At 46.3% G+C, this 71,211-nt stretch overlaps 1 protein-coding gene, 1 long non-coding RNA gene and 1 pseudogene across 2 annotated transcripts; 2 read left to right on the forward strand and 1 right to left on the reverse strand.

Annotated features, from left to right (window-relative positions):
• Positions 1-13,044: 13,044 nt before the first annotated feature.
• On the forward strand, positions 13,045-31,379 carry LOC107180901 (zinc finger protein 596-like). Its single transcript, XM_042982805.1, is given in 8 exon segments — positions 13,045-13,115; positions 25,426-25,592; positions 26,343-26,469; positions 27,191-27,286; positions 27,808-27,890; positions 28,331-29,421; positions 29,423-29,509; positions 29,511-31,379. Coding segments are annotated over 7 exon segments (1,722 nt in total). The 5' UTR covers positions 13,045-13,115; positions 25,426-25,454; the 3' UTR covers positions 29,611-31,379.
• Positions 31,380-45,965: 14,586 nt separating this feature from the next.
• Positions 45,966-47,577, forward strand: LOC122237764 (annotated as a pseudogene).
• Positions 47,578-50,690: 3,113 nt separating this feature from the next.
• Positions 50,691-58,778, reverse strand: LOC122237808. Its single transcript, XR_006216446.1, has 2 exons — positions 58,362-58,778; positions 50,691-53,628 (listed from the first exon to the last, which is right to left on the reverse strand). It is a non-coding gene; the product is annotated as an uncharacterized LOC122237808 (long non-coding RNA).
• Positions 58,779-71,211: the final 12,433 nt, after the last annotated feature.

The following is a 71,211-nucleotide window of genomic DNA, read 5'->3' on the forward strand; positions in this document are numbered from 1 at the left end:
AGACGCTCAACCAACTGAGCCACCCAGGCAGCCAGATTGTAACTGTCTTAATGATTTACAAGAAACACACCATGTTAATAATAGACCTCAAGGGGCGCCTGGGTGGCTCGGTGGGTTAAGCGTCCGACTTCAGCTCAGGTCACGATCTCACAGTCCGTGAGTTCGAGCCCTGCGTCGGGCTCTGGGCTGATGGCTCAGAGCCTGGAGCCTGCTTCCGATTCTGTGTCTCCCTCTCTCTCTGCCCTTCCCCCATTCATGCTCTGTCTCTCTCTGTCTCAAAAGTAAATAAACGTTAAAAAAAAATTTTAATCTTTAAAAGAAATAATAATAATAGACCTCAAGGAACCTATAGACTCAAATTCCTGGAGCCCTAAGGTCACCCTCCCCTCTATAGAATGGAAAACCTTCTAGTAGTCAGTCTTCATAATCTCAGTGCAATGCTTTCTGCCCATGGGTCCTGTTCCTGCGCTTTAATAAAACCACTTTTTTTTTTGTACCAAAAATGTCTCAAGAATTCTTTCTTTATTTGGGGCACCTGGGTGGCTCAGTCCATTAAGCATCTGACTTTGGCTCAGGTCATGATCTTGTGGTTTGTGGGTTCAAGCCCCACATCAGGCTCTGTGCTGACGGCTCAGAGCCTGTACCTGCTTCGGATTCTGTCTCTCTCTCTCTCTCTCTGCCCCTTCCACACTCATGCTCTGTCTCTCACGCTCAAAAATGAACATTAAAAATTAAAAAAAAAAATCTTTCTTGGCCATTGGGTTGGAAAGAATTCATTTCCACATTGGTGTCTACCTGCTGGTGCCTGTGTAGAATTTTCTAAGTATGTGCCAGAACCTGGGATGCCGTCACAAGTCATCCTCTAGTAGCTGGGAAACAGAGAGGATACCCAAGGACCTCCTCGTGGTCCATCAACAGCCCCAGATAAAGAACACAAACCCAGAAGTCCAGACATGAGGGTGGCTGCAGGAAGTGCAGAAAGGCAATCAGTCAGCATGGAGACAGGGCTGTGGCCTGATGTTTGGTATAGGCAGGGCTTTGGAGAGAGGCAGAAATGGATCCTAAGTCCAGCTTCCCTGGAAAACACATGCATGAACACATTTATATGAGCCAAAATAAGAATTGTCTCTGAATGACAGATTGTTTTCAGATGAATTTTCATGCCCCATCCTATTTAGTGAATTTCTATTTTCAGCATTTTGGAAAAATCAACACAAATAGTAATCTAATATTTTTATAAGAGAGAAGTAAAATGAATTTCGCTCCTAGTGTTACAGCAAACACTCGGCGCCCAGGAAGAGACAAGCAGCGTGCACTCGGGGAATCAGAAGAGACTTTTGCACCAGTGCTGGCCCCATCGAGTCACCTTCAAAAGCTGAGCACCCAGCTCATGTTTTACTGATCCTTTATACATATGTGCTTCCGGGTTGGGCGGGACTAGGATAGTGAAGATTCTGGTTCCTGAAAGACAAAAGCATGCAAGACATCTAGCTGGCCATTTTTTTTTTTTTTTTTTTTTGAATATGCTCTTACCAGCGTTCCTTCTCATTCCTGCCTCTTGATTCTCAAGCTGCTGTAGAAGACTTAGAGAAAATCATTTTGTGGGGGCAGGAAACCCTTTGCTGCCACAGGAGGAGGAGCGAAGACCATTCTGGCTTCTTCCCGCTGGACAGGGATGTCGAAGAGAGGAATGTGACAGCTAGGATTCTTTGCCATCCGAAGGAGAGTAGTGACAGCTAGAATGGTCCAACTAGACCATCATCTGGAGTTTGACAGCTTCTAGGCAAGAGGAAACAAACCTGGTTAGCATATTAAGAATACAAGGATCAAACAGGAGGGCTATGAAAAGCATTAGGAGAAGACCAGCTAAAGTGAGGAGCCAGGATGCCTAATTCCATATGTTGCTCCAAGAGTTCCATGAGTCTGCTAATTCCTGCCTCCGTTTGTTGATTCACTCCCTTAGCTGCTGGACCGTATCTCCAACTACCCCTGATTGGTTGACACAGAAGCAACATTCTTCATTTAGGAAGAGACATAATCCTCCCCTTTCGGCAGTTAGCAGGTCCAGCCCTCTTCTGTTCTTCAAGATTACCGCTGCTAGGGAGTTTATTTGGTCTTGTAAAACCACCAGAGATTTGATAACCCATTCTACGTCATCTGTTAGGTCCTTAGATAATTTATGACAATAAGTGGTTGAGGAGACTATTCCTCCTATTCCAGTGCCCATCCCTGCCGTTATTCCTAAGGCAATCAGCAGGGGTATGACTTGAATGGCTCTTTTTGATTGAGTATATGCTGCCAAGGGTACTATAAGAGACCGATTGTTGGGAAAAATGTTTTTCTGAGGAGTGAGGAAGGCCATGTACAGATGTCCACACAATCGACCAGTAGACATAGGTAGGCATCTGTCCCACATACAAAGAGAAGCCCTGGGAGGGGTTGACACCAGGGATGGGTTGTGGGGAAATGAGTGAGTTCCTGACTGTCAAGAGTTTGATTGCACTGGCCAATGGTCAGATTGCCAACTGGCTCTGTTCCCATTGTGTTTGCCAGGCACCTGGGAGCCATTTGGGACAGTTAGACTCCAGTTAGTACAGGTCTCACCATGTGGGGGTCTGGGTCTTCAGTTAACAGGGTAACACTTACAGTTGCCTATGTTATCAGAGTAGCTGCATAGCGGGTGTCCTGTGGACAAGCAGAGCCAGCAGGCTCTGGCCAGGCTGGGATTGATATCATTGAGGAGGTGATGAATTGCATTTAACACTTGGTCCAGACAGGGATCTAAGACAGGTGGTCTACCTGATTTATGTTACGCCAGAGGTTGAAGGGTTAGGTCAGAAGTGACACAACAGGCATGAGGAACATCAGGGCAGGTCCCCCAGTAACGTTTTATTTTCATTTTTCCTGTCCAATAAGTTGTCCCATTTCTGGTACAAGGAGTGACTCTCCTGGTATCGAAACATCTTTTCAGCATGCAGGTGTACACGGTGGCACAGGGGCATGGTGGTAGTGTTGTTTTACCTGTGTGGACCAGAGGAGCAGGGGAAGGAATTGGTACAAGGGGAGGGGTTGGAGCAAGAGTCAGGAAGGGCACAGGGAGAGGAATGGTCTCTTTAGGAGGCCGAATGGGGTAGCAGGCAGTGCAACCTGTGCGCCTGTAACATAAGTTTGTCCCTCATGAAGACAGTAGATGGGGTCCAGCGGTGGGGAGCACAGAGTGGCTCCTCAGGCCTCGAGGGACAAGGGGGGGAATGATAAATCATGCATTTGCATGGCGTGAGTGAGAAGACTCCTTTTGAGCAGGTTAGGAACAGGAATATGTGCAACAAGGACAGGAGATAGGGCAATTCCATCCTGGGGTAGGAGACAGGTAATAAAGACAGAGAACAATATGCAGTGAAGGACGTCAATCACAACTCAGATCATATAAATCTAAGGAGCATAAGACATCCTGACATTAGTAAGTAGAAGGAGGCTAACAAGAGTTTGTGACTGAGACACAAATCTGCAGAAGAAACTTGGGTAAGCCATACAGCAAAGAGTATAACAAGTATGGAAAGAGAAATAGGTAGGGGATGACATTGAAATTCGAGAGAACAATTTGCTATAGTTCATTTAAGTCATTTGGTGATTTCCTCAAGCTTCTGGTTACAGAGAGTTCTTACGTGTTGGCTGCAGGCTGCGTATCATCTGCTCTTTTCTTAAGGGTGATCTGTAGAGGATTATTCTGGTTAGCAGTTACTTTCCATTCCAAGTGGTTGTCAGGTGACAGATGGCCTGCCTTTACTTGAGAATGGTGGATCCAGGCAGTTAGTCCTGCAACATTGAGGGCTGGGTGTGGTTAGCACAACTAAATAGGGTCCCTTCCAGGTGGGTTTGAGTGGTTCCTTTTTCCAATCTTTTATCCAAACCTGATCCCAGGTTTGTGGGGGTGTACAATTATTCCTAGAGAAATGGGTAGCCTGTCACCCATCTATGTATCTCAAATATAGTTTTCCCTAATCCTTGTAGTTGTTTTTTTATTTCCAAATTCCCTAGCTGTGTCAGGTCTCCCCTGAATTTGACTAGTGGAGGGGACCTTCCATATAGGATCTCAAATGGGGATAATCCTATTTTTGTCTGGGGTGTGCAGCATACTTGGAGAAGAGGTAGGGGTAGTATATCTGGCCAGGACAAGTTAGTTTCCTGACATAGTTTTGCCATGGCTGACTTAAGGGTCCAGTTCATACGTTCCACCTACCCTGAACTCTGGGGTTGGTAGGCTGAGTGTAAGTTCCATTGGATGCCTACGGTTTTGGCTACTTTTTCCACCACCTCAGCCACAAAAGCCAGGCCACTGTCTGAGCCCATGGTTAATGGCATTCCATGTCTGGGGATGATATCCCTTGACAGAGCCTTAGTTACTTCTCTTGCCTTTTTGGTGCGTGTGGGGTAGGCCTCAACCTAGCCAAAAAACGTGCAGATGAATACCAGATGAAATTTGTATCCTCCACTGGGTCTTATTTTGGTAAAGTCTACCTCCAAATCTTCGAAAGGTGCCTAACCATAGCATTTAGATCCCCATGGGCCCAGGGCGCCTTATTTGGCATTATTTTGAGCACAGAGGAGGCAGCATTAAAAGATCAAGGCACAGAGGGATGGGAGCCAAGCAATTACACAGTAACAACTTACTAAGGTTTCAAGGGCAGTTTTTCCTAGGTGGGTGAGCTCATGCTGTTGGGAGAATCACCTGGTGGGCTAGCTGTTCCAGTATATAGACTCTTTGATCTGGAAGTACCCACCATCCTTCTTTTGTCTGCTTCCCTTTTCCTGTTGTGCCCATTTTGTTTCTTGGGTTGTGTACCTTGGGGAAGTTGGCAGTTCCAGAGCCAGCATGATTTTTGGGGATGTTGTTTGTTCTGCTGTTTGTTTAGCTGCGGTGTCTGCCCATCAGTTACCTTCCAACACTGAGTCTTTTCCTCTTTGGTGCCCATTGCAGTGGATGACTGTTACCCCCCTCAGTTCCCAGACTGCCCTTAATAGTTTTAGGATTTCTTCTCGATTTTTTCTTTTCCCCCTGCAGTCAAAAGTCCTCTCTCCTTATATAGAGCCCCATGTATATGTACAGTGGTGAAGGCAAAGCGCGAGTCAGTGTATATGTTGGCTCTTTTGTCTTTACTGAGTTCTAGCGCTCTCATTAGGGCCCACAGTTCCGCTCTTTGGGATGACCATGCATGTGGAAGGACCTTTGCTTCTATGACATCAAAATCAGAGACTACTGCATAACCAGCATACCTCTTGCCATCGTTCATGAAGCTGCTGCTATCAGTGTACAGCATGAGGTCTGGATTTTGTAAGGGCTTGTCTGATAGGTCAGGTCGACTAGAATAGACTTCATCAAGTACCCCTACACAATCATGCTCTGGGGGCCACACCCCTGCAGGCAAGAAAGCGGTAGGATTTAGGGTTTTTATGCCTTCCAATCTTATTCATGGGTTTTCACATAGTAGTCCTGATATTGTGTCATCTGAGCATGAGTTAGCCAGTGTTGCCCTCTGGCATCCATCAAGGTAATAACAGAATGGGGGAACCCTAATGTTTAGGTTTTGCCCTAACGTGAGTTTGTCTGCTTCCTTGATTAAAAGTGTGGTGATTGCCAGGGCCCTCAGGGGGCCATCCTGCCGCAACTGAGTCAAATTGCTTTAAAATGTATGCCACTGGTCTTTGCCAAGGTCCAAATTCCTGGGTAAGAACCTCCAGGGCCACCCCATTGTTCTCATGTATGAACAGGTTGAAATCTCATGATACATCTGGGAGTCCCAAGGCCAGTGCCTCTGTGAGTTTTGTCTTTATGGTTTCAAATGCCTTTTCTCGGTTAGCACCCCAGAAAAGGGGTGCCCTTTCTTCCTCCTTTAGTGCCTTATAAAGAGGTGTGGCCAATTCCAAGAACGCTGCGATCCATATCTGTCAGAATCCTGCTACTCCCAGAAACTCTCAGACCTGCCGGTGGGTAGTGGAAACTGAAATGGCACAAACTGCCAGTTTCCCTTTGGCTCCCAGCATCTGTTTGTCTTGGGTAATTCTGAAGCCCAGTATTTAACTTCCTTGGCAAATCTGTGCCTCTTTCTTTGACACCCAGTATCCCACCTCTGCTAGCAGCCTGAGTAGGGCTCTGGTTCCCTCCCAGCATTGGGTCTGCATGGGACTGACCAGCAGGAAATCATCCACATATTGGAGAAGGACACATCTTAGGTCCTGTCCCAGAAAACTGGCTAAGTCGGATGCCAGCACCTCATTGAATAAGGTTGGTGAATTTTTGAATTCTTGCGGTAGTCTAGTCCAAGTGAATTGTTCCTTTGCCCCTGTGGTAGGGTTTTCCCATTCAAAGGCAAATAAGGGTTGGCTATTAGGCACTAGCTGGAGACAGAAGAAGGCATTCTTTAAATCCAGACATGTGAACCATCCTGCTTCAGAGAGTATGAGTCCTAGTAGAGTGTATAGGTTAGGCAATGCTGAATGCTGCGTGATGACTGCTTCATTAATGGCTCTTAGGTCCTGTAAGGGCAGTAATCATCTGTTCCAGGGTTTTTCACAGGCAGCAAGGAGTATTCCATGGGGACTTGCATCGTTTTAGAAGTCCCCATTTGAGTAGTCTGTCCAAGTGTATCTGGATCCCCAGGCATGCCTCCCATGGGACCATATATTGGCATATTTTAACAGGTTGAGCCCCAGGCTTTAGGCCAATTAATATTGGGGGGTGGTTTTTTTGCCAGACCAGGGGGGTTTCCTTCTGCCCAAACTGAAGGGAATTCAGCTTCTAGCTCAGGGGCCACAGTTGGCTCACCAGGAGGGGAAGTATATAATCTCCATTCCTCTTCCTGTGGTATTGTCAGGGACAAAATCATGGGTTGGGCCTTTTTATTTAGACGCAATTGCATCTGTCCATCCGAAGTGAAGGCTATTTCTGCACCCAGCTTGGCTAGGAGGTCTCTACCTAACAGTGAGTCTGAGCAGTCAGGTAAATATAGGAATTCATTAACTACTTGGTAAGCCCCACCAGCTGGCATTGTCTGGGAACACAAAATGGCCTTTGGGTTTGCATCCCAGTGGCTCCTGCAATGATGACTTCTCGACCTGATAGAGGTACCACCTTGTGTGTCACCACAGTGTCCGGCCCCAGTGTTGACTATTAAGTCTATTGCCTGGCCCCCTACCTTCATTTTGACCGTGGGCTCATGAGGGCCCAGTTGGATAGAGCCCAGTCTTTCCTAATCACAGTCCACACCTGCCAGTCCTATCAGGTCAGCCTCAGGTGGTTCTGGTTGGTAGCAGTTGGGTGGAGCGGAAGTTTTTGGTTTTCTCATTTGGAGATTGGGGCACTCATTTTTCCAGTGTCTAAATTCTTTGCAGTAGGAACACTGATCCTGTCCTGGCACCCTTCTTTTTTGTTCTTGAATCCCACGTGGTTTCCGTGGGGGCCCTTCTGGAGGGGACAGTCACCCCAAGGCCCCAGCCAGGAGAACTGCCTTTTGTTTCATTCTTCAGTCTGTCTCCTTTCTGGCAGCTCGATTCCAATTTACAAAAACCTTGTTGGCAATTTCCAATAGTTTCATCACGTTCTGTCCAGCGAATTCTTCCAATTTTTGGAGCTTCTGTCTAATGTCACTTTGGGTCTGTCCCACGAAGGAAACATTGCCCATGTGCTGGTTTTCCAGGGCTTCTGGGTCGAATGGAGTGTAAACTCTAAAGGCTTCACATAATCTTTCATAGAAGTCACCTGGGCTCTCTTCTGGCTTTTGTAGGACTTCAGATACCTTTGCAATATCGGTGGCTTTTTGGCCCCTGCTTTTTTTACCCCTTGGAGGAAGGGGAGTTGGTATCTTTCTAACCTGGCCCTTCCCGCTTCTGTGTTGGGGTCCTAGCGGGGCTCCTCTTTGGGCATATAGGCTCCCGTGTCCAAGCATCAATGTCTAGTTGCCCATCTGGTGCCTGAGTCTGTATACATTTTCTGACTTTGGTGAGAATTCATCAGTGCTCTTCTATATTGAAAAGGGTGAACAGAAGCTGCTTACAATCGACCCAGGCAGGGCGGTGAGTCTGGAATATGGATTCTAAGAGATATATCATTGCCTGCAGCCGTGCAGAGTAGGGCGGGTGTGGTGTTTCCAGTTGAGGAGGTCAGTAGTGGAGAACAGTTGGCAGTAGAAAACCAATCCCCCTCTTGTAGGGTCCCACTGGGGCCTATTCTATGGAGACCCCTAGTCTCCCACAATGGCATCTGCATTGACCTTGGGGGCCTTGTACCTTGAGCTGCAGATCTAAGGCACCTTCCTACCAGTTCAAGTGTCCCTGGTTAGGGCAGACTGGCTGCTAGCGAAGGTGTGACCGACAGGGGTGGACTGTCAGGCAGGTAAGGTTCCCCTCCCTCCATTGATGGGCCGCTTGGGGCATTTCGTGGTGGAAATGGAAGGACTTCTTCTGAATTTTTTTGGAGGATGAGGGCGGTTTTTTCTGCTGTGAGGTCTTCTTCTTAGGCTGTGCCACAAGACTTTACATTGTCCATTACTATTAAGGCAGAACTGGACCCTCCTTGGGCTTAGGCTATTTCCAACCACTGATCAATGTATGAGAATTGATCCAGGTGGCCGGGGTCTCCAGTAATTACTTTAAAAACAGCTCGGACTGTGGGGACATCTAGGGTGTCCTCAGCAGGCCAGCCTACACCAAACGTAGGCCATTCTAATTCAGAGAAGGTGCATAATTCCCAGGGGTCAATCTGACCCCATAGTCCCCTGAAAATCCCTTTTAAAAATTCTTTTTTTTTTTTTTCATGTTCATTTTTGAGAGAGAGAGAGAAAGAGAGCACAAGCAGGGGAGGAGCAAAGAGAAAGGAAGAGACAGAATCTGAAGCAGGCTCCAGGCTCTGAGCTGTCCGCACAAAGCCCGATGCAGGGCTCGAATTCATGAACCGTGACATCATGACCTGAGCCAAAGTCGGATGCTTAACTGACTGAGCCACTCAGGTGTTCCCCACCTTTTTAAAATTCTTAGCCACTGGCACAAAAACAGACACTCAGATCAATGGAACAGAATAGAGAACCCTGAAATAGACCCACAAATATATAGCCAACTAATCTTTGACAAAGCAAGAAAGAATATCCAATGGAATAAAGACACTTGCACTTCAGCAAGTGGTGAAGGGAAAACTGGACAGCGACATGCAGAAGAATGAACCTGGACCACTTTCTTACACCGTACACAAAAATAAACTCAAAATGGATGAAAGACCTAAACGTAAGACAGGAAGCCATCAAAATCCTCAAGGAGAAAGCAGGCAAAAAAATCTCTTTGACCTTGGCCGCAGCAACTTCTTACTCAACATGTCTCCAAAGGCAAGGGAAACAAAAGCAAAAGTGAACTATTGGGACCTCATCAAAATAAAAGGCTTCTGCACAGCGAAGGACAATCAACAAAACTAAAAGGCAACCAATGGAATGGGAGAAGATATTTGCAAACGACATATCAGATAAAGGGTTAGTATCCAAAATCTATAAAGAACTTATCAAACTCAACACCCAAAAAAACAAATAATCCGGGAAGAAATGGGCAAAAGACATGAATGGACATTTCTCCAAAGAAGACATCCAAATGGCCAACCGACACATGAAAAATGCTCAACATCACTCATCATCAGGGAAATACAAATCAAAACCACAAGGAGATACCACCTGACACCTGTCAGAATGACTAACATTAACAACTCAGGCAACAACAGATGTTGGTGAGGATGCGGAGAAAGAGGATCTCTTTTGCACTGCTGGTAGGAATGCAAACTGGTGCAGCCACTCTGGAAAACAGTATGGAGGTTCCTCAAAAAATTAAAAATAGAACTACCCTATGACCTAGTAATTGCACTACTAGGTATTTATCCAAGGGATACAGGTATGCTGTTTCGAAGGGGCACATGCACCCCAATGTTTATAGCAGCACTATCGACAATAGCAAAAGTATGGAAAGAGCCCAAATGTCCATTGATGGATGAACGGACAAAGAAGATGTGGTATATATATACAATGAAGTATTACTGAGCAATCAAAAAGAATGAAATCTTGCCATTTGCTACTATATGGATGGAACTAGAGGGTGTTATGCTAAGTGAAATTAGTCAGAGAAACACATATATATGACTTCACTCATGAGGACTTTAAGATACAAAACAAGATGAACATAAGAAAAGGGAAGCAAAAATAACATAAAAACAGGGAGGGGGACAAAACATAAGAGACTTTTAAAAAGAGAAAGCAAACAGAGGGTTACTGGAGGGGTTGTGGGAAGGGGAATGAGCTAAATGGGTAAGGGGCATTAAGGAATCTACTCTTAAAATCATTGTCGCACTATATACTAATTTGGATGTAAATTTAAAAAATAAATCAAGTAAAATGATAAGAAAAAAAATTCTTAATCATACACTCCAAAACAGTTGGTTGTGAAATTTTCTCCCCATCTGTCCTGGTATCCTAGATGGGTAACTCCCAATGTATGGTGTCACAGGACATACACGAGGAAAGAGGTTGCTTCATCTACCTGGCCGCTCCCCTCACGGGGATTTAGACAGTTCTTAGCATTGGCAGGCAGGTCAATATAAACCCCTGACTCGGATCAGGCCTCTGCGGACCTGATTCTGCCTTGAGTCGTATGAGGTCATCATGGAATTGCAGTGTAGGACCCACTCAGGCTCCGTAGTTGAGACTGTGGAGCACAGGCACTCACACATACATTCAGACAGATCGCAGACTTACACCCAGGACTTCCCTGTCCTATGTGGCAAGTGTGTAGCCTGGGAGGTGATCAAGCTCCCCCTCTGCCTCTAGGGCAGGGCTGAATTTGGCCCTGGGTCCCTGGGGACATTTACCTGATCCATGTCCCATCCTGGCAGAATTTTCTGATTCCTCCAGGATTCCATTCAAGCGAAGTGATGGCCAACTATTGTCAGGCCCGGCGGGGGTTGGGGTCCAGTGAAATCCCCAGCAGTGTGCCTTCCTTTCCATCACAGGGGTCCACAATGAGTGGCCTCTCCACTGGCCTCCCACAATGGTGACTGAAGGGGCCAGTATGGCTGTCGGCTTCCTGGCCAATGCACCAAAAATGTTACAGCAAATACTCGCCACCCAGGAAGAGACAAGTGACATGCGCTCAGGGAATCAGAAGAGACTGTTTATTTCACACCGGTGCTGGCCCAGTGGTACCACCTCCAAAGGCTGAGTACCCGGCTTGTGTCCTACTGATCTTTTATACATATCTGCTTCCAGATTGGACAGGACTAGTATAGTCAAGCTTCTGATTCCTGGCTGCTGACTGATGCAAGAGACAAGCAAGGCTGCAGAAGCCAAAAGCATACAAGGAACTATCCAGGCTCAGACATTGAGCTGGCCCTTTTTTTATTATCTGCTCTTACCGGCTTTCCCTCTCAGTAGGATATGAGTTGGATTACATAAGAAATAAGTATGATCATCATTCTAAAACATCCTTCTTGATATAAACACAACTTATAGTAAACATGTAATGTGCCATTTGGAAACCACATCATAAGGAAATAAAACCCATGAGTACTTTTTTTACATTAAGTTTCATAGTTTCCATGCATCACTTGACCTAGTGATGACAAAAACCATGAGCTCTATGAAAGTGAGTTCTTGCTGCCCCTAAGTAACTGTTTCTAATGAATGATGCTAAATAAGGTATAAGTATTATCTAATAAGGTTTCCATGACACATGACACATTATGTGTAACATAAAAACTTTGTCCTGACTGTTGGCCTGTTGGTCTTTCATATCTCACACATAGTACACACTTCATAGATATCACTTCTTGAAAAGAAGCCTCATAAATTTCATATTTGTATTTCCATTCTAAAAATACTGAAACAAGCTCCCTGCAGTCGTACCATATGAAAAACACATCTGAAGAAAAAAATGGATATTGTATGTGTGGTACCATAGCAAAAACTGAATACCAAAATAGGATATTCATCACTCCCTTTCACTTACTCCGTCTTTCCAGGTCCATTAGACAACCTACATCCTGTATTTCAGCTTCTTTTTCCAGTGGGCCACGGGAACAGTGAAAACAGCAGCCAGGGCATTTTGACCCATCAGAGCCACGGGGGAAGGGGGGAGGATCTAAGTCAAGCCAGGAACCACTTTCTGTGGTTACTGTGGACCCCCGCGAACTTCACCTATGCTCTGCCTGACTCTGGAAATATTCTAAGTGGCCATGAGGACCCAAGAGCCACTAGTGTCTGCCTGGAAAGGTGGGAGACGGTGTCTATGCTACTGAATTCCTATCCAGAACTTCCTAGGTTACTTCAGGAGCACGGGAAATGCCACTGCCCCAAATGGGACTCTCAAGGGAAGCTTTCTAGGCCTGCCTGGAAAGGCTGCTGCAGGACTAGAAGCCGCTGAGAAGGTGGTGAGCACACTGAAAAACGACAATAAATTTTATAAGTCCTGAGGGGAGGGAGGGGGAGGCAGGGAACAACTTGTACCATCCCTGAACATTTGTACAAAAAGGACACAGGAAACTTGAAAATACAGTTGGAAACCTTAGCTCACGGCCAGCTCAGTCAAAAGATGACAAGAACGACGGGAAGCTGTTAGACTAGTTCTGTTAATGTAACAAATGATCAGTATCCTCACGGAGTGCACATGAATTGGTGTAAAATTACTTAGGACCCAACAATATTTTCAAAATGTAACGAAGGCTGGGAAAGCACGGAGACCTCTAGCATGACCCTCACACAATACGGTTAAAAGGGAATGCATTTGGGATGTGCCCCCTGCTACCCACCCCACCCCACCCCCGCCCCTCCGCCAGCCCTCCGCTGCTCCCGCTGGGTCGAGCCCGGGCACTCCCGTCCACTAGGACCGTTTCCCGCAGTGCACAGGACCCCCCACGTGGCATCCTCTAGGCTGCTCATTTTACTCACTCTCCCTTCGCGGTCGCCCGGCGTCTCCCTCCCGGTCTTTCTTCCCTCAAGTCGCCGCCCACTCGGCACTCGGCGACGGAACGGATGCCGTCTACGTCCTAGCAGCTCACTTTCCAGTGGGATATCGGGAATGTAGGCACACTCTGGCAGGTACGGCCGGGGGAACAGGTTTGGGGACAGAACAGCACGAGGTGTCACACAACGGGGTCGTCCCCTCCCCCAGCCCGGGGCCCAGGGGCCTCGCCCACAAGGTGACCGCGAATGGAAGGCCTGGCCACGGCAGGGCCTCACTGCAGGAGGATGAGAATGGCTCGGAGGTGGGTCTGGGAGAGGAATGGGGTCAGGCCAATATCAGGGCCAGGGGCGGAGGCGGCGGCCCCGGGGGTAGCAGGGCGTGGGGGGAACGTGAAGAGCAAGAACCCAGGTCCGAGGGAGGACATGGCGTGGGCGGGGACTAGGGAGGGTGAGCAGAGACCAGGAGGAGACGTCAGCGGAGGGGCGGGGCCGGTCAGGGCGTAACCAGCGTGTCGCGTGATTTAAGAACGGGGGCAAAGACCAGAATGGGCGTCAGCTAAAGGAAGGGGCCATCTTGGGGCGTGGCTAGCGCGGGCCAGGGCCTAAGGAGGTGAGCAGAGGGAGGGGACGGAGTCGTCCACTGAGGGGCGGGGCTGCCGTACGACGTGACGAACGTGGGGCGGGGCATAGGGAGGGTGAGCGGGAACGGGACAAAAGCCGAGGGGTAGGGCCGGGGAGGACGTGAGCAGCGTGAGGCGGGGACTAAGGAGGTTGAACAGAGACCAGAAGAGGATCTAAGCGGAGGGGCGGAGCCAATGCAAGAGGCGGGCAGAGCGAGGAGGGGCCTAAGGGAGGGTTAGAGGAACCAGGGCGTCAGCGGAGGGGCGGGGCGTGTCTAGGACCTGTCCAGCGTGGGGCGCGGCCTTGTGAAGTTGAGCGGGGACGGGGCGTCAGCAGCGGGGCGACGCCGGCCACCGACGTGGCCAGCGTTGGGCGGGTCGCAGGGAAGGTAAGCAGAGAGGGTACCGCAGGGGAACGGGGCGGCCGGTGTAGGACGTAGCCAGCGTGGGGCGGGGCCTAGGGAGAAAGAGCGGGGAAGGAGCGTTTGCCAAGGGGCCGGGCCGGCGTAAAACGTGTCCAGCATGGGGCGGGGCTTAGGGAAGGTGTGCGAAGAGCGGGAAAGGCACGTCATCTGAGGGGCGAGGCCAGTGCTGGACATGTCCCCATTGGGGCGGGGTCTTGGAAGGCGAGGAGCGTCCGGGCTGTTGGGGGAGGGGTCACCCCCCACCCCCGCTCCGCCCAACCCTCCGGACCCGCCCCTCCTTCCATCCCACACGCCAGTAGGTTGGTTGCACCTCTCGGTTTGGGGGTGTTTCCGGTCCGAGGGAGCTGGCTGTTACTTCCCTAACTGCCATGACTGTTTCGAGCAGTTCCAGGTGAGACTCCGAGCCCTGGAGCCTCTTGCACTGAACGCGCCGATGTGTCCCCGTTAGGGTGACAAGTGTGTGCATATCCCCTGTTGGCTGGACGCACCGGGCTGCGAGCGCGGGTCTCGCGGGACCACGGCGGCCGCGGCGGCCTCACTTGGCGCGGGATAATGGACCGAGCAGGGCAGGCAGGGTCTATGCTAGTGGCGGAGATCCGGCGGGATAGGCTGGACGTGGCCCAGAGCAGAGGGTGCTCAACGGGAGGCTGAGTGTACGGGACTTGGGGAGAAGCGTGGTTGTCACCGAGAATCGCCTTAGGTCGTTAAGTCGTCGTTGTACTGCAGCTTCACGTTTTCTTGGGCGACTTCCAGAATTATCTGAAGATTTTTTTTTTTTTTTTGAGAAGTATGGGATATTCTTTTCTTTTTGTTGTATTTAGAGAGTGCAAGCGGGGGAGGGGCAGAGGGAGGGACAGAATCCCAAGGAGGCTGCACATCCAGCGCCGAACTATGCAGCTCTGGATGCCAGACCCTGGGATGATGACCTAAGTCAAAGTCAAGAGTCTGATGCTCAACCCTCTGAACCACCCAGGCGCCCCGAGGTGTATATTCTAATCACTGTTTTTATTTTAATGTTTTAAGTCGTTGGGATAATTAATGAGGCTTGTATAATTGGTACCATTTAGGAAGCGTATTTTGCTTTCAACTAATGAAAAAGTAATTTTTCAATATGTGAGGACATTGGATATCTGAGGGATGTTTCTTGTTTGCCATTGTTAACCTTAACAACAAAACTGCCACGGGGCACCTGGGTGGCTCAGTCAGTGAGTGTCGGACCCTGGATTTCAGCTCAGGCCTTGATGCTACTAGGGTCATGGGATTTAGCCACAGATCAGGCTCCACGATGAGCGTGGAGATTGCTTGGATTCTCTCTCTCCCTGTGCCCCTCTACCCTCCCCTGCGCGAGAGCGAATGCTCGCTCGTTCTCTTTCTCCCTCTGTCTTAAAAAAAAAAAAAAAAAAAAAAAGTAGAACTGCCTGTTATTTTAGCAGCAACTGATGGGGTTATTTGGGAATGAATAAAAGAGAATTGCAATCCTGGACAAACAGGCTTTAGAAAAACTGTAGGGAACCATGGGAACCAAGGGGAGGCTTGCTTTTTTAAGGAGAAAAGGGGTAATTTGGGAAGGTTGCTGTGAACTAAAAGTCCACTGGAGTAAACAGAGTTTGAAGTGTGGTGGCTTCTCACTGGCTGAACTGTTGTTCTGGGGGCTGAGGAAAAGGTCTCTTCCTCCTGCTGGACTTGTTGAGTAGTATCCACGTGCAAGGCCAAGTCCCTGAAGGGTCCAGTCCCTCTTCCTGTTGGGTCTGCAATTGACTGTGTGTTCTAGAGTGTGAAAGTTTTCCCTGCCACATCTGCCCACTCCATTTTACGGAGGTTTCCTATTACTAGGTTTCACACCATAAGCATTAAAAATCAGTAAGGAAATTAGATCTTCAAATTTCAGTATCTTCATTTATACCTTTTTAAAGTTTTTATTTATTTATTTTGAGAGAAAGCATGAGCAGAGAGAGGGAAACAGAATCCCACGCAGGCTCTGCTATGTCAGCACAGAACCCAATGTGGGTCTCGAACTCATCATGAACTGTGAGATCATGATCTGAGCCAAGAAATCAGGACTTGGATGCTCAAACCACTGAGCCCTCCACATGCCCCAATGTACACTCCATAAACTTTAACATGAAAGTTTAACATGAAAGCGTTAACATCTCTTTTTTATATTTCCTTTGGAAATGTGATCCTGGTTGGAATTTGGCAATACCTGATTCCAACTACTCATGCTGCATGACTTCTCAAAGATTATTTACAAGAGAAGACACTCTTCTGGCTTTCTTAAAACTTTTTTTTTAATTGTTTTAATGTTTATTTTTGAGAGTGAGCCACAGGGGAGGGACAGAGAGAAAGACAGACAGGATGCAAAGCAGGCTCCATGCTGACATCAGAGAGCCCAACGTGGGGCTTAACCTCAGGAAACATGAGATCATGACCTGACCCGAAGTCAGATGCTTAACCAACTGAGCCACCCAGGTGCCCTCTTTCTCAAAACTTTTAGGTTGATTTAATATTAGTATTTGAACTCAAATCAATTCAGAATTTGGAAGACATATTTCTTTTAGGTAACAGAACAGTAACCACTATGGAGTTCCTTAAAAAACGGGACCCAGTGCTCCTCCAAGTCTCCAAATCTCCATTCCCCCGAGCTCAGCTTACTCCACTCAGACCTGCTGGGAAGTGGACTCTGATTAAGCAGCCAGGACTTTACACCATTGGTGGCTAAGTGGCCTTGACAGTTGGACTCTCTGTTTGCTTTTCTTTATCCCTCTCTGCTTACCTAGGAGTCCAGTGATACAATTCTGTCTGTGACCCATCCAGCCTGCAGACCACCTTCTCCGTCAAATCTTCAATGTTTAGGTGTTTACATAATATGTACTTGAGAGTCCCCACATTAGATGGAGTGAGTTTTCTTGGGTCTATGTGGAGCACATATCCCTATGAGAAGCTGAGCCCATAAGGTAGGTATCTTGAGTAAAGCAAACTGTATACACAATGTCTTTGAGTCTCTGTTATCTTGTGTCCCTTTTTTTCCAGGAGAAAATTCAACCCTACATGAATAAGTATTGTTTATTATAATGGAAATATTCTTAAACCACTTTTCATTAAGGTTACAAATTATTTCACGGGGCACCTGGGTAGCTCAGTTGGTTGAGTGTGTGACTTTGGATCAGGTCATGATCTCGTGGTTCACAAGTTCAAGTCCTGCATCGGGCTCTGCTGACAGCTCAGAGCCTGGAGCCTGCTTCCAATTCTGTCTCCCTCTCTCTCTGCCCCTCCCCCACTCACACTCTGTCTCTCAAAAATAAATGTTACGACCTTTTTAAAAAATTATTTCACATAACTATGTGAATTTTGACTTGTGCATTGGCTTTTTCATGTGTGAATCTGCATGTTATCAAAACTCTCTGAAGAAAGAGCTCTGAACACATGGCTACAGAGCATACACACACAAACCACTGGTAGCGTTTGCTGAAATGTAGTAGCTGGTCAGGCCTGGAGCTTTATTGATTATTGATCAATATTATTGATTAATATTGATTATTGATGCTTTAATGGCATGGAGAACAATGATGAGTGATGTCAGCTGACTCAACACATGACAAATCACATTGGTGATCTGTAAAGACTCAAAAGGATGACTGAACCTGATAGGTTGAAGATAGCATCTCCTCTCTCACCTGAATGACCATTGTCCTGTGACTGAATGTTAACACTCGACTGCATAACTGAGACAAAAATCAGGATGTCAGAACTTCAAATGACCCACCACCCCTGTATTGAAACCTTGAGCCACTCTGCCTCTTCCTGACACCGGGACATAGCAGCTGTCTCTCAGTCACATTGAGCTTCCATCAAGGAAGCTTGCCTTTTCCATTAGAAGCCCTGTACGTATCAAAGATGCATAAAACATTGCAACATAAGAACTAGGATATCCTGGGAAATCGTTGCGAATTATATATCAACAGGGCAGAGCCTAGGGATTTGATATTCTCTTTTTGTTTTCCAGGTTGAACGCTGCTCATGTTCTGTCTGATAAACACTAATTATCTTGCACTGCTGAGTTAAAGGGCAGAAGGGGGGCGCCTGGGTGGCTCGGTCGGTTAAGTGTCCGACTTCGGCTCAGGTCATGATCTCGCGGTCTGTGAGTTCGAGCCCCGCGTCCGGCTGTGTGCTGACAGCTCAGAGCCTGGAGCCTGTTTCGGATTCTCTGTCTCCCTCTCTCTCTGCCCCTCCCCTGTTCACGCTCTGTCTCTCTCTGTCTCAAAAATAAATAAACGTTAAAAAAAAAAATTTAAAAGGGCAGAAGGAACCACCGGCTCCTGGGTGGCTCAGTCAATTGAGCATGCCACTTTGGCTCAGGTCAAGATCTCATGGTTTGTGAGTATGAACCCCATGTTGGGCTCTGTGCTGACAGCTTGGACCCTGAAGCCTGCTTTGGATTCTGTGTCTCTGCCCTTACCCTGGTCCCACTCTCTCTCTCTCAAAATAAACAAATCATTAAATAGTAATATTAATAATAATAATAATAATATTAAAAGGGATAGAAGGAACCAGCACTAGGAAGCCAACTATCAGACCCAATTTAAGTATGTCAGTCTTTTAACTTTAAGATTCGTGCCTGCCTTCTCCACTCTGCCTCAGGTATCATTGTATTGGGATAAATGCCAACCAGGCATATAAGGAGCTCTGTCTCAGTAATTGTATATTAATGCTTCTATCCATTTTCCTTTCAAAACAAGCTTCCATATTGTCTTTTGTTTCCTAAAAATTACACAAACTGATTCTAATACTTTTTGCCAGTGATGAATACAGCACAAAACAAATGATAATATTAACACTTACCTTTTACCTGTCACCCAAGGGGGGTTACTGTGACTCTCTATCCCAGTGCCAACATCCACTTGCTAATTACAGTCCTGTTTGGCTTGTCCCACCTCAGGGCATTTGCACTTGTCTGTTTTTCTCTGTATGACTCTTCCTCTGATCTCCTCATGAATGATTGCCACTATCATTTCTCTACTTTCTCAGAACCACATTCTCTGAACACGTTTTTAAAACAACTTTTGTTTTCTAACAACAGATATTTTCAGGATTTATTCAACTATGCCATATTTACAACTGTGCCTCGGGCCCCCTGGGTGGCTAAGCCAGTTAAGTGTCTGACTTCAGCTCAGGTCATGATCTCACAGTCTGTGAGTTCAAACCCCATGTTGGGCTGTGTGCTGACCGCTCAGAGCCTGGAGCCTCTTCCAATTCTGTGTCTCCCTCTCTCCCTGCCCGCCCTCTCTCTTTCTCTCTCTTTCACAAATAAATACACATTAACAAAAAAAAAAAAAAAAAAAAAAGAACTGTGCCTACAAGTTAAAGAGGGGAAAATCTTCTATCTGTTTTTGGATTTATTTTCTTATAGAAATCTTTGTAAGTTTTTATTCCTGTATAATTTATCAACATTCTGGGTCTTGAATCCATATGTGTGACCCCACTGCCCCTGCCATTCTGCAGAATGGATGTGTTAGCAGGCATGAAAACTACAGTAATCTTATTGTCCATTTCCATCAGAACTCTTGGGTGACCAAATGCATTGTCAATGAGCAGTGATATTTTGAAAAGGATTTTTTTTCTGAGCAGTAGGTCTCAACAGTGGGCTTAAATACTCAGCAAACTACGTTGTAAAGAGATGTGCTATCATCCAGCCTTTGTTGTCTGTTGATGGAGTTCAGCCAGGGTAGATTTAGTATAATTCTTAAGGGCCCCAGGATTTTCAGGATGGTACATGGGTGTTGGCTTCAACTTAGTCACCAGCCGCATTAGCTCCTAACAAGAGAGTCAGTCTGTCCTTTGCAGCTTTGAAACCAGCCGCTGACTTCTCTCTGGCTATGAAAGTCCTGGATGGCATCTTCTAACAGAAGGCTTCCAGTAGATTTTCCAACTTAAAAGCTGTAGGTCGGTGCAGCCACCAGCATGAATTTGTCTCAGCCAGATCCTCTGGATAACTGGCTGCAGCTTCTGTATCAACACTCGCTGCCTCACCCTGCAGTTTTATGTTATGGAGGCGACTTCTTTCCTTACTCCCACCAACCATCCTCTGCTCGCATCAGATGTTTTTCTGAAGTTTCTTCACCTTCCTCATCCTTCAGAGAATTAATTGAAGAGAGTTAGGACCTTGCTCTGGATTAGGCTTTGGCTTCAGGGAATGGTGACCTTCTATACAGACCACACAAACCTTCTCCATATCTACAATAGGTCTGTTTCAGTTCACTGTCTTTTTTTTAATGTGTATTTATTTTTGAGATAGAGACAGAGCACGAGCAGAGGAGGGGCAGAGAGAGAGACACACACACAAAATCCTAAGCAGGCTCCAGACTCTGAGCTGTCAGCACAGAGCCCGACACGGGGCCGGATCCCATGAACCGTGAGATCGTGACCTGAGCCGAAGTCGGACGCTTAACCGACTGAGCCACCCAGGCTCCCCTCACTTCACATTCTTATCACCCATGTGTTCACTGGAGTTGCACTTTTAATTTCCTTCAAGGACTCTTCCTTTGCATTCACAGCTTGGCTGACTTTTTGGCACAAGACACCTAGCTTTCAGCCTGTCTCTACTTTCAGCGTGCCTTTCTCACGAAGCTCATTCATTTCTAGCTCTTGATTTAACGTGACAGACCTTGAACACTTAGGAGGCTGGTGTAGGGCTGTCTCATGGAAAAGAGGCCCCAGGAGAGGAGGAGGGGGACAGCTGGTAGGTGGAGCAGTCAGAATACACACAACACTTACTGATTAAGGTAGCCCACACCTATGGGCACGGCTCGTGGCACCCCAAAACAATTGCAATAGTAACATCAAAGATCACTGAGCACAGACCACAGTAACAAATATGATAATGAAAATGTTTTAAATATTGTGAGAATTCCCAAACTGTGACACAGAGATAATGTGAGCAATTGCCCTTGGAAAAATGGCACCGAGCAACATGGCGTTGCCACACACCTTTGTGAAAAGCAGTATCTGTAAAGCACAATACAACAAAGTGTGCCTGCCTGTAGTTAAGACCTGGAGGAGAAGAGGTTCTCTATTCTTCTGGGCCCAGGCCACCACCTTCAGCAGCCCCCTCCTCTTCATCTCCAGGCAAGCAAATGAAATCCTAGAGCAGACCCTTCCTCTTCTCCAAGTCAGATTTAGTTGACATGCTACCGACTGCCATGCTCTACACGCACAAAATATGATAGGTTCCATGAATAAATTATACCTTCAATGTTCATTTCCCCATACATAGGATGTGTTTCAACTATTTTTGAATAATACGAAAAAGTATATACGTCTTAGGATCTGTCTTCATATATAAAAGAATAAATTACTTGTGAAGGAAGATCAGGCAATGTATTTTCATTTCAGGCACAGGCATTTGGTTCCCAAAAGAACAGTTTGTCCTTTTTTTCTTCTTAATGTGTTTGTATCAAATATAAAAGTGAACCTATAGTAACTCTCAAAAGGGAGCATAATTTTTACAGCGGGAATTTAAGGTAATCAGGTTCTCGTTTCCCTGGTTCTCGGACACATTCCTGTCTTGCCAGCCTCGTCACACTGCACCATCCTTGAGGCAATGAGGGCTTCTGCTCATCAGAAAGGAGTGTCTGCGGTAGGAGACTGTGGACCAGGCTTGTGCCACACAGAGAGTGGAGCTCTATTAGAGAGTAAAAAGGATACGTGGTCAGATCCTGCGTTGTTTAAGGGCTCATTTAGAAGAGATCATTTAAAGAAATTTTTAAAAAACAAGAAAACTTTGTGTACAGAATCTCAAAGGATATATCTTTTAGGAAAACTTGTAGTAGAAAATACAGATGTTTTAGTCAGTTTCCTAAAAACTTATTTGAGCAAAGCCTTAGGACTCCCCCTGGAGGTAGGCAGGAGCACTATTAGAGACTTTCCCCCCTCCCCTGGTAACAGAACTTGTGTAAAATTGCTGAGAGAAGCCAAACCATTTGTGTCCCAGGGGCTGAGAGCAAACTACAGTCAGGTGAGTTGGGTGGACTGGACGGGGAGGCAGGCTAGTGGATTTCTGAAGATGATGGCAGGTCTAAAGGTCCTACTTGTAAGGCCAGTGAGAAAGCAGGGAAGAAGTTAAAGCTGGAGAGTGTTAGGAATGAAATGTGTGCTTGTAAGTGATATTAGCCCCACCCAGCAGCCTCTGGAGAGGGGAGTGGTTGCTGGAGGTTGAGCTCTAGAAACACTCTTGAACACTGGAGACCAACCTGCAGGCTGGTGAGAGCTTCCATCTGCTGGAGGGTAATCCTGCCCACCTCCATGGGGACTGATGGATCCTGCCCTGGGGACCCTTCTGGACCTCACCCGTGTACCTCTTCATCTGACTGTTCATCCTTGTAATAAACCAGTAAAACTGAGTAAAGTGTTTTCCTAAATTCTAGGAGTCATTCTAGAAAATTGCCAAGCCTAATTTGAGGGATTGTGGGAACCCTTGAATCCACAATGCTCTCGGCAGAAAATGTGGGCGGTCTGGGCACTACATTTATGGTTGGCATCTGAAGTAGAGGAAGTCTCATGGGGCTAAGACTTTGAACTTGCGGAATCTGATGCTGACTCCAGGAAGATGGTGTCAGAATGAACTGAATCCTTGGACACCCAGGCAATGTCAGAACATTAGTTGTTGGGGTGAAGAAAACTATTTATACGAATTTTTAGATTTTGAGCAATCCATGACTGTTGTCTGTCACAGGGTGTTGGTCGGTAAGTGGGTGGAAGAAATGGACGTATAAGGGAGGTAAGAAGGCAGAACTAACAAAACAGGCTTTTTTGTCTCAGATGTTATTGAGCACGAGCCATGTAACCAGGCATTGGGATAGGTCCCGTGTATGCAGTTGGAATAAAGTTGCTTTTTTTTTTTTTTTGTCCTGCATGCATGCAGAAAAGAGTGCATGGGGATTGAGGTGGGCAGTAAAAGGGATGGAATTAGGGGCTGATAGACTTTAAGTGGTGTCAGTGGTTGAGCTGGAAAGAGAGAGGCTCTGATTGCTGGAGGGATCTCCGGTTCTTCATCTTCATACAGGGCATTCCTGGTAAGACCTGGCAGGGGGCTATACCTCTTAAGAGGACCATGTTTAGAAATCTGAGTTTGGGAAACACAACTGAAATCCTAGCTGTATCATTCGTTAGCCATGTACTTTCCTCATCTTGCTAAAGTTTCCTGAAACTGTGTCACGTGTCCATGTCATTCTGGGCTGCAATAATAAAATACCACACATTGGTGGCTTAAACAACCGACATTTGTTTTTCACAGTTCTGGAGCCTGGGAACTCCCAAGACCAAGGTGTCAGCAGATTCAGTATCCTTGCTGTGCCTGCCTTCTCACTGGGTCCTAACTTGGGAGAGAGAGAGAGAGAGAGAGAGAGCGCTGTGGTGTGTTCCTCTAAGAATTACTCCAGTCCCTTCATCGGGGACCTCCTCTCAAGACCTCATCTAAACCTAATTACCTCTCAGAACGCCCCACCTCCAGGTACCATCACATGGGGAGTTAGGGCTTTGACATACGGACTTGGGTGAGGCTGGAGGGGACACTGCCATCCGGTCCATAACAGTGACTGTACTGAAAACAGCAGGATCTATTCTGAGGATTAGTTAAGTGAATGTTCTTAAGTTTCCAAGCAGAGAGTCCTACTATTAAACTTTGAATTTGTCTTCCTTATTTTTTGGACTCCGGGTGTAAGGAGGTGAGTTTTGTCTACTTTTGTTTGTGATACAATATCATTTTTCCGTGAAATACATTTAAGTACAAACAAAATTTTGGTAAGAATTCAGACTTTACCAATATGTTTAAATATACGATTTATGAAATGCTGGGGTCTCATTTGTGGTGATGACTGATATACGACAATATTCCAGTGACAACTTTACTAAAATGTCAGATTGAACAAATATATTCCCTCATAAAACAAAACCTCTGCATTGTACGTTTTCTAAGTCAGGCACTTTTAGGTTTGGGGTTCAGGGAGGGAATTAAATATCCCTATGAAAAGTTGGCAGTTAACTTAGAAATAATAATTTTCATTGCCTCGTCTGAAAATAAAAAAGAATATTCCTATCTTATTGACGAGCAGCAGTAGCCAAAGCCTTGTCACTCTGACCCAAGCAGAAGTGAGAGCTCCCGCAATTGTCTCAGGGCATGTGGCGTGTTCTTGTAGGGGGAGCTGGGGGGTTGCATGCAGGCGCATCAGGGATTCATGACCAGGGGGTCTGGGAATTGTGGGTGAGACTGGAGTCTCTTGGCTTCTCTCTCCTTGCCCAGCTTTTCCTGCATATGGTTTGCACTCTCTGTGAGTGGAAATCCGGAGGAAGAGACGTGGTGGCCGAACCCTTGATGATGCACCTGCAGGTGGGTGGATACGCGATCCTTCTCCTGAATGATGCCTCTGTTGCCTGTGGCTGGGAAGGCTTCTCTTGGCCCAAGTCTTCGAAGTGCATCCAGGCAGCTTTCAAGGGTCTGGGTTCTAGTTCATTGTTGCCAGGACGCGCAGATACTTTTTGTTGGTCAGGGATGGATCAGGAAGAAGTCTCCTTTCCAGCATTTACACCACTGCATCTCATGCTCCTTAAGGATGTCCTTGCAGAAAAGAAATACGCAGAGTTTTCCTTCCTCGTGCAGTGTATGGGCTTGGTTGGGGGGTGATTTACCCGTGGGCCATGGTAGTGGCTGCGGTGACCTCGGCACGTGGTGACAGGTGCTAGAGATGAGCAGGACCAGCAGTTTACACTCCACTGAGGAGGCGGGCCTTTGAGCAGGTCAGCTCTGCAGTTTTCCAGAGAGTACAAGAAACTTTTGTGTGAGAGAGGAAATCAGCCATCATTTCTTTTCCCCTCAGTTTTAAGCTTACTAAAGGTTTGGTAACATACACTTGACTAATCTGGAAACTTCCAAAGATGACTAAATCCTCTTTACTACCCTTATCCCTTTTCACCCATTTTCCCCGTTATAATTAAACTTTTTATTTTTTTATTTTTTTTTTTTTTAACGTTTTATTTATTTTTGAGACAGAGAGAGACAGAGCATGAACGGGGGAGGGGCAGAGAGAGAGGGAGACACAGAATCGGAAGCAGGCTCCAGGCTCCAAGCCATCAGCCCAGAGCCTGACGCGGGGCTCGAACTCACGGACCGCGAGATCATGACCTGAGCTGAAGTCGGCCACTCAACCGACTGAGCCACCCAGGCGCCCCAAATTAAACTTTTTAAAATTGGAAATCTGAAAACAGTGCCTAGGGAGTATTTTTCAAAAAATTAACTCTGTATTTGGCAGAATGTGGATAAAACTAGAGTCAAATTTAGAATCCTGTTGCAATTTTAGAAGGATTAGAGAGGCTACAAGTAATCGAGAGGATTCTATTGCCTTTCAACAGAAAAAACAGGATTACCATACGGAGGATTGATGCAGTCATCATTGTTGTTAAGAATGGAGAGCTCACTGCAGGAGAGATCACTGTGGGGCCATCCTTCGGACGAGCCATCTCAGGAGCCCCTAACCGGACCGCAGGACCTGTCTGCCCGGATACCTTATAAAGAACAAGTGAGTTTTTAAGATCAGAGGTGTGACTTGTTGACTCCAAATTCTGCATGAGAGTTGTTCATCCTGCAGAATGCTGGGCATTGCTTCATAGGTGTCTACCTTTAATGTTTATATACCTACACTTGTACATATGAAGTGTTTGCTGTAAAAGAAGCAACTGCACATTAGCTCATTGGAACTCTCAGTGTGTATATATATATATATATATATATATATATATATATGGGTGTGTGTGCATGTATATCTGCGTGTGTATATATATATACATATATATATGTATATATATATATACATATATATACATATACACTTACATATGCATATACACACAAATATATTTTTTTCTTTTTTTAGTAATTTCTACAGCGAACATGGGGCACACACTCATGACCCTGAGGCCAAGAGTCACATGCTCTTCCAACTGAGCCAGCCAGGTGCTTCTCACTACTATTTACTATTTAACCTAGGTTATAATTGCCACCCAGGACATCAAAATTGCCATCTTACTGGAAAATTTCCAGGTTATTTCCTATTGACATTCCTTTATGATAAAGTAATTGTGTGTGTATTTCTGTTTGAATGTGTCTGAAGGGCAGGAGGCAGATCGGCACAGTAGAACATTTGATTTGAACCACAAATGGAGTCAGTTTTCTATACATACAGCTCCCCCATCTGCTATCACTATCATGTGACAGCTGCCCCTAGGGATTGTTCAGCCTGGCCCTACTGAAACAATATCTGATATTTTAGGAATCTGTGACCTACAAAGATGTAGCTGTAGACTTTACCCAGGAAGAGTGGGCCCTGATGGACACATCCCAGAGAACGCTGTACAGAGATGTGACGCTGGAAAACATTAGTCATCTGGTCTCTGTGGGTGAGTCGGTCACATCTGTTCATTCATCCATCCTTCCATACATCTATCCATCTTTTTGTTTATTAACCTTGTATCCAGGAGAGCTTCCACATATTCTAATACAGCTGTCTGCTCTAACTGATTTTTTTTTTTTTGTAGCATTTCTGAATACTAGATGGAATTTGTAACTTTCTTTACTTTCATCATGTGTGTTACATGATAATTTGAATACAGACTTCTTGGCCACGAGTGTGTATCTACTGCACTTTCTCCAAGACCCAGAACAATGCTGGGAATACAGTGCATATTTTTTGAATGAATAAACATCCTAAATATTTTTCTGTCCTAAGCAGTGTGGGAATGGTGAGCACGGTAGAAAATATAACATCTTGTATCACTTTCCACATAAAACTCCACAGAATATTCTGGTGGAGCTTATGTGTATTGTATTCCTTTGAAAATAGTAATCCCCTTGTGAGAACATTTCATTCCTTCTGGATGCAAACACTAAGCCTTCTGCTCTCTCTCAGCTTGGGCAGGAGCATCAGCAACCAGAGATCATACTGTCTTTGGGTGCAGTGTCAGGCTGAGAGCCTTTATCAATGTTTTTAGTGTTCAAGGTGTTATTCTCTGGGCTGTTCTTCCACACTCATGTTCTTCCTCAGCTGCCTGTACAGTAGAATATCAGGTGCTGTTCTCGACACGGAACTGCAAATTCACACACCATTCTCCATTGATATAGGGTGTCATTTCTTCAGATCAGATGTGATCTCCCCGTGGGAGCAAAGAGGGGAGCTGTGGAGGGAAGAAAGAGGACCTCCCCAAGGCTGGAGTCCAGGTGAGCTGCAGACATGCGCTCAGTGTGAGAAGGCTAGTGAGTAAGCAGGGTCTTATTGATGTCAGTGCAGATTTCCTTGAGTGAACGACAGCTTCAGAAACTGTGAGTGGCCAGTGAGACAGCATTCCTCAGATTGTGTCATTATTTCTCCCACATCAGTTTCTCTTCATGTACCTGTACTTACATTTCGCCTCAGGCAAGCAATGTTCCTGTCGTCGTTGGAGGTGAAATTTCACATTGTGTTCTGTGTCATGATTTCTAGTGTCTTTCTTTTAGGATTTCCACTCTGATATTCTCTGCAACAGCCCATCATTATTTTATTTTTCTTTCACTTAAACATTGAGTTTTGTTCTAACTGATACTGTTCTAAAATGTATGTCTATTCACCAGTATTTTCCTCAATTTCACATTATTTGGTCATGTGTGCTTACCTGGTCTTGTGAGCTTGTCAACACTTTAATTCCCCTAGTCTACTCAAGGTGTTTCTCAGGTTTATTTCTTTTTTTCCTCGATTATTTTAGGCATGAAAAAAAGCCATAACAAGCAAGAAATAATATCTATGCAAGATATCTACCTGAAGGACCCACCTAACTGCTGGACAATAGTAAGTGTCATGAGGAGGAACCTTGCCTATTCATGTTCAAAGACCTGGGTGGAGCCTAAGTCATCAGTTGTAGAATCACATAACAATTAGTATAAGTACCTTCTCACAGAATGTGATTGACAGTTTAAATCTGGGGAAGAAATTAGCCTGGATTTAAGCTATAATTGTTCTGAGAAATGGATAATTGCATAACCATGGTTTATTGGCATGACACATAATGGTATCTTCAAAAACACTCAGCCCTCCAATAAAGATGCTACCAAGGGTAAAAATGTTTGTGCATGTCAGTGATGAACACCCCGTGTGCATGTAAGTGATCTGGGGAAGGTTTTAGTTGGAGATTACCACTGAATGGCCAGCCTGGAATTCGTAGGTAGAGAACTGGGTGTATTCATGTTTGGGAGAAGTCCTATAACAGTCTCTCATCTCTTTCCCAACAGCAGAAACGTCATGCAGGAGAAGACCTCTCTGTATATAGTGGGTATGAAGTTTTCATTCACACCTACACACTTACGCAACATATCTTAACTGACACTGGACACAAACCCTATAAGTGTAATGAATGTGGAAAACACTTCACCCGAAACGCCAACCTTCATACCCACAAAATAAGTCACACAGGAGAGAATCCATTTGTTTGTAATCAATGTGGGAGGCACTTCAGGTATTTTTCATCTTTAACTAGACATAAGCGAATTCATACTGGAGAGAAGCCTTATGAATGTCATCTATGTGGGAAAGCCTTTGTTCGTAGTTCCCTTAAACAACATCAGAGAACACACACTGGCGAGAAACCATATACATGTCCTCTATGTGGAAAAGGCTTCGTTACAAGGTCTAATCTTCGAGAACATGAGAGAACTCACAGTGGAGAGAAACCATATACATGTCATCATTGTGGAAAAGCCTTTGTTCAAAGCTCTTGTCTTAGAAAACATGAGAGAACTCACAGTGGAGAGAAACCATATAAATGTCATCTATGTGGAAAAGCCTTTGTTACAAGCTCTAACCTTCGAGACCACGAGAGGACTCACACTGGCGAGAAACCATATAAATGTCATCTGTGTGGAAAAGCCTTTGTTCAAAGCTCTTGTCTTAGAAAACATGAGAAAACTCACACTGGTGAGAAACCATATACATGTCATCTATGTGGAAAATCCTTTGTTCAAAACTCTTACCTTCGAGAACATGAGAGAACTCACACTGGAGAGAAACCATATAAATGTCATCTATGTGGGAAAGCCTTTGTTCGAAGCTCTTGTCTTAGAAGACATGAGAGAATTCACATTGGAGAGAACCCATATACATGTCATCTGTGTGGAAAAGCCTTTGTTACAAACTCTGATCTTAGTAAACACAAGAAAACTCACACTGGACAGAAACCATATACATGTCGTCTATGTGGAAAAGCCTTTGATCATACCTCTTGTCTTAGAAGACACGAGAAAACTCACAGTGGTGAGAAACCATATACATGTCATCTATGTGGAAAAGCCTTTGTTCAAGGCTCTAATCTTCGAAAACATGAGAGAACACACTGGTGAGAAGACATATCATTGTCTTCTGTGTGAAAAAGCCTTTGTTCAAAGCTCTTGGTTTAGAACACATGAGAAAACACACTAGAGAGAAACCATAAACATGTCATCTATGTGGAAAAGTCTTTGATATAAGCTCTGATCTTAGAGACCATAATGGAATTCACTCTAATTCTAGTGAATGAATATGGAAGTGCCTTCAGCCACATTACTAATGTGAAACCAGCCAGAGGACTCAGGTGGGGGAAGTTCCATGGTCATATTCATTACAGAAATGCCTTCATTTTTAACTCCTCCTTACACAACATGAGTGAACTACATTTGGATGAACCCTATATTTATAATCAAGGAGGAAGACACATTAGCTGGTCTCTGGTCATAGGTAGCACAAGAACATCCAGTATGAATACTAATCTAAGTATTAGATTAGTGGGAATTTTTAAGTGGGAATTTACACAGGAAAATCTTTACAGATGGAGGTCACTGTTGGAGAATAACAGAAAAATTAATGCTGGAGAAGTTATTCATTGTTACATGCATGGAAAAAAACTTGACTAGTAGAAAATCTGTTGTAGGCAAGTGAAGCTTCACACTCTGTATTATAGTAAACGAATGGCAGCCTAAGTGATTTTTAATTCCTTAGTCAACATGTAGTTTCTCACACTGTATATATAGCATTACTAAAATCAGATGAAAGGTTAGACTTTGCATTAGAAATCCCTGAGTAGGAGAAACATTTATCAAGAAAGTCCTAGCACACAATTTAGACATTAATTTATAATTCTGCCTAACAGCCTATTATTATAAAAATGTAAGAAGGGTAGCATTGTGACATCATCTGGCAGTTCTAAATTCGGAATTTTGTAACTTTTTTTTTTTTTTTGGTTCCTGGAACTGCATATGAAGCAAAGTTGTTGCTTAAAAAGCCATTATGTTGGTCAGGGTCCTATTTTTCATGCAGCAATAGTAACTATGATGATTGGATTCAACTAAAAAGTGTCTTTGAATATTAACTGAAAAACATAGAACACAAGATGATGCGTCATTACTACATATTGTTAACCACGTATGTAGGTCGTGATGATGAATTAAAGATTCTTATATAGTTTGTGACTGAACCCTCTATAAATTTTCATTTCAAAATGCCATTATTGAAACAAAGAATGGTATTACCTAACAATAAGGGGGTCCATTCAACAACAGGATATAACATCTGTAAATATTTATGCGCTCAACATAGGAGCACCTACATATATAAAACAAATACAAACAGATGTCAAGGGAGAGACAGTTATGCAGTAGAAGGGGGATGTTAATACACACTTTCATCAATGAACGAATCATTCGGACAAAAATCAGATAACATCTAACATAAGTGACACGTTAGATGAGATGGACTTCACAGAGGTACACCGCACACTTCATCCCAAAGCAGCAGAATAACATACTCTTGGCAAGTTTCCATGAGACATTCTCCAGAATTGGTCATAGTTACTGCCTGTTAGTAGCAATCAGTAATTTTTTTTTCTCTTTTACCCAAGCCATGTAATTGCCCCTCTTCCTCGTTCTCCTATAAAGCCCTTGCTTTCACCCCACAGATAGGACACTTTTCTGTTTACTGCTGGAATCGGTGCTCCCCAAACTGCAAATCTTTAATCCCAAGTAAACACTCATCTGCCTCTCGTTGCAGCTCTTGTTTTCAGGTGGCAATGGGGACAAGTAATGTTTCTTTTCCTTTCTTGGCCAGGCGCTACAGAGCGTGACCTGGGAGAGCTGACTTTGGAAGGAACTCTCTATTCTGGCTCTCCCAGTTTTCAGGATCCAACCCGCAGCTCCAGAATGAGTGTGATCACTCTGCCACTGCCTCAAAACGTGCCATCATAGGCCACCAAACGATTGAAGAAAAATAATAGTTTTAAAAAAACTTTTAATATTTATTTATTTTGGAGAGGGAGAAGGAGAGAGAGCATGAGCAGGGGAGGGACAAGAGGGGGAGAGAGAAAATCCAAGCCAGGCTCTGCGCTGTCAATGCAGAGCCCGATGTGAGGCTCAAACTCACGAACTGAGATCATGACCTAAGCCAAAATCAAGAGTCAGATGCTCACTCGACTGAGCCACCCAGGCGCCCCTCCATTACATGTTTTGATGACTGCCCCGCACCGGTGTGTTCGAACTCAACAACTCTGCCACTCACAGCCCCCATCACTGGTGCACACAGATTTCCCCATCTCTGAACCATTCAGACCCTGGATTCCAGTTTCACACTGGTCAGGATCTGGCCTTTCCTTCACCACGGCCCTAACAAGTCTCACAGGCCTGATGCCACGATGCTACTTTCCCTTCTCCCAGGCTCCCCAGTGGCCTGTGGGCCTGTAGTGGACTCGCTGGTGCTCCGGGGTTTGACTGTTGCCAGGCAGACCTTGCTTTTCACCTCCTGCATGCACTGATCCCACGGTGAAAAAAACGCCCTCGACACACACACACAATCTGATAACATGTTCTGACAATGACATGTAGACCTTCCACCCTGACCACACTCTCAACAGACACAATAATGGCCGACACCCCCACAGTCAGACAACGCAGGGACACACAACTGTGTACAGATCATATGACTATATACTTTCTGACCACATAGAATTGGTGACACACATATAGTCATCATATAAAGGGAATCTGGCTGTGCATGTGTGTTTTGGTGTTGAGGCGTTTCACATGTTGCCATCAACATGACAACCCAGGGCTTAGAGGGGAGAGGCTCAAGGCACAGAATGTGTGCTGATGCCCATCAGAGCCTGGCAGTGCTCGTTCTTGGTATATTGTGTAAGAGGCAGGTGGAGCCTAAGGATCTGCATACTAAGTGTTTGATACAAACATACCAGCCAAAAAAAAATTTTTTGGTAGAAAAAAATGCAGAAAATTTAGCCAGGGTCCCGTGAGAATGCATGAAGGATTCAGTATGAGTCCAAACTGTCAGCTGAGGATTTTTCCTCAGAAGATTCATATTGCTCTTAAAACTTGCATATAAATGTTGTATACATATAAACACTGAAGCATTCTTTGCGTTAAAATATTTCAAGTAGGGGTAACCTGGATGGCTCAGTCGGTTAAGTGTCCAACTTTGGCTCAGGTCATGATCTCACAGTTAGTGGGTTCGAGCCTCACATTGGGCTCTGCACTGGCAGTTTGGAGCCTGGAATCTGCTTCGGATTCTGTGTCTCCCTCTCTCTACCCCTCGCCTGCTTGTGCAGGCTTGCTCGCTCTCTCTCTCTCCCAAAAGTAAATTTAAAAAAATAAAATATTTGGCGTGCCTGGGTGACTAAGTCGGTCAAGCGTCCGACTTCGGCTCAGGTCATGATCTCACGGTTCATGAGTTCGAGCCCCACTGACAACTCAGAGCCTGAAGCCTGCAGCCTGCTTTGAATTCTGCGTCTCCCTCTCTCTCTGCCCCACCCCCACTTGTGCTCTGTCTCTCACAAATGAATAAACGTTAAAAAAATTAAATAGAAATAAAAAATATTTGGAGTAAAAGAAGTTCAGTTTCTGCCATGACTGAGTAGATTTTATTGGTCTTACCCATAAAAAGCAACATCAAAACCTGATTAAAATATACAGATCTTTGAAGATTTGTCATGTTACCTGTTTAAACAGGAGTTTTTGAGGTACAATCCATGAGACTAGGGAAATCCAATGAGATGATTGGCACATCCACACTGGATTTTCTACTGAGGCAATTGAAAATTAGCGGGGTGGGAGAATGAAATTCCAGGAAAAAAGATGGAGCCTTTCTGGGCTTGGTAGAAATAAGTTTGAATTTTGTGCATGCAAAATATTGGGGCTTTTGCTTCCAGATAAGGTGTGAGTAGAGGTGGAATAACAGTAGAAATTAAATATTCACTTAAAAGGTGTATTTGTTAAAGTCTAAAACGTTGTGGAACCAGAAAGGATTACCTGAACTGAGATTCCACCCGGGGAAAAGCCTTCGTTAGTGGAGGTGAGATCACCAGACATTTCCACACCTGAAGAAATTGCTTAGTATGGACACTGACAGTCTCAGGGAGAAAGACATCACCAGGGAATAAAAACAAGCTGATAGGCACATAGACTGTCGTGGCAGCTTGAAATCAGCAAGAGTCCCCCCAAACGGGGCTGCTTTTCTTTACAGGCTATTAGGTCGGGACTGGCAAGAAAGGTGGTGTAATACAATCCCATGGTTTTGGGAGATTACTTCCAACAGCAGGAAGACATCCGCAGTGATTTTAGAAGAATGAACCTGAAGGCATGAAGGTCAGATTCACTCCAAATCAAAGTGGCAACACAGGCAGAGCGCATTCCGATTACAGAATGGGGAAAATGTGATGTGTCCCAATTCTATCTGCCTAAGGAAGGGGATAGTCACCATCTCTATGTAAAACAACATCAGTGCCAGCGTCTCCCTTTTAGAAGATCTCAGAGCAGCGCCCTGCCGGCTCAGTCGGTGGAGCATGCAACTCTTGATCTCGGGGTTGTGAGTTCAAGCCCCATGTTGGAAATCAAGATTACTTAAGAGTAAAGTCTTCAAAAAGAAGGAGAAAAAGGAGAAGGAGGAGGAGGAGAAGAAGAGGAAGAAGAAAATCTCAGGTATACAAGAAAAAAGTAAGGAAACGTGATGGGAGGTGGGAGTAAAGGACAAATATAGACAAGACCAAAAAACCCATGCATATTTTTAGATTGGTGTCACAAAGAAAGGAATTTACAATAATTATGTTAAATAGAGTAAAGTAATAAAAATATATTTAAATAGAGACAAGTGCAATGGCTCTGGTTTTAGCGAACTCTGGTCTATAAGTGAAATTAATGGAGGAGGTTAACAGGCTTTACATAGAAAACCAAAGTAGTGGGGCGCATGGTGGCTCAGTCAGTTAAGTGCCCAACTCGGTTTTGGCTCAGGTCATGACTCACAGTTCGGGCTGATGGCGCAGAACCTACTCGGGATTCTGTCTGTCTCTTTCTCTGTCTCTCTGCCTTTCTCTGTCCCTTCTCTGCTTATGCTCTCTCTCTCTCCCTCAAAATAACTTTCAAAAAGTTAAAAAAAAAATAGAAAACCAAATTAGTGAACTCGTGGATGTTTATATGAAATATTCACACAAAAGCCCAAGAGATAAAGTGGGGGAACTGAGAAAGACATTGTAATACCCTTCAAAAAGCACAGGATAATTAGATTCTCAGTGTTCCCACATATGAAAGAGGGATATTAGTCATTTCTAAATGAACAGTAGGAGCCAGTTACTGCCTTGTCCTCCTGAAAGAGGAGAAGCCCTCTCTCTCTCTCTCTCTCTCTCTCTCTCTCTCTCTCATCTCGGACTTCTACATGTATTTATGGGAGGGACTAATACGGGACTCATTCCCATTTAGTGATTTGGGGATTCATGGCTGTTGAGAAAAATCAGATTTTCATAGCTTCTTTCTGCGCTACGAGTTTTGCCAAACAGTATACAGCCTGTCACTAGAAGAGATGATGATTTTTTTACATGATTATTTAGATTCAAGTTAGTTGACATATAGTGCAGTACAGGTTTCAGGGACAGAATTTAGTGATTCATCACTTACATACAACAGCCAGTGCTCAACACAAGTGCCCTCCTTAATGCCTGTCACCCATCTAGCCCAACCCCCCACCCACGTCCCTCCATTCATCCTCAGTTTGTTCTCTTTATTTAAGATTCTCTAGGGGCGCCTGGGTGGCTCAGTCAGTTGAGCGTCTGACTTCGGCTCAGGTCATGATCTCACGGTCCGTCAGTTCGAGCCCCGCATCGGGCTCTGTGCTGTCAGCAGAGCCTGGAGCCTGCTTCGGATTCTGTGTCTCCCTCTCTCTGCTCCTCCCCCCACCCATGCTCTGTCTCTCTCTCCCTGTCAAAAATAAACTTTAAAAAGATTCTCTTATGGTTTGCTTCCCTCTCTGTTTTTATCTTTTATTTCCTGTCCCTAGGCATACCTGTTTGGTTTCATAAATTCCACATATGAGTGAAATTATATGATGTTTGTGTTTCTCTGATGACTTATTTCGCTTAGCATAATACACTCTAGTTCCATCCACGTTGTTCCAAATGGCAAGATTTCATTCCTTTTGATTGCCGAGTAGTATTCCAGCGTGTGTGTGTGTGTGTGTGTGTGTGTGTGTGTGTGTGTACACACCAACTTCTCTTTTATCCGCTCATCAGTCGATGGACCTTTGAGCTCTTTCCATAATTTGGCTATTCTTGATAGTGCGGCTATAAACATTGGGGTGCATGTTCCCCTTAGAATCAGCACTTTTGTACTGTTTGAATACCTAGTAGTGCAACTGCTGGGTTGTAGGGTGGCTCTATTTTTTAACTTTTTTGAGGAGCCTCCATAGGGTTTTCCACAGGAGCTGACAGTTGGCTTTCCTTTCAATGATGCAAAAGGGTTCCCGGTTCTCCACCTCTGTGCCAGCACCTGCACCTGTTGTTTCGTGAGTTGTTAATTTCAGCCATTCTGACAGGTGTGAGGTGGCATCTCCTTGTGGTTTTGATTTGTACTTCCTTGATGATGAGTGACGTTGAGCATTTTTTCATGTGTCTGTTACCCATGTGGATGTCTTCTTTGAAAAAGTGTCTATTCATGTCCTCTGCCCATCTCTTCACTGGATTAGTTGTTGGGTCTTGAGTTTGAGAAGTTCTTTATAGATTTTGGATACTAACCCTTTATCTGATATGTCATTTGCAAATATCTTCTCTCATTCCGTCGGTTGTCTTCTAGTTTTGCTGATTGTTTCCTTTGCCTTGCAGAAGCTTTTGATCTTGATGAGGGTCCAATAGCTCATTTTTGCTTTTGGTTCCTTTGCCTCCGGAGTCAAGTTGAGTAAGAAGTTGGTGCGGCCAAGGTCAAAGAGGTTGTTGACTGTCTTCTCCTCTAGGGTTTTGATGACTTCCTGTCTCACGTTTAGATCTTTTGTCCACTTTGAGTTTATTTTTGTGTATGGTGTTAAGAAAGTGGCCCAGGTTCATTCTTCTGCATGTCGCTGTCCAGTTTTCCCAACACCATTTGCTGAAGAGACTGTCTTTATTCCATTGGATGTTCTTTTCAGCTTTGTCAAAGATTAGTTGGCCATACGTTTGCGGGTCCATTTCAGGGTTCTCTATTCTGTTCCATTGATCTGAGTGTCTATTTTTGTGCCAGTACCATATTTTCTTGATGATTACAGCTTTGCAATACATCTTCTGGTCTGGAATTGTGATGCCTCTAGGTTTGGTTTTCTTTTTCAGGATTGTTTTTGACTATTAGGTCTTTTCTGCTTCCATACAAATTGTTTGTTCTAGCTCTGTGAAGAATGCTGGTGTTATTTTGATAGGGATTGCACTGAATATGTAGATTGCCTTGGGTAATATCAACATTTTAACAATGTTTGTTCTTCCAATCCATGTCCATGGAATGTTCTTCCTGTGTGTGTGTGTGTGTGTGTGTGTGTGTGTCTTCTATTTCTTTCATAAGCTTTCTATAGTTTTCTGTGTATAGATTTTTCACCTGTTTGGTTAGGTTTATTCCTAGGTATTTTATGGGGTTTGGTGCAGTTGTAAATGGGATTGATTCCTTGCTTTCTCTTTCTGCTGCTTCATTATTAGTGTCTAGAAGTGCAACCGATTTCTGTGCATTGATTTTTGTCATGGACTATGAGTCTGGAGTTCTCTCTTGTGCAGCAGAAGAGTGGACACAGAAGTGAATACAAGAGAGGCTAATGTCCAGGAGGAGACGAGAGCCCCAAGCAGGGGTTTCGTCTCCATATTTATTGAGCTCACGAGATATTACCCGTGTAGTGAACGTGAAGAAAACAAGATCTTACACACGTGAACACAGAGCAAACAGTCACATAGTAATCATTAACTTGTGTGAGTAAGAAGCAAAGGGTCTGGGGGGCATGTGGAGTTTGTGATCAAGGTACATTGGCACCAGATGGAAAGTAATTTCCTTCAGGTGATATAACAAGTTTCCTTCGTGATCCCATTACAGTATCTCACTAGCTAACCTCGGGCGTTTTCGCCCCGTGGTGGTGGCTTCCCTCCCTAAGCATTTTTCTATCCCATTACGTAAATAGAATCTATTTCCCCAAGATTTTAAATCCTGCGACTTTGCGGAATTCATGGATCCGTTGTAGCAGGTTTTTGGTGCAGTCTTTTGGGTTTTCCACATAGAGTATCCTGTTGTCGGTGAAGAGTGAAAATTTGACTTCCTCCTTGCTGATTTGGATGGCTTTTATTTCTTTGTGTTGTCTGATTGCTGAGGCTAGGACTTCCAACTCTATGTTGAATAACAGTGGCGAGACCTTAGGGAGAAAGCGTTTCTGTCGCCTTCCTGACCTTAGGGGGAAAGCTGTCAGTTTTTCTCCCATGAGGGTAATATTAGCGGTGGGCCTTTCGTATATGGCTTTTATGATCTTGAGGTATGATCCTTCTATCCCTACTTTCTTGAGGGTTTTTTTTTTTTTTTTGTCAAGAAAGGATGCTGTACTTTGTCAAATGCTTTCTCTGCATCTATTGAGAGGATCATGTGGTTCTTATTATTTCTTTTATTAATGTGATGTATCACATTGATTGATTTGTGGACATTGAACCAGCCCTGCATCCCAGGTATAAATCCCACTTGATCCTGGTGAATAATTCTTTGAATGCCTGTTGGATCCGGTTGGCTAGTATCTTGTTGAGAACTTTTGCATCCATGTCCATCGTGGATATTGGACTGTAGTTCTCCTTTTTAGTGGGGTCTTTGTCTGGTTTTGGAAACAAGGTAATGCTGGTGTTGTAGAATGAGATTGGAAGTTTTCCTTCCATTTCTATTTGTTGGAACAGCTTCAAAAGAATAAGGGTTAACTCTTCTTTAAATGTTTGGTCGAATTCCCCTGGAAAGCCATCTGGCCCTGGACTCGATTTTTGGGAGATTTTTGATTACTAATTCAATTTCATTACTGGTTATGGGTCTGTTCAAACTTTCTATTTCTTTCTGTTTCAGTGTTGGTCACTTAGATATTCCTAGGAATTTGTCCACTTCTTCTGGATTGCCCAATTTACTGGCATATAACTGCTCATGATATTCTCTTACTTTTGTTTGTATTTCTGCAGTGTTGGTTGTGATCTCTCCTCTTTCACTCGAGATTTTATTTATCTGGGTCCTTATTCTTTTTGATCAATCTGGCTACGGGTTTGTCAACTTGTTAATTCTTTCAAAAAACCAGCTCCTGGTTTCATTGATCCGTTCTACTGGGTTTTGTTTTCGTTGTTTTTTTTCACTCGATATCATTGATTTCTGCTCTAATCTGTATTCTTTCCCATCTTCTGCTGGTTTGGGGCTTTGTTTGCTGTTCTTTTTCCAGCTCTTTAAGGTGGCAGATTAGATTGTGTAGCTGAGACCTTTCTTCCTTCTTTAGGAAGGCCTGGATTGCTGTATACTTACCTCTTATGACTGCCTTTGCTGCATCCCAGAGGTTTTGGGCTGTCGTGTTATAATTTTCATTGGCTTCCATGTACTTTTTAAAACTGTTTGTTTATTTTTGAGAGAGAGTGCGAGTGGGAGAGGGGCAGAGACAGAGGGGGAGACAGAATCCCAAGCAGGGTCCAGGCTCTGAGCTATCAGCACCAAGCCCGACACAGGGCTCAAACTCACGGACCTGAGACGGTCACGTAACCGACTGAGCCACCCAGACACCCCGGCTTCCATGTACTTTTTAATTTCCTCTTTAATTTCTTGGTTAACCCATTCATTCTTCAGTAGGATGTTCATTAATCTCCGAGTATTTGTGGCCTTTCCAAATGTTTTCTTGTGGTTGATTTCAAGTTTCATATCATTGTGGTCTGAAAATACACACCGTATGGTCTCGATCTCTTTGTACTTGTTGAGGGCTGATTTGTATCCCAGTATGTGATGTCTTCTGGAGAATGTTCCATGTGCACTGGAGAAGAACGTATATTCTGCTGCTTTAGGACGAAATGTTCTGAATATATCTGTTAAGTACATCTGGTCCCATGTGTCATTCAAAGATATTGTTTCCTTGTTGATTTTATGCTTAGATGATCTGTCCATTGTTGTAAGTGGGGTGTTGAAGTCCCCTACTATTATGGCCTTATTATCAGTGAGTTTCATTATGCTTGTGATTATTTGATTTATATATTTGGGTGCTCCCAAACTGGCGGTATAAATGTTTAAAATTGTGAGATCTTCTTGGTGGATAGGCACCTTCACTATGATATAATGCCCTTCTTCATGTCTTGTTACAGTCTTTATTTTAAAATCTAGTTTGTCTGATATAAGTACGGCTACTCTGGGTTCCTTTGGCGACCATTAGCATGATAGATGGTTCTCCATTCCCTTACTTTCCATCTGAAGGTGGCTTTGGGTCTAAAATGGATCTCTTGTGGGGCACCTGGGTGACTCAGTCAGTTGAGCGTCCGACTTCAGCTCAGATCATGATCTCGCGGTCTGTGAGTTCGAGCCCTGCGTCGGGCTCTGTGCTGACAGCTCAGAGCTTGGAGCCTGCTTTGGATTCTGTGTCTCCCTCGCTCTCTCTGCCCCTCCCCCGCTCATGCTCTCTCTCTCTTTCTCTCTGGCAAAAATAAATAAACATTAAAGAAATTGAAAAAAAAATAAAATGGATCTCTTGTAAGCAGCCTATAGATGGATCTTGTTTTCTTATCCATTCTGATACCCTGTTTCTTTTAATTGGAGCGTTTAGTTCATTGACATTTAGAGTGACTACTGAAAGATATGAATCTATTGCCATTGTGTTGCCTGTAGAGTTTGGAGTTTCTGGTGATGTTCTCTGGTCCTTTCCAGTCTTTGTTGCTTTTGGTCTATTTTGTTTTGTTTCATCCTTTCTCCCCTCAGAGAGTTCCCCTTAAAATTCCTTGCAGGGCTGGTTTAGTGGTCATGAACTCTTTTATTTTTTGTTTGTCTGGGAAATTCTATCTCCCTTCTATTTTGGATGACAGCCTTGCTGGACAAAGGATTCTTGGCTCCATATTTTTCTGATTCAGCACATTGGATATGTCCTGCCACCCCTTTCTGGCCTGCCAAGTTTCTGTGGATAGGTCTGTTGAGAACCTGATCTGTCTTCCCATAGAGGTTAAGTGTCATAGACTCTGGGTCTGGAGTTCTCTCTTGTCCAGAAAGAGAGTGGATGCAGGATTACAATGAGAGAGAGGCTAATGTTCGGGAGGAGACAAGAGCCCCGAGTAAGGGTCCTTGCTCCATTGTTGTCAGGATCAGAGGCTTACAAGCATGATGGATGTGCACAAAGGGACAATGAAATCGTGAACATTAACTCATGGGTGTGAGGGGAAGGGGATTTTGAAGATATGTGCTGTTAGGGGTTTGGGTCAATACGAAACAAAATCCTGGCACTGACCAGAAGGTTGTTTACAGCAGACGTGAGGCACCACCTCTGTTTACCTAAACTGGCCTAGGGGATAAGAAAGACAGAGTATGCTACCTCAGGGTCAACAAGGCATCTTTCTTTTGCTAATTAGCTCAGCTCTGGGCAATTTTGCCCTTCTGTGGTCTAAAGTCCTGTTTTCCTCTTTTTGTCCTTCCTTTCCTTCCCTCCTTCCCTCCCTCCCTCCTTCCTTCCTTCCTTCCTTCCTTCCTTCCTTCCTTCCTTCCTTCCTTCCTTCATGTGAAAGCAGCTTTCTGCTATTGTACTAGATCAGGGGGCGCTTCCGCCCTGAATACCTAACCTTATTTACCTAATCTTGGATGTTTTCATCTTGAGATTTCCTATTCCTACACCTTTGTCCTATACTGGGGGCCTTTGCCCTGTTTACCTAATCTTGTTTACCTAATCTCGGAGGCGTTCATCCTGTGGCTTTCTATTTCTTTATGCCTTGTTAACCCATTGGTGTAAGCTCAGGGAATTCCTAAGCTTATTCCCCACAGTTAAGGACTTTTTTCCCCTTGCTGCTTTCATCACTCTTTCCTTGTCTGTATATTATGTGAAGTTGACTATGATACACCTTGGTCATGGTCGGTTTTTGTTGAATCTAATGGGAGTTGTCTGTGCTTCTTGGATTTTGATATGTCTTTCCCCAGATTAGGAATGTTTTCTGCTATAATTTGCTCACAAAAACCTACTACCCCTTATTCTTTCTCTTCATCATCGGGGACTCCTATGATTTGGGTGTTACTCCTGTAAAAAAAATTTTTTAACAGTTTATTTATTATTGAGAGACACAGAGAGACAGAGCATGAGTGGGGATGGGGGGCGGGTAGAGAGAGAGGGACATACAGAATCCAAAGCACGCTCCAGGCTATGAGCTGTCGGCACAGAGCCGAACGCGGGGCTCCAACTCATGAACTGTGGGATCATGACCTGCCGACTGAGCAACCCAGGTGCCCCACGGTTATAGCATTTTTAATATCGTCCTTACTAGCTTTTACTTCTTTTACCCCTGCAGAAAAGGATTCTATGCTTTTTTTCAGCCCAGCTAGTATTCTTATTATCGTGGTTCTATATTCTAGTTCAGACATTTTGCTTATGTCTGTATTGATTAAGCCTCTGGCTGTCATTTCTTGCTCTTTCTTTTGGGGTGAATTCCTTCGTTTGTCATTTTGCAGGAAGAAAAAGAATTAATAAAATGGAAAAGTTAAAAATTAAAAACAACACAAAAAATCAAATAAAGGAATCTAGACCCTAGGTGTGTTTGGTCTGGTTGCTGAAAGAAGCTTGACAAAATAGAGATAAAAGGGAAAGAAAAAAAAAGTAAGAAAAAGTTTAAAAACTACAAAAAGGATATAAAATAGAATAAAATGAAATGAAGAAAGAGAAAAAATTACCAAAAAATAAAAAAGCATAGTAAAAAGAATTTCAAGAAAAATTTAAAGAAAAATGAAAAGAAGCTTTTCTCTTGTTTTATCCAAGAAAAAGAAAAGGGGGAAAAATAGCAATTTAAACAAAAGCAGGAAAAAAAACCCACAAATAGACGGACCAGTAAAACAGAATGAAACCCGAATGAAGTTACCTCACGTTTCCCCTAGGACTCAAACTATGAAGCACTCGATAGTCCATACACTAAGCAGCGGGAGTGACTTCTGGTGGTCCTCCAGGGCTTGGTCGGTGCAGTTGGGCGGGGCTCGGTGTAACTGCTCCGTTCTCCACTAGGAGGCGCTGCTTAGCTTACTGCTGCGGACCCGTGTGGTGCGTGTGCGCATGTATGCACATGCACAGGAGAGGTGTAAATGGCTTCACCCAGCCTCCTAGTTTCTGGCACAGGAACTCTACGCTCTCACCGACCCTCAATCAAACACCCCTTCTCTGTCTCCAGCTTCCGTCCACTCCCTGCTTCTATACTGCCCGTGTCCAAGCTGTCAGCCTGCCAGGCAGGACCTCCCTCCTGAGTTTTACTTCAGATGAGGCTGTGTTTCCAAACCCTTAACTCCTGAGGCCCCTGCAGCTTGGACCCACTCTGACTCTCTGGGGCAGGGTCTTGCAGAGCAATGGTCAGGTGCCACCTTGCCCCAGAGAACATTCGTGTGATTGCGCTGCAGCAGAGGTTCAGAGACTGTGGCCAGGTGCCTGCTTGCCCCAGAAAAAGTTCATGCAATCGCACAGCAGCAGAGGTTCAGAGATTGTGGCAATTCACGACACACAGCCCGCACCAGGTTTTACTGAACTCTGGCATTTTTGTTCTAATACCAGCAAACGTGGCTGTTCTCCGGGGCTCACTGGGATCTTTGCCTGTGGGGAAGCCATATGGCCTCTACCACATGCCCTCCAAGCAGGGGAACTACTTCTCCCCTTGTGGCCCACAGACTCCTTGGAGCCAACTGCCTGTTGCTGGGGATTCGCCCCTCCTCCCCACCAGAGCATGGCCAGGCACTGACCTCTGAAACCTCAGACTCTGCACGCCCCTGTTTATAGAGTCGTAATGGTATTAAAACCCTCTCCTTTCTCCTTTTCTTGTTCAGTCACTGGTGAGTGTTTCTACTCTTTCTCTCTAGCTACTTTTGGGTGGAGTGCTTTCCCTCTACATTCCCCCCATCCCCCGCCCCTTCTCTGTCCTCTCTCCACAAAAACAGCTCCCTACCCTCCGTGGCTTCTCTCTCCCCCAGTTCACCTCTCACACCAGGTACCCGCCAAGTTCTGTGGCTCAAGTTGTGCAGATTATTGTGTTAATCCTCAGATCAATTACCTATGTGCCCAAAATGGTTTGGTGCTGACCTAGCTGCATTTCAGGGATGAGAGAAGCCGAGAACTTCCATGCTGTTCCGCCATCTGGGAACATGAGGTTTAGTTCACTTAAGTGTGTGTGTGTGTGTGTGTGTGTGTGTGTGTGTGTGTGTGTGATGCCGATGTCAATTCAGGAAGAGAAGGTTGGATACCAATATTTCTACAGGCTGACTTATATTTGTGGATATTTCTGAAGCTATTTCCTTTATGGCTAATGTGCACTGCTCTGTGGGCATTTTCCCTAAGATTCTGCTCAATTTAGATAAAATAAAAAGTAAAACTAATTTCTTTTGATTAAGTCTTCAAGATCCAAAATCCATTTAGTCAATTTGAACTCTTTCAATTACAAAAATGAAATATCATGAAGGGTATTCCACTTAAGACATCTTATTGATCTCCAGAGGTTGTATAAGCAATTACCAAAAACTTGGTGGCTTCAAAGGAGAGAACGTCATTCTCTCACAGTCTGGAGATGAGAAGTCAAAATCAAGATGCTATTCAGGCCACATTCCCTCTGAGGCCAAGTCAGTGACAAGGGCCAGGCAAAGTGCTCCTATATTTCTTGGCCTCTATTTACCAAAGAGGAGAAACAGACTTTGGTGTCTTCTCTTCTTAAGCTGTAGCTCCTCTTCCCAAGTGTTATGACTTCCAGATATGATTTTTTTTTTTTTTTGGTCATTGCAAATTACATGGTGCACCAGCATTACTCGTTTTCTAAAAGGACCTGATCATCGTAACATGTGTGAAAGAATTCTCTTGTCCACTCAAAAATATATCGAATTTAATACACCAAACAGAAGAACACAGGGGAAGGGATGAGAGAGAAAGAGAGACAGAGAGACAGAGAGATAGAGACACACAGAGAGAAGCAAACCTTAAGAGGCTCTTAACTACAGGGAACAAACTTAACTGATGGAGGGCAGGTGGGCGGGGGGGGGGGGAGCGGTGGGCTAGATGGGTGATGGAAATTATGGAGGGCGCTTGTGATGAGCACTGGCTGTTGTATGTAAGTGATGAATCACTAAATTCTAATCCTGAGACCAATCTCACCCTACCTGTTAAGTAACTAGAATTTAAATAAAAACTTGAAGTCAAAAAGCAAACAAACAAGGGGAGCCTGGAGGGCTCAGTCAATTAAGCATCCAACTCTTTTGATTTCAGCTTAGGTCATGTTTTCACCGTTTATCAGTTTGAACCCCACGTTGGGCTCTGCACTAACAGCATGGAGCTTGCTTGGGATTCTCTCTCTTTCTTCTCTGCCCCTCCTCGGCTTGCCCACGTGGGCTCGCTCTCTCTCTCAATAAACAAACAGTAAAAAAATAAAAACAAACAAACAATAGAGGGGGAAAAACACAATTTCGGTGGACCCTGCCGTTCCGACACCTGGTTGAGTGAGAGATACTGACACATTACAGCCACAGCTTAAATGAGGGCGCACTGTTCCCTGCATTTCCAAATTCCAACCTCAAACTGTGTATCAATGTCACAAATCCACAACAAACGTGTCCTGAAACAAGTGAACCTAAAACTACCTTGCAGTGTAATGTCCCAGTAGTACCAGTTAAAATTTGGCAAATAAACGACGGGTATAGGATATGTACTCATATTGGGAAGGGAGCTAAAAAAAAAAAAAAGATTTTACAAAGCATGAAACCAGCCACAGGATGTCTCTTGTTAGCATTTCTAGGCCACACCTTGATAGACAAATATGTTGATAAAAACCTTCATGATAGTTGTATATACGGACCATATGGAGAGAGTTCAGGAAGTTTAGAAGCACAGTGATGGACAGCAATCATCCCCAAATAATTTGCTGGTGCCACACACATTCTGGCTGGTGGGGAAGAAGTCCTCCTACATGACACCCGAGCTCAATTTGCAAAATGATCTTCCACATCCTAGGAAAAATAATATCCATCAGTGCTTGACTCACTTGATATTACTCTGAAAGCAAAGTGGACACTCAAAAAGGACTTCCACGGGGAAGTTGGAAACTCTCAAGTCAGTCTGTCCAGAAAGGGAGCAATGGAAATGGGGGAGGTGGAGAAAGTGCTGAAATGTGTGTCTATCCGTTGAGGGAGGCAGGGGAAGGAGACAGGCTGGGCTGAGTGGTCTCTCTGCAGAAGAGTGACCACACCCTAAAACCCTTAATCCCACCTCCAGCCTGTGGCTGATTGGATGACGTGTTCCTAGTCGCGTGGGTGGGGCGAGCAATAAAGGGGCTGGGGAGAGGGCCACAGCTATCATTCTGAGACAGGTCTCCTGAGAGAAGCATCGCTCTGCAACGTGAGGCTCCACATGGGAGATCCTATGAAAGCTCTTTCTGGAGACATGAGGGCTGTTTTGTCCTACTGCCAAGAAGAGTTTCAGTTCAACGTCTTTCCCAAACTCAAATCTTGCTGCTCAAATATAGGTGGTGCTGAAGTGCACAGGGGACCCACTCTACCTCAGAAGCCATCACCATCATCGCAGACACTCTGCAACCTGCCTAACGGTTGGGCTCCCATGTCAATAGGTCTGCCCCCCCCCCCCCCCCCCCCGCAAAGAAACCTGTGAGTTGGAGGAGACCTTCTGTGGTTGGGGCTGGACTGCAGAACCTGGGGAACACGTGCTATGCGAATGCGGCCCTGCAGGGTCTGACGTACACACCACCCCTCGCCGGCTACATGCTGTCCCAGGAGCACTCCCGAAGCTGTGGGAGGCAGCCATTCTGCGTGCTGTGTGCTCTGCAGGCTCACGTGACCCGGGCCCTCTGCCGCCCTGGAGATGTGATCCGGCCCCGCCAGAACTGCTGGCTGCCTTCCACACACACACAAGCAGGAAGATACCCATGAGTTTCTGATATTCACTCTGGATCCAATGCAGCAAGCGCGCTTGCGTGAGGACAAGACTTCAGGAGCCCCTCTGTCTGAGGACCTCACCCTCATCTGGCAAATCTTTGGAGGGTACTGGAGGTCTCAAATCCAGTGTCTCCACTGCCCTGGCGTTTCCAGCACTTTTGACCCTTACCTGGATGGCAGGGCAGCTCAGAGTGTGAGCCAAGCCTTGCTCCAGTTGGTGAAGCCTGAAAAGTTGGATGGTGAAAATGCCTATCATTGTAGTACTTGCCTAGACAAGGTACCTGCTTCCAAGACGTTAACTTTGTACACTTGCCCCAAGGACCTAATGCTGGTATTGAAATAATTCTCAGATTCCACAGGCAGCAAACTGGCTAAGGAAGTGCAATATCCTGTGCGCCTTGACCTGCGACAGTGCGTGTCTGAGCAGAAGGCGGGATTGATAATTTACCTGCTCTATGCCGCGCCGGTGCATCCGGGGAGGAAATGTCACAGCGGACATCACTTCTGTTACATCAAAGCTGGGAATGGCCAGTGGTACAAAATGGATGACACCAGTGATGTGACTTCTGCCCTGAGCCAACATGCCTACGTCTTCTTTGACACCCAGACGAGTGAATTGGAAAGAGACCATGGGAGTGAACCAGGCAGTGGGGAGACCACATCACTCCAGGGTGACCATGCAGAGATGGCTGTGGCCCAAGGGGGGGTGGGGGGGTGGCTCACACAGACCCCAGCATCAAAGTTCCAGAGGTGGAGGACCACGTGGAAGAGACACCAGTGCAACCAATCACGTTAGACCAGTGGAGAGTCTTCCAAGAAAGCCACCATCCCAAGTCTGAATTCAACCTCAGGAAAACAAATTTGTTCTTCCCGCCCAGGCAGTCCTAATTCACCAGTCCAAATACAGAGAGGAGATGGAAAAGGATCATCCTGAACAAAACATCTACCGGCTCAACAACTTAGCCAGGGACATCCCACCTCAGAGGGCAACCAACATCGGCAAAGTCCCTTGTCTCACAGGCAGAGCCCGAGTTTCCAAGAGGAAGAACAAGAAGGGACAGAGGTCTTGGGAAGCAGTCCAGGGATCTGAGTGCAGGCTTTAATGCACACACCTGCACACATACACACTCAGCCACAAACATTCACTCACGGCCCCTTGTAGGACATTATGTGTGATCTGGACATGTGGAGGGGCCATCTATCTGGCTGTGTTCATGACATATGGCATTCAACTTGACCTGGAGAATACTGAGCTATAAGGCTGGCTGTCTATGATGATGTTATTGGAGAGTTTTAGGTTTGTTACTGGATATTTGGAGGATTTCTCTCCTCCGTCAGCACCAAGGAGCACTGGGGAGCTATCGGAGCCTGAAAGGGCCAGAGGAAGTGGCCAGTCGGGCATGAAGGGTGGAAACAAGGCTGAGCACCTGGAGTCCCTGTGAAAATGCCTGATACTCACGGTTCTATCATCCCATCCCTTACTCTCTGTTTATTTCTAAAGTACATCTGCCCAAAGATATTCACGTGTGGACGCTAGGTAAAGATGCGTTTGGAAATATCCAAACATGCACCAACAGAAGAAGGAGTTTGAAACAAACTCAGTGCTTCCACACAGAGAAATGGCAAACGACCAAGAAACTGGATGAACTACAGCTCCAACTGAAGGCAGACAGACTTTTCAGGAAGTTTTTGTGTCAAAGGGGAGGAACAGAAGTAAACAGCAATTGATTAATTGTGCAAAGTTTTTACTTGCATAAATAATATATATTCTGTAAAATCTACACATGTCAACGTGAACATTGGCTAATTGCTTGGAAATGGTAAGCAGCAAATAAATGCTTGTTTTTCAGGAGATAAGTGGGTGAAGCCTTATTGGCTCGTGTTGATTAAACTAGGCTCCCTTAACAATCACCCTCCCATGAGCCTGCAGAGAAGATGGTGGAAAGGAACCTTCTCCCACCTGTAATCGCTCAGCCACCAAGCAGCTGTATCCTGTCCCGCAGAGTTTGCTACCATCCCCCATCTGACAATCTCCTACACATGGGAGGAGGCACGGGGATTTCCGGTCGGTTCCATTACAATCTCGGTCCTCAGTTGTACACCTCAGAGAAACAGTCCCAAATGGACACCTAGGCAGCGATGTGGTATTCAAGGTCAGGGTATGGATGGATGTTCTAAGTCATAATTATATTTCTTGGGAGAGAGAATGACTAAATATGTTGTTGAATGGGAAATTAGTGCATGATCCTTAAATTCCTCCTATGTGAGTGGGGCCACATAGGAGCAATCTGGTCATTTGACAAGGGCATTGAAAGGTAAACACTTGCTTTGTTCAGTCTGTGTTAAACATAGAGATGTCACATTTATTAGAAACTAATGTCAGCAGTTGAACTTTGTACAGGAAATCCTATTTAATTCTAGATTCTCAAATATCATAGCTGACAAAGGTAAAAAGATACCCTTTTTTCTTTTACAATATATTGTAAAATTTTAAGTCCAAGTTAGTTAATAATTAGTGCAGTCTTGGTTTCGGGAGAATTTAGTGATTCACTGGTTACATGTAACACCTAGTGCTAATCCCCACAAATGCCCTCCAGAAAGCTCATCATCCACTTACCCCATCCCCACACCCATTTTCCCTCTAGCAACCCTCTGTTTGTTCTCTATAGTTAAGAGCCTCCGGGGGCGCCTGGGTGGCTCAATCAGTTAAGCGTCTGACTTTGGCTCAGTTCATGATCTTGGGGTTCATGGGTTCGAGCCCCGCATAGGGCTCTGTGCTGGCAGCTCAGAGCCTGGAGCCTGCTCAGATTCTGTGTCTCCCCTCCTCTGCTCACGCGCTCTCTCTCTCTCTCTCAAAAATAAACATTAAAAATTAAAAAGAAAACACAAAAAGAGTCTCCGATGGCTTGCCTCCCTCTCTGATTTTATCTTACTTTATTTTTCTTTCCTTTGCCCTATGTTCTTCTGTTTTGTTTTTTATTTCACATATGAGTGATGCCGCTTCACTCTTTAATTAAAAGAGTTCAACTGGGCTAAATGGATGTTAGAGCCTGAATGACTTTAACCAATGAAATCCATTTTTACTTTTGATTTGACTCTTAATTGGGCAGAATCTTAGGTAAAATGCAAATAGTAGTGTATGTGCACCAGAGCCATAAAGGGAAAAGCCTCAGAAAACTAACCACTCTAGGTCAACCTGTGATTTTGGTATCCAACCTTCTCTTCCTGGATTGACATCTGCATCACACACACACACACACACACACACACACACACACACACACACACACACTTTGAGCTGGATCTCATGATGGCATCCATAGGCATCCTTTGAGCTCCCAGGACGACTATGGCCAGCTCCTCCTGGCTGACCTTCTGCCATGTGTTCCACCCACACCCGAGGAAGTCCACACACCTGGCTTTGCAATTCACAGGGGAGGTCACAAGACAGAGTGTTGCACGGTGCTTTCTGACCAGAAGGGGGCGTCACTGGCCAGCACAGGCATTACATAGGCTTCCAGGAGGACCTGACATTGGGCAGTTGCTCAGCCTGGCAGGTCTGAGTCTCTATGCCTTGCACTGCAGCCTGGGCATTCTCTGGGGCATAAAGGGTACCATGAACATTTACAGAAGGTCCGGTGGGCCCAGGATTCCCTCCTTGTGACTCTTAATTTTGGCCATGCTGGACTCTGGACTTTGAGCTAACGTAGAGAACACTGAGCTGCTCAGGCAGCTGGTGATATGTTTTCCCACTGTTACAGAAACTTTTCTTCCAAAACATAAATCCAATTCAGTCATGATATTAAATAATCAAAATGTTGACAATTAGCAAACTGAGGTTGCATATGGGAAAACCAGTAGGTGCCCTCACTTGAGAGGATGACGGGACAATTTCGGCAATAGGAACGCTGTTACTTGGCCTTGCCAAATCCAGCCAAACTAAACTTCTGGATTTCTCAGGGAAATCTTAATTCACAGATTCCACCCTTCAATTTATAAGGGTATTAATGAGGCTACAGAAAAAGCAGTATGTCTGTATTTTTACATGTTCATGTGAGCGCATACGCATCCCTAAAAACTATGCCTGAATAGCGAACATTTCATTGTTCGTGAGATTAAAATAAAATGATGTGTTTCCTAAAAAGTGCATCTTTGACATAGCTTTCAATCCGCAACTGAAACAAAATATTCAGAAGGAGAGAGCAAAAAACGGGTAAAAGAGTTAAACTACATTCTATTTTCAAAATTAATATAATCTGTCAAAGAATCCAGGATACAAACATAATGACAACCGTGAACTTAAAATATACTTAGAAAACTAAACAATTAAGGGATGTGATCCACATTTACCTCAAAGGCATCTGAATTTATATATCACTAACAAAGTATGGAAGAGGATGGAACAATATAAGTAAGAGGAAGACACTCCATAAGTAGACAATAGATACACGAGGAAGACAGGAGAGATAGATGATAGACACATAGACAGATAGAGATGACAGAGAAATAGGTGGCATAATGGTCCTTTTGAGGCAATTTGCCAGCCTGACAACCCACTTGGAAGATCCTGGGCTGGTCTGAGCTTTGGAGACTGTGGGGAAATAGGTTCCACTTACACAAACGCGTTAGAAAAAGGCTTAGAGCGGAAAGCTGCCACCACGGGGCGAAAACGCCCAAGGACAGCTGGAGAGATGGTGTAATGGAATCACAAAAAAAACTTTTATGTCACCTGCAGGAAATTACTTTCCATCTGGCGCCAATGTACCTTGATCACAAACACCACTCGCCCCCCGGACCCTTCCTTCTTACACACACAAGTTAACGATTACTGTCTGATTGTTTTCTCCACGTTCACGTGCGTGAGATCTTGTTTTCTTCACGTTCACCACGTGGGTGATAGCTTGTGAGCTCAATAAATACGGCGACGAAACGAAAGCCCTGTTAGGGGCTCTTGTCTCCTCCCGACATTAGCGTCTCTCGTATTCGATTCTGCATCCCCACTCTTGCCGGACAAGAGGGAACTCCAGACTCATAGTCTGCGACAGGAGACCAGGAGAACCTGGGGTGTCATTCCAGTATGAAGGCCGGCAGTCTCAAGACCCAGGAGGAACGGACATGTCAGTACCAAAGCATTCAGACAGGAGCAGGTGTCTAGTCCTGGGAGATGGGTCAGCTTTCTGCTCCAGAAAGGCCTCGAATTGACTGGCTGAGGTCACTACACTGAGGAGGGCAATCTGTTACCCCAGTCTAATTATGTCAGAGATTCAAATAATGTCGAAAACTTTCCATTAAAACCCAGCAATTTTATAAGAAAAGAGGAAAGCCTAATGGAAACCGTAATCCTTGAAAAACCATGTCCAAACTTGCTGTGTGCCAATGGATATTTTAAGAACAGCGAAACACGTGGTTTTTCCCTGGCCCCCACTGACCCCCCTGCTCCCCAGTATCAGCTCTGCTCTACTCTACTTGGGGAGAGGCCCTGAGAGTGAATGGTGCCACACTGGCCGGGTGGGAGGGGAGAGCCTGCCTGGGGGTGAGGTGCAGCCAGTTGAGGCATTAGGGGATTGGGAATGGGTGTGATGATGGGTGGGACAGGGAAGAGGATGGTGGGTGTAAGGGTGTGGCAGTGGCCTCGTGCCTGGGAGACTGAGTGAGGCCGGGCTGAGGCTGGAGGAAGCTGTGGGCGGGGCTGGAAGGCACCAGGCTGGGACTGGGCCGTGGCTTTAGGGACATGGACAGAGGCCACGGGAGCAGCCTCCTGGGGAAGATAGGCGAGGCAGATTCAAAAGTCCATACGACGTCCAATACACGCCAATCTTCAAGTAGGGAAACTACCCAGAGTGCCGACGGCATTGCAAATGGAGGCCCTCCACCTAGGCTAGTGGGGGCGGTTAATTGTTGGACAGCTCTGGAAGAAAGATGTTCGCATGGATTACAGTCAGGAATGCCCAGATGATAGGATTCCACCTTTCCACTGTGGACTGGCTCTTAAAGATCACAGAGACATCTGCCTGACACCGTCCATGGCTGATGGCAGGCCACAGGACATGGTGGAAATCACACCAATATGAAACAATGGGAGGAAAGGCTAAAAGGGAAAGTCCTAGTTGATGGCCAGGGATGGAAGGATGGATCCAAAACTAGGAGACTAGAAGACACAGAGCCCCACGGGTCAACGTGGGCACTGGCCGGAACAATGACTGGGTCACAAGACAAAGTGCCAAAGAAGCTAGTCCCAAGGGGGCACCTAGCATAGGATAACATTCCTCTGAATGTCCTAGCATAGTCAACATCTGAGAGACAGAAGGGGGAACATGGAGGGCAGGGTGTGTAGTGAAGGACACTGGAAATACGCCATGGTTTGACACATGGTTTCAAAATGAGAAGCCTGGACATGGAGGGTGCTGATGAGCTGACAACAGTGTGAATGTACATGATGCCAGGGGACCCCCACACTTCTGTGTAGGTAAACAAGGAAAACTAGGTTATGAATGAAACAGGCATACACAGACATGTCTCTTTTTCCTAGAGTAAATGAGCATTCTGAAAAGTCTATCTCCATATACACACTATTTAAAAATGCATGAGAACGCTAAAGCACAAGGATTAGTTCCTAGTGTCTACAAGTGAGGACCACAAAGCTGACTGGATTAAAGTGCCTGAAAGGTCACGTGACTTTGGGTCAGGGAGGGAGGGAAGTGTCCCTTACTGACCCTTCCTCGGGCACGCTGGACGCTGAGTCTCCTCCACTGGAGTCTGCCTGCTTCCCACCTGTCTGAGCCTCTACTGACAGACAGGAGGAGCACATGTGCCTTTCAGGCAGGTTTCTGGACAATGTGAGCCTCACATTTAGCCGTCACAGAAACAGGACAGTGAGGAAATTGATGCTGTGATGTGCGTTTACTCACCAGGTTAAGGACTCCTTAGTGCTGAACAGTATTCTGACAACAGAGAAGGATGAAAGGCATGGGCTCTAAATGTTCCTGATGACATGAGGCTCAAATTCCAAAGGAACGGAACCCCAGAGTCTGATTTGTGTGGAGTCATGAAGGAGCAGTGACAGCATCCAGCTCAGTTTCACTGTGGGGACTGAAAGCCTGAAGTATTAGCTCGTTTACTGGAAGTTAAGATCCTTGTGGGTTCAGAGTGGGGCCCTGAAAACATTAAGTAAAAAGAGTTCAGACCCTCAGTTGGGAAGCTTCCAATTGAGTAGAGGAGAACCTAGGTTTTTGGAAGTCAATTTGTACTTGAAAATGGCTTCCTCTTGTGTCAAATGGGAAATTCAGATGTTGTTTTTAATTTTCTTTCCCATTTATTTATTTCTGAGAGACAGAGAGAGACAGAGCACGAACAGGGGAGGGGCAGAGAAGAGAGAGACACACAGAATCCGAAGCAGGCTCCAGGCTCTGAGCTGCCCGCACACAGCCCTACACGGGGCTCAAACTCACAAACCTCGAGATCATGACCTGAGCCGAAGTCAGACGCTTAACTGACTGAGCCACTCAGGCGCCCCAGAAATTCATCATACTTCCTTTTCCACATTCAACTCTGTGTGCCACAGAGGGTGTTGCCATAGCATCGATTCTGGTGTCCGTCGGGGTTAGGACTTTGTGTGACTTTGCTTCCGGAGTACATTGTGACAGGCTTCATGGAAGTCTCCCCAACGAGTCGTTCAAGACCACCTCACTTGCCTTGCCTGAGGGTGCCCTCCTGGGGTTGGGTCCTCGGGAGAGTGTGCAGGACAGGCAGGAAGGAGAGGTCACACAGGGCGAGGACTCTGTTTGACCTGGTGGTTATGGCTCCCCCTCACGCCTCCTGGGAGAAGAAGGCACATGAAGGAGTCCTGTGTCTGTGTGAATGACTGTCCTTTTTCATTAGACTCAGGAAATCCAGAAATCCGTATCCGAGGGAAGGCTGACGTGAACCTCCAAGGAGGTGGGGCAGATGGCGGGTGGTCACTGTGGACCAATTCTCCTAAAGTTCTTTGTGCGATCCCATTTCTCCATTCATAATTAAACGATGGTGCCACTCAGGAATCTGGTGCTTGGCAAGTGCTTGGATTTCAGCATAAGAAACCTCAGGGAAGGACAGCATCTCCTACAACACACATGCTTCTCTTCATCTGCGTCTGGGGATGAGCTCCTCTCCAGTTGATTCTGCTGAGATCCCCTCCCAGGGGGAGAAGACGGGAAAACCCTGAAAACGCTTGTCCAACTCTGACACAGTGCCCAGTGCTTTCCTGCCCCTAGCACTTGTCACTCTCCCTCCAGCCCAAGGGTCTATGAAAATGCCACACCTTTTGTTTGGGGTTTCCTCAACAGTGAGACCAAGCCCACATTTGTGTTCACCCGATCCGTGATCTGTACAACATCCCAGGTGATGAGGAATAGAACGGGGTGGGGGGTGGGGGAGTCAGAACTTCTGCGGCTAAGGCTCTTGCTTGTGCCACCACAGTAAGTCATTATAGGCTTAACTCTTTCATTTTTGACTTGAGGCTTTGTCTGCTACTCTGACACCTGGCAACTCAGATGTCTCTCCCCAAGGTCAGCTCAGCTCCTGCCAGGACAAACACATGAACTGTCCTGGGCCGTGGGGGTGAAGAGACGGTGAAATGAGTTCCATGATGGGACTGTGAAAAGGGATGAAGCATCACGTGGGCTGGCAGAGGGTGCAGGCACAGGGAACGCAGACTTTTGAGACTGTCAAGAACTGCTGGCAGAGGGATTAGAAAAACACCATGACGGACATGGGTCACGGGCACAGGGGTTGTGCCCTGAGGACATGGGCGTGGCGATACTGGAGAACAGATTTGGGCTGCGGGCACATGGGGTGGAGGCCCCGGAGGGCACACACGGCCGGCAGGCACAGGATTTGAGGAGACAAGAGGGAAGACGTAGGACTCAACTAAATCAGTGCTTAGGCGTCCATTTAGAGACTGACATGGACACGGCTGAATACAGGCAAGACTCAGATCCGTCATGTCGGTTTCCTTCTCAGGAAGTAAGAAAAAAAAAAAATACAAACGCTGGAATAATACAGAAGTAAGAACATAATAAAGAGGATAAAATAATGACACAGAAAGAGACAATATGAAAATAAACAAGGGGGAAGTTGTTATGGTTAATAATAATATTCATAAACCGGTAGCAAACGTGCTAAGGAACAGAAATGGAGAGTAAACCAAACTACTGATACTAGGCAGTCCGGATATTCTCTACAGAGCCTACAGACATGGACAAGACCAGGACACATTCTGCCCATAACCAGCCCACTTCCCTGCAGGGTCCCTCTCATGGAGCACCGCTTCTTCCCAGGCCACAAGCCCAGGATCCCCACGTAAATGCGCAGTGAAAGGGCACACCCTTGCCAAGTTCCCCCATATCATGTTAAAATCTATCTACAACATGACTCTTTGATATACATACATACATACATACTGTGATGGATTCCCACAGTCAAGCTAATTAACACACAGACCACCAGTTGGAAATCCGAGGAGAACTTTTGACTTCCCCAAAACTGAGCTACTAATAGCCTAGTGTTGCCTGGAAGCCTTCCCGATAACATAATCGGTCAGTTATCACGTATTTGTAGGGTATGTGTGTTACACACTGTATTTTTACAACGAAGTAAGCTAGAGAAAAGAAATTGATATTGAGAAAACATAAGGAAAATATACTTACAACGTTTTACTGTATTGAAAAAAAGCCACGAATAAGTGGTCCCATGCAATTCCAACCTGCGTTGTTCAAGGGTCGACTGTGTGTGTGTACACACATACGTACACACATACATAGGTACATACACGTTTGCGTGTACGCGTGGGGTCTCCTCCCACAGCATCCAAACAGGCCTGTGCTTGTCTACGCAACCAAGAAGACATCTACCCTGGGCCCTATTCTCACAAGTCAGCTGCCGGGAAAGAAACCTGGTATGAGACCCATGCGTCCTACAGGGTCTCCCATCAAAAAACCTGAACTGAGCTTCACCTCACTTCAGGGACAAAAAAATAAGACAGGAAGTGGCTGTCACTGATGCCCTTCTGCCAGCATCCAAGCACTTTGGCCAGGATCCTGCCCTCATCATCACGCTGACACACAACAGGCCTCAAGTTTGCTCCCGTGACGTTCCCCTGGCTGCCTCTAAACCACGTAGCCTGAGCCAGTCCTAACCCAACAGACACAAATCAAGTGTCATAATATGCCCTCAACACTGAACTCCCATCCTGCTGCATGTATACGGGGCCAGGACTCTAAGCTCAGCCTCGAGGCATCCGGCAAGAGATTTGACCAGATGCCCGTCCAGACGCGCCTTAAGCCCCCAAATAAAGTAAGACACATTCCATGCCAGATCACCCAGGAGAGCACTCAGAGACCTGATCTGGAGGCTGTCCAGACTCTCCAGTTTCTGTCCACTACAAATGGACTTGGACCAAAAGCAACACCCCACATGACCAGGAAGACACCAGCCCAGGTCCTGATCACTGACCTCTGGCCTCCAGGCAACAAGGCCTCCCCTTGAATGCTGTCTATACCTGTACCGTGCCTCCTCCTCCTTCACCACCCAGCCATGTTCTTGGCCGTCCTCAGGATGGTCTTCACTGGATAAGACAACGGTTAATGGAGCTCCAGATTCAATGGCGGCTCTCATTCCATCCTCCTGGGAAGCAGGAGCCCTCAGTTTCTTGTTTGCAGACACTGTCCCTCTGTCCCCTCGAGGGTCCTCTGTGAAGACCTCTGGTCTCCTCTCTGAGAAGGACTGGGAGCGAGTGACTCGAGGGGACTGTGAGCGAGTTGACAGGAGGAAGATCTACGAACAGCTGTTTCTGGTTGTTCAGTGCTTCCTCAGCTGCGGTATGTGTGCAAATGGCGGGACACTGCAGATGATGCTTGGGGGACACACACACAGACACTGCATATTTAGTCACGTAAACTTAAACTGTATGTATGTAAACGGAACTTATTAAACTGGCATATAGATTATTTTTAAATTAATGAATTTTATTAAAAATGAGTCAAGTTGTGTGAGTAGGGTTTAAGCTGTAATATAAAGAGAATACTATGAAATTCACCTGCATGGGGTCTGCAAATGATTAAATTTTGATACAGTCTGGGAAAAGGACCCATCTATATGGTGTGCATCTTTTCAGCAGTGTCCTCTCCAGAGACAAGAGTCTTTGACTCTGCTGAAGTGTTTCAGTGGAAACCATGGTGGGGAATACTCTACTGTCTGGTACATTTTGATTATTAAACACCATTGAAACTGTGTCTTTTAAGTTATTTCACTACCAATAAAATTCTTACAAATACGATACACTGTACAAGTATTTTAACTTTGAAGCATTGGAGATCATCTTGTAAATCATTTTCATTCTTCAAAGTTTATTTATCTGAGAATAAAAAGGAGCTTGGTAGGACCTGTGTCTTATTAAAAACACTAAACCTTAGGCACAATTCAGCCCCAATGCATCAAGATATGCATATAAACAATATCCCCAAGTGGATCTTATGTATATTAAATTGTGAAAAGCACTGTGTGCAAACCGACTGGCAGTTTTTCTCAAATTGCAAACAGTTGTTGGGTTTTAAAACTTTTTGTTCCCTAGGCACTGCCCTAAAGATACCAATCATTTGTTGTTGGTTTGTTTGTTGGTTTGTTTTGAGGCCTGGGCCTTGAGGTTTGAAGTCTCCACATGATGGTTACGGGCAGCAAAATTGGAGAACCACTGGAGTTGGTGGTGAAAATACTGCAGCACACGCATGCTGTCTATATTTTCTAACTTTGGAAAATCCCTAACGAGCATCAAGAAAAGTTGTATGGCTCTGGACGACAAGGATCTCCTTCTGAAGAGCAAGTAACTTCTCCTTCCTCCCTGTCTAGCACTTACCTCAAAGGTGCTTTGGTCTTTGGACGGGAATCTTGTCCATCGAGTGCAGGCTGCCTCCTGTAGAACAAGAAAACGTCCGTGAAAAACACGGGCAAAGGAAAGAAACCCAAGGCTGGACCAGCCCCAAATCCACTGTAACCCATGCAATGGTCCAGTCCCCACGTTGCTTGGGTCACGGGCTGTCTATTTTTCGTGCTAGACTGTGCTCTCGTCGTCTAAATCCTGCCTCATTACCGTTTCGCCGCTTTTCGCAAAAACAAAATAGCATGGCTCTTCATTTCGGGCAATAATGAAAGGGTCTGGAAAAGCACAGGAAATTCCTCTCCCTCCTGCAATCTTTTAAGGACCACTGGAGTTAAAGCATTTTAGGGTCTGGTTGGCTCAGTCGGTTAAGCGTCTGACTTCAGCTCAGGTCATGATCTCACCACTCATAGGTCCGAGCCCCGCATCCGACTCTGTGCTGACAGCTCAGAGCCTAGAGCCTGGAGCCTGCTTTGGATTCTGTGTCTCCCTCTCTCTCTCTCTGCCCCTCCCCCACTCACACTCTGCCTCTCTCTTTCTCAAAAATAAATAAACATTAAAAAAAAAACTTGAAGGGGCGCCTGGGTGGCTCAGTCGGTTAAGCGTCCGGCTTCGGCTCAGGTCATGATCTCACGGTTTGTGACTTCCAGCCGGGTGTCCGACTCTGTGCTGACAGCTCAGAGCCTGGAGCCTGCTTCCGATTCCGTGTCTCCCTCTCTCTCTGCCCCTCCCCCACTCATGCTCTGTCTCTCTCTGCCTCAGAAATGAATAAACATTGAAAAAATTTTAACAACAAAAAACAAAAAACAAAAAAACCTTGAAATGTTCATGTAAAAGAATAGACATCCATAACAACTATGCCTGAACTACTGAAAAGCTAATGTTTCCTTAGTTAACAACAGAGTGACTTATTTCCTGAAAAATACATACTTTCAATGTCTCCATACGAGACACACAATATTCAGAAATAGAGAAAAAATCATAAATATCTCATATATTTCAAATTATAATAATGCGAGCAAAGATATGAAAAGATTAAAATACTTTAGAACGGTTCAAGCAAATTGTGGAATGCCATCATCATTCCTCATTTAGAATTCACAAGTCACCTGTACAAGTTCTTTTTCAATACATTTTTTCTTTTTTTTAGTGTATTTTTGAGAGCGATAGAGCGAGCTATGTGTGTGCACACACAAGTGGGGCAGGGGGAGAGGGAGAAGGAGAGGAGGATGGGGAGAGACAGAGAATCTCAACCAGACTCCGCACTATCAGCACAGAGCTCCATGAGGGTATCCAACCCACAAACGGAGAGATCATGATTATCAGCTGAAATCAAGAGGCTGAAGCTTAACCAACTGAGCCACCCAAGCACCCCATCACCTGTACAAATTCTAAACAGGATAAAGCAAATGTAGAGAAGAAAGGAGTTCCAGGCCATGTAGGAGCCCCGGGCAGTGCCTCTGCCTCCTGCGTGGACATGGAGTCTGGTTCCACAGTCTCTCAGCCTGGGCTGCCGACGGGAGGGTTGTTGGGGGGGGGGGGGGGGGCGGGTGTGCTCACAAGCTGGCTTTTCCCACCCCCCCCCCGCTCTACCTGCTCCATCCCCTCGCCCACTGGCTGTGGCCACCAATGTCCCCCTGTTCTACCCCTGGTGCCCCCGTGGCCCAGGCCACAACCGACAGCCCTTTACGCTCTTCCTGCTGGATGCCCCTGTCCACCGGGGTCCCGAGCCACCACAGACCCCCTGCTTCTCCTGCTCCACGTCCCCACCCACCAGGGTCCCCGGCCCCCACAGCCCCCCTTTCTCTCATCCGCTCGACGCCCCCGCCCTCCAGGGTCCCCGCCCCCACAGCCCCCTTCTCTCATCCGCTCGACGCCCCCTCCCACCCGGGTCCCCGCCCCCACAGCCCCCCTTCTCTCGTCCACTCGACGCCCCACCCACCCGGGTCCCCGGTCCCCACAGCCCCCCTTCTCTCATCCGCTCGACGCCCCCGCCCTCCAGGGTCCCGACCCCCACAGCCCCCCTTCTCTCATCCACTCGACGCCCCCTCCCACCCGGGTCCCACGTCCCCACAGCCCCCCTTCTCTCGTCCACTCGACGCCCCACCCACCCGGGTCCCCGGTCCCCACAGCCCCCCTTCTCTCATCCGCTCGACGCCCCCACCCACCCGGGTCCCCGGTCCCCACAGGCCCCCTTCTCTCATCCGCTCCAAGCCCCGCCCTCCAGGGTCCCCGGGCCCCACTGCCCCCCTTCTCTCATCCGCTCGACGCCCCCTCCCACCCCGGTCCCCGCCCCCACAGCCCCCCTTCTCTCATCCGCTCGACGCCCCCTCCCACCCGGGTCCCCGCCCCCACAGCCCCCCTTCTCTCATCCGCTCGACGCCCCCTCCCACCCGGGTCCCCGCCCCCACAGCCCCCCTTCTCTCATCCGCTTGACGCCCCCTCCCACCCGGGTCCCCGCCCCCACAGCCCCCCTGCTCTCATCCGCTCGACGCCCCCTCCCACCCGGGTCCCACGCCCCCACAGCCCCCCTTCTCTCATCTGCTCGACGCCCCCTCCCACCCGGGTCCCCGCCCCCACAGCCCCCCTGCTCTCATCCGCTCGACGCCCCCTCCCACCCGGGTCCCACGCCCCCACAGCCCCCCTTCTCTCATCCGCTCGACGCCCCCTCCCACCCGGGTCCCCGCCCCCACAGCCCCCCTTCTCTCATCCGCTCGACGCCCCCTCCCACCCGGGTCCCCGCCCCCACAGCCCCCCTTCTCTCATCCGCTTGACGCCCCCTCCCACCCGGGTCCCCGCCCCCACAGCCCCCCTGCTCTCATCCGCTCGACGCCCCCTCCCACCCGGGTCCCACGCCCCCACAGCCCCCCTTCTCTCATCCGCTTGACGCCCCCTCCCACCCGGGTCCCCGCCCCCACAGCACCCCTGCTCTCATCCGCTCGACGCCCCCTCCCACCCGGGTCCCACGGCCCCACAGCCCCCCTTCTCTCATCCGCTCGACGCCCCCGCCCTCCAGGGTCCCCGGGCCCCACAGCCCCACTTGTCTCATCCGCTCGACGCCCCCTCCCACCCTGGTCCCCGCCCCCACAGCCCCCCTGCTCTCATCCGCTTGACGCCCCCTCCCACCCGGGTCCCACGCCCCCACAGCCCCCCTGCTCTCATCCGCTCGACGCCCCCTCCCACCCGGGTCCCACGGCCCCACAGCCCCCCTTCTCTCATCCGCTCGACGCCCCCGCCCTCCAGGGTCCCGACCCCCACAGCCCCCCTTCTCTCATCCGCTTGACGCCCCCTCCCACCCGGGTCCCCGCCCCCACAGCCCCCCTGCTCTCATCCGCTCGACGCCCCCTCCCACCCGGGTCCCACGCCCCCACAGCCCCCCTTCTCTCATCCGCTCGACGCCCCCGCCCTCCAGGGTCCCGACCCCCACAGCCCCCCTTCTCTCATCCGCTCGACGCCCCCTCCCACCCGGGTCCCACGTCCCCACAGCCCCCCTTCTCTCGTCCACTCGACGCCCCACCCACCCGGGTCCCCGGTCCCCACAGCCCCCCTTCTCTCATCCGCTCGACGCCCCCACCCACCCGGGTCCCCGGTCCCCACAGGCCCCCTTCTCTCATCCGCTCCACGCCCCCTCCCACCCGGGTCCCCGCCCCCACAGCCCCCCTTCTCTCATCCGCTTGACGCCCCCCTCCCACCCGGGTCCCCGCCCCCACAGCCCCCCTTCTCTCATCCGCTTGACGCCCCCTCCCACCCGGGTCCCACGCCCCCACAGCCCCCCTTCTCTCATCCGCTCCACGCCCCCGCCCTCCAGGGTCCCCGGGCCCCACTGCCCCCCTGCTCTCATCCGCTTGACGCCCCCTCCCACCCGGGGCCCCGCCCCCACAGCCCCCCTTCTCTCATCCGCTTGACGCCCCCTCCCACCCGGGGCCCCGCCCCACAGCCCCCCTTCTCTCATCCGCTTGACGCCCCCACCCACCCGGGTCCCACGCCCCCACAGCCCCCCTTCTCTCATCCGCTTGACGCCCCCTCCCACCCGGGGCCCCGCCCCCACAGCCCCCCTTCTCTCATCCGCTCGACGCCCCCGCCCTCCAGGGTCCCCGGGCCCCACAGCCCCCCTTCTCTCATCCGCTTGACGCCCCCTCCCACCCGGATCCCCGGGCCCCACAACCCCCCGTCCCTCATCCGCTCGACGCCCCCACCCACCCGGGTCCCCGCCCCCACAGCCCCCCTTCTCTCATCCGCTTGACGCCCCCTCCCACCTGGGTCCCCGCCCCCACAGCCCCCCTTCTCTCATCCGCTTGACGCCCCCTCCCACCTGGGTCCCCGGGCCCCACAGCCCCCCTTCTCTCATCCGCTCGACGCCCCCTCCCACCCGGGTCCCACGGCCCCACAGCCCCCCTTCTCTCGTCCACTCGACGCCCCACCCACCCGGGTCCCCGGTCCCCACAGCCCCCCTTCTCTCATCCGCTCGACGCCCCCGCCCATCAGGGTCCCCGACCACCAAACCCAGCTGCTCTCAACCCACTCGCAGCAAACACTTAGAAAAGGCAGTTTGTGACATAAACCCTTTCCAAGCGGTTGAGAAAGAAACATCTCAGCCCTTAGTACGTGTCCTCCTGACTGCACGCTTTGGCTTGAAAGTAGCTGAAGTACTTCACGTGCAGAACAGAAGCGGCCCGGCACACCCGCGTGGACGCCCTGAGACTCCCCGCGCGGGACGGGACGGGACGGGACGGGACGGACCGGAAATGCCGCGCCCGGAGCGGAAGGAAGTGCCGAGACCGCACACACGGGCCCCGCCCCCTCAGCTCACCCAGACCCGCGACCCCGCGACCCCGCGACCCCGCGACCCCGCGACCCCGCGACCCCGCGACCCCGCGACCCCGCGACCCCGCGACCCCGCGACCCGGAGGCGCTCTCTGGCAAGACCGCACCTGCTCGCGAGTGTGAGCTTGTAGCCTCTGGCTGAGCTCCGCGCTTCGCGGCCCCATCCCGCCCGAGTCCTGGGCTGGGAGAGGCGAGGGTCCCGGATGCCTTGCCGCTGGTTATGCCTGCTAGGGTGTGTTTACGTTCCGGCCGGGAACACTCCCCTCGGGGGACTGTCTTGACTGTGTCCCTATGAACGCGGGGGTGGGGGCGGGACTGAGGGGACCGGGCGGGGGACGGGGTATGGAGGGGTGACCGTCCCTGTGAGTGTGGTGACGCGCGCTGGAAAGGGAGGATGGATGGGGGAGGGGGTGAGGAGGGGCGATGGGCCCCCGTGAACCTGAGGGCGGGGAAGCGGGCGGGGGCGGGGGTGAAGAGGGGGGACGGGTCCCTGTGCACATAGGGGTGGGCGCGCGCGGGGTCTGGGCCGGGGAGGGGGCGAAGAGGTGTGAAGGGTCCCTGTCAGCGCCGTGGTGTGCACGGGGAAGGGAGGATGGACGGCGTGGGGGTAATGAGGGGTGACAGGTTGCAGAGCATGCTGGTCCCTTGGTCTCGACAGCACACTTGGATAGCAAAGGACAGGTGAAGTGAGCAAGAAGCAGTGGGTTCGGTGAGAACAGAAGGAAAGGGCATTGGCGTAGTCACGGAGTGGGGACACTAGAAGGGGAGACGGAAGGAAAGGAAGATAGGTGCCAACATCTTTACAGTTTTTTACCTTCCACATTTACTGTGTCATACTCAGGTATGAGGCGTCAACAGTTACCTGCTCTTTCTGGTGAAAATGTTCTTTGGAACTTAATTTTACACTGTTTCAGTGTGCGTGTGTTAAGGATAGTGACTTTTATATTTTTAGCTTTATTTATTTTTGTGTGAGAGAGAGCGCTTTCGTGACCAAGGGACAGGCAGAGAGAGAGGGAGAGAGAGAATCTCAAGCAGGTTCCAGGCTCAGTGCAGAGCCCGAATTGAGGCTTCATCCCACGATGGGGAGATTGTGACCGGAGCTGAAATCAGGAGTTGGAAGCATAACTGACGCGTGCCCCAGCCAGGGGCCCCTAGTTTTTATTTTTGTATAAACAGTCAAAATTCTGTTTAACCAGCTTGTATAATAAATTTCCTTCATGTGACCTTTTTAAAAATATATATATTGATTTAAATTCAAGTTCTTTAATATACATTGTAGCCTTGGCTTCAGGAGTAGAATCCATTGATTACTCTCTTACATATAACACCCAGTGCTCATCCCAACAATTGTCCTCCTTAATGCCCATCCATGTATCCCATCCCTCCTCCCACCTCCCCTCCAGCAGACTTCAGTTTTTTCTCTTAATTTAGGAGTTTCTTATGGTTGCCTCCCTCTCTGTTTTTATCTTATTTTTCCTTTCTTCTTCTATGTTCACCTGTTTTGTTTCTTAAATTCCACATGTGAATGGAGTTATATAATATTTGTCTTTCTTTGACTTATTTCCCTTTGCATAATACATTCTAGCTCCATCCACATTGTTGCAAATGGCAAGACTCTTTTTGATGGCTGAGCAGTATTCCATTGTATGTATCTACCACATCTTCTTTATCCATTTGTCAGTTGATGGACATTATGCCTCTTTCCATACTTTGGCTATTGCTGTTAGCACTGCTATAAACTTTGGGGTGCATGTGCCCCTTCAAATCAGCATTTTTGTATCCTTTGGATAAGTACCGAGTAGTGCAATTGGTGGGTCATAAGGTAGTTCTGTTTTAATTTTGTGCGGAACCTCCATATCGTTCTCCAGAGTGGCTGCACCAGTTTGCATTCCTACCAAAGGTGCAAAAGTGTTCCCCTTTCTCCACATTCTGACCAACTTTTGTGGTTTCTTGAACTGTTAATGTAGCCATTCTGATACGTGTGAGGTGGTATCATTGTGGTTTTGATTCGTATTTTCCTGATAATAAGTGATATTGAGCATCTTTTCATGTGTCTGTTGGCCAGCTGTATGTCTTCTTTGGAGAAATGTCTATTCATGTCTTCTGCCCATTTTTAACTGGATTATTTGTTTTGGAGGTGTTGTGTTTGATATGTTCTAAATTTTTTTTTTTAAGTTTTTATTTATTTTTGAGACAGAGAGAGAAAGAGCATGAACGAGGGAGAGGCAGAGAGAGAGGGAGACACAGAATCTGAAACAGGATCCAGGCTCTGAGCTGTCAGCACAGAGCCCGGCGCGGGGCTTGAACTCACGGACCGCGAGATCACGACCTGAGCTGAAGTCGGACGCTTAACCGACTGAGCCACCCAGGTGCCCCGATATGTTTATAGATTTGGATACTAACTCATTTGCAAATATCTTCTCCCATTCCGTTGGTTGCCTTCTAGTTTTGCTGATTGTTTCCTTTGCTGTGCAGATTTTGATCTTGTTGAGGTCCCTATAGTTCATTTTTGCTTTTGTTTCCCTTGTCTCCAGAGACATGTCTAGCAAAGAAATCGCTGGGGCTGAGGTCAAAGAGGTTGCTGCCTGTTTTCTCCTCTAGGATTTTGATGTTTTCCTGTCTCACAGTTAGGTCTGTCATCCATTTTGAATTTGTTTTTGTGTATGGTATAAGAAAGTGGTCCAGTTTCATTCTTCTGCATGTTGCTGTTCAATCTTCCCAATACCATTTGCTGAAGAAATTGTCTTTTTTTATCCTTTCCTGCTGTATTGATGATAGTTGACCATATAGCTGTAGGTCCATTTGTGGGTTCTCTATTCTGTTCCATTGATCCATGTGTCTGTTTTTGCACCAGTTTCATTCAGTCTTGATGACTACAGCTTTGTAACATAGCTTGAAGTCCAGAATTGTGGTACCTCCAGCTTTGGTTTTCTTTGTCCACATTACTTTGGCTATTTGGGGTCTTTCCTGGTTGCATACAAATTGTAGGATTGTTTGTTCTTGTGCCACAGCTGTGCTCCATCTTTTTCTTTGGTGTATGGCTGGGTTTCAAAACCCAGTCTTAAAGTACCTGGCACTTGCGTGGATCCACTCCCCTCCTCCACATTAGAGCCTCTCCATGATGCTTGATGAAAGGCCTTTGGCTGGCACCTGCAGGGTCTTTTTTCCTTAGGGAGGCAAAAAACCCTCTCCCCAAAATACTCCAGGAAGGGGACCATTTTCTCCTAGTGTACACCTGGATATCTCTACACCATGCTATATGCTCTGGGGCCAGCTCCCTTCTCTGCAGGAGTGCACAGCACAGCTATGCTCTGGAGAATGTTGCTCACTTCCAAAAACTTCGAGTTTGAGCTCCAAGCACAGTTTGGGGGAAAAAAAAAAAAACCTGGGATGCTCAGCACTTTTTGCTCCCCATTCCATGGTCCAGAGAGGTTTCCTTCTTGTGCTAACTTGATACTGCACTTTTTAGCCCCTCTCTCTTTCTGTCCCTTTTGTCTCTCCTTACAGAGTGTTCCCTCCCTCTGTGACACCGCAGGTTTTCTCTCCCCCGATTCCCATCTATGCACTTCACATGTGCCATGCCATCTCCCTCAACTATGGAGATAAGCCAGACTGCAAATGTATTTACTGGGTGGTCCAAGTGATCAGACCTCAACAGAACTGTGTTTGAGGGATGAGGAAAACCCAGGGTCTCCCTACTTCTCCACCAGCTTAACTCCTTCTCCCCTTTATGTGATCTCTTAAATTTGTGGGCTGTGAATTAAAGTTTTCAACTAAGTATATGCTCCCTTTATCCTTCCTCAGCAAATGTAAAGGATGGTCTCAATTATACCTATGTTTTGTTCTATCAAAGCCCATCTGTTCAAGAATACCTCTTGTAGAGCTATTTACTTTGGTGGCTATCCTTTATGATTTCCAATGCTAAGAATTAGTTTTTAACTTCATATGTTCTGATGCTTTAATATGTTGTTTTAGAAAAAAAGAAATACTTGAGATCATTATGATTAAAACCATGAAAGAGAAGTTGCTTTTGCTGAGGAGTAAGAGTAAGGAGTAATCTTTGGAAGTAGGGGTGAGAAGACAGAGCCTGTCCCCGTGGCATTTAGGTCACATTATTTCTGTTAGGGTAGTGCTGGTTGCATTCTGCTGGCTTCTACTGACCTCCTTGCATGTCCCAACACCTGTGAACAAGGTTCCAAGGCAGTTGGGTAGGAGAGGACCGTTTAAGCACAGAATGCAAGTGTCTGTCCCAAGAAGAGGAGCATCTGGCAATGTGAACTGGGCTTGGGCAAGGAAAAGAAGAGTGCTGAAAGGGATTGAAGAGCCTGGAATGGGTGGGACACTTGGAAGCCCTGAAATGGAGAAATTAAAATCTCTGCCCATCCTCACCTGGAGATCCTAAGCTCAGCATGTATTAGAAGTGTCTTTAGTGTCTGATTTCATGTGAAAGTCAGTTTCTATCATGTACCTACTGTTGCCAAGTGACATGTGGATTTAACTAGGGTAGGAAGCCTTTTTGAACAAATGAACAGAAACAACAAACTTTAGTTCTCCATGCTGAAGATTATTGTCCACATAGGAGTTCCTGTGGAGGATGTCCCAGTGTTTCAGTGGAAAGCAGAGGACTGCATATCCGATGGTGAATTCCTCCGTATGTGTATGCTTGAGGCACAAGAAGGGGCATATTGATTCCAAGACCTTAAAGGCATAGTCTCAACACTCAGTAGTGAGTTAAGAGTGATCTTGCCTGAGAAGGAAGCTCAGACAAGAAGGAAGATGAGCAGGAGTCAAGAATGCCTCTTTCTTAGGAAAAAAATATATTCTCTGTTGATATGTTCTCTCCCTCCTGAAATGCTTTTTTAGGACCTACTAATCTTCAATTCTCAGGTATCCTACCTAACAACATTTGCTTTCAATCATTCATGGTGTTTTCTGAGCCCTTTTCCATCTCCAGATAGATTCCATCTCACTATGAACCATTGACATCAAACTTTAGAAAGTATCTCCATTTGAGGGTGAATCAGTGGAAGGGCTTCAGGATATATCTATGAATAAGGATTAAAGAAACTGCACAGATAAGTTGTTTATTAATGTGCAGGAATTGCTGGAGAATCCTAAAAAAATAAGATTGATAATGGAAAACCTGAGCTCCTTGACTTTATAATGCATTCCAACATTAGCAAAGTGAGTCAGTGTGGGTCTAGCCTCAAAATAGTAATTATTTGGAATGAATTGGGAGAATGTAGAAACTGACTATGAAAATCAAGGTTGCATTTAATCCACATGATGGGATGGGTTTTATTCCACAATTTCTTTTTAAAAATGGAATCAACTTAAATGTCTTAGAGTAGGTGTTTTTAAAAAATAGCTCACAATACCTACATTCCAAAGAGACATTCATGGATTTGTAAAGGATCTTCTAGTTGTTGCCTCTGAGCATGATGACTTCTCTGAAGATGTGTGCATGCTTCTATGCTTTGAGCAAGCTGGTTTGAAGTACGGTGCATTCATGTTTTGATAGATTCTGGCAAGATCGCCCCTGCTTAGAGTTGCAGTGATGTTCTTAACAACCACAATGTGGGCTTTTTACTCAACTGTAAACAGGACTCAATATTACATTCTTTATTTTTATGTATATAAGGAAAAATATGGGTCTTATTTATATCTCACTGATTACTAAATGTTGCTAATACAGTTATGTTTCATAGACATGTCCCTGTCAATTAGTTTTCCTCCTTGGCTCATTTTTCATGTAATTTTACATATTTCATATTCTGTAGTTTTATCACGCACACAGTCATTTACACGAACATGTGCACTTTGATCTATTTTAGTTATAATTTTTATACATTGAAATATAAATCTTCATGTTATCACCTTTATCTTCCCCTGTTCTGTTATTATAAAAATATTCTGTTGATTTTAGTCTGAGTATTATATCATTTAATATACTTACACGTTATATTTTCTTGATGAACTCATCTCTGTGTCGACACATAATAGTCTTGTTTCTTGTTACAGCTTTTGAGTTAAAGTCCATTTTATCTGATAAAAGTTAGCTACCTCTGCCGTCTCAGGATTTCCATTGACATGGACTATGTTTTTCTGTTTCACCACTTTGAGTCTGTGTGTGTCTTTAAAACTGAAGTGAATCTTTTGTAGGTAGCATATATTTGGATATTTTTTTAATGTTTATTTTGAAAGAGTGTGTGTGAGCACGAGTGGAGGAGGGGCAGAGAGAGAGGGAGAGAGAAAGAATCCCAACAGGCTCCATGCTGTCAGCACATAGCCCAATGTGGGGCTCTATCCGATGAACTCGTGACCTGAGCCCAAACCAAGAGTCAGGTGGTTAACCGACTGGGCCACCCAGGCGCCCCTGGGAATTGTTTTTAATCCAGTCAGCCAGTATATGCCTTTTTATTGTAGAATTTAATCCACTCACATTTTAAATAATTATTATAGGCAAGGTTTACTAATGCCATCTTATTAGATCTTTTCTGGATGTTCTGCAGTTCTCTTGTTCCTTTCTTCCTGTCTTTGTGTACTGATGATTTTCTGTAGTGGTATGCTTTGATTCCTGCCTTTTTTCTTGTGTATTTATTGTTGCTGTGTGGTTACTGTAAGACTTACATAAAACATCATTTAGATGTAAGTCTAATGTAAGCTGATAAGCAACTTAACTTTCCCCCTCATGTTTTGTTTTCAGTATCATAATTTCTTTTCATATTGTGTGTCCTTAAAAAGTTATGGTAGCTATTGTTATTTTCAGAACTTTTGTCCTTTAACCTGTATGCTGGAAGTAAGTGGTTAGTGAGTCACTGTATAACTGTATAACTGTATACAGTTAGAATTCTGTATTGTAGAATTCTGCATTTAACTACATTATGTGCTTTTTTGCTTGTTTGTTTTTTGTTACTAGTGTCCTTTCCGTTTCAACTCCCTTCAGCGTTTCTTGTAGGGAAGTTCATGGGTGATGCATTGCCTCAGCTTTTGTATATCTGGGAATGTCTTTCTCTCTCCTTCATTTAGAAAGAGACCTTTGCTAGGTGAAATGTTAAGTTTGGCAGGTTTTTTTCCCCTCAGTACTTTGCGTATGTTAGTCTACCCCCTCCTGGCCTACAAGGTTTCTGCTGAGAAACTCTCACAGTCTTGCTGGGGCAGGGGCTGCCCCATTCAGTGATAAACTTCTTTTCTTGCTGCCTTCAATATTCTCTCTTTGCCTTTGATGTTTGGCGTCTTACTATAGGAGGTCTTAGAAATTTCTTTGGTTAGAATTTTTTTTTTTTTTAGGGATTTATGAGCTTCATGAACTTGGATGTCCTATTCTCTCCCTAGATTTGGGAAATTCTCTGTCATTATTTTCTTAAATAAGCTGTGTGCCACTTTCTCCAACTCTTACTGTGGGACTTACATAAAGTCTTAATGGTACCCTGTGTTAATATATTCTTTCTTTACTCTTTTTCATTATTTTTGTTTGGTCTCCTCTCATTGGGTGATTTCAAATGACCTCTCTTCTACTCACAGATTCTTTCTTTTGCTAGATCCAGTCTGTTATTGCTGTACCCCATTGCATTTTTTATTTCGTTTATTGTATTCTTCTCCAACGTTTGTTTAGTTCTTAAAATTTCTGTCACTTTAACTTCCCAATTTGTTCATGTACTGATTTCTTCATTCTGTTGAATTGTTCTGTGTTTTCTTGTAGCTCACTGAGATTCCTTCAAACAACTGTTTTGAAGTCTTCTAATGGGAAACTTGCACATTTCCATTTCTTTGTGGTCGTTGCTGGAAAACTATTGTGTGACTTTGGGAGTTTCATGTTTCCTTCATTTTTTATGTTCTTTTACATGTTGTATTTGCTATATCCTTTCTCATACCTTTTCTGTGTATAGTCCTGCACTGCATTTCTTGTCCCCTGTTGTGGGAGCGGGGGTGGAATTCCTGATTGTATGCCTTCTCTTGATACTGCAAAGCCAGGTCACGTGCAGAGAGCCTCCCTGTTGCTTTC

Source organism: Panthera tigris, chromosome B1 (assembly GCF_018350195.1).
Source record: "Panthera tigris isolate Pti1 chromosome B1, P.tigris_Pti1_mat1.1, whole genome shotgun sequence".
In the NCBI taxonomy this organism is placed as follows: Eukaryota; Metazoa; Chordata; class Mammalia; order Carnivora; family Felidae; genus Panthera; species Panthera tigris.